Source organism: Homarus americanus, unplaced genomic scaffold (genome assembly GCF_018991925.1).
Source record: "Homarus americanus isolate GMGI-L3 unplaced genomic scaffold, GMGI_Hamer_2.0 scaffold56333, whole genome shotgun sequence".
Lineage (NCBI taxonomy): Eukaryota > Metazoa > Arthropoda > Malacostraca > Decapoda > Nephropidae > Homarus > Homarus americanus.
Genome location: NW_024734940.1, coordinates 12,713,258 through 12,785,346, shown reverse-complemented (window position 1 = coordinate 12,785,346; position 72,089 = coordinate 12,713,258). Strand labels below are relative to the sequence as shown.

General features: G+C 38.8%; 3 protein-coding genes across 5 annotated transcripts in view; 1 reads left to right on the top strand and 2 right to left on the bottom strand.

Annotated features, from left to right (window-relative positions):
• The window catches only part of LOC121870686 (peptidyl-prolyl cis-trans isomerase FKBP4-like), a 20,227-nt gene extending 5,288 nt beyond the window's left edge, over positions 1 to 14,939 (top strand). Inside the window, exons 1-10 of one of the 3 annotated variants that reach the window (XM_042372636.1) lie at positions 1,670 to 1,688; positions 3,558 to 3,648; positions 5,373 to 5,517; positions 6,932 to 7,074; positions 7,947 to 8,067; positions 8,800 to 8,957; positions 9,615 to 9,855; positions 10,942 to 11,111; positions 11,882 to 12,070; positions 13,536 to 14,939. In XM_042372636.1, the coding sequence (XP_042228570.1) occupies positions 3,577 to 3,648; positions 5,373 to 5,517; positions 6,932 to 7,074; positions 7,947 to 8,067; positions 8,800 to 8,957; positions 9,615 to 9,855; positions 10,942 to 11,111; positions 11,882 to 12,070; positions 13,536 to 13,676 (1,380 nt within the window). In that variant the 5' untranslated portion in view covers positions 1,670 to 1,688; positions 3,558 to 3,576 and the 3' untranslated portion in view covers positions 13,677 to 14,939. Of the gene's footprint in view, positions 1 to 1,669; positions 1,689 to 2,084; positions 2,231 to 3,557; positions 3,649 to 5,372; positions 5,518 to 6,931; positions 7,075 to 7,946; positions 8,068 to 8,799; positions 8,958 to 9,614; positions 9,856 to 10,941; positions 11,112 to 11,881; positions 12,071 to 13,535 lie in introns of those variants that run through there. The other 2 variants (XM_042372634.1, XM_042372635.1) reach the window with 2 other exon arrangements.
• A 12,142-nt stretch (positions 14,940 to 27,081) lies between these two features.
• LOC121870586 (dolichyl-phosphate beta-glucosyltransferase-like) lies at positions 27,082 to 40,608 on the bottom strand. Its single transcript, XM_042372417.1, is given in 9 exon segments — positions 27,082 to 30,157; positions 30,788 to 30,873; positions 31,999 to 32,133; positions 32,135 to 32,225; positions 33,349 to 33,457; positions 34,215 to 34,237; positions 34,240 to 34,416; positions 35,108 to 35,280; positions 40,553 to 40,608. Coding segments are annotated over 9 exon segments (966 nt in total). The 3' UTR covers positions 27,082 to 30,041.
• Positions 40,229 to 48,585, bottom strand: LOC121870684 (ER degradation-enhancing alpha-mannosidase-like protein 2). Its single transcript, XM_042372632.1, has 11 exons — positions 48,457 to 48,585; positions 47,349 to 47,459; positions 46,592 to 46,777; positions 46,044 to 46,147; positions 45,612 to 45,751; positions 45,195 to 45,306; positions 44,126 to 44,344; positions 43,591 to 43,682; positions 42,804 to 42,968; positions 42,213 to 42,402; positions 40,229 to 41,799 (listed from the first exon to the last, which is right to left on the bottom strand). Exons 1-11 carry the CDS (start codon positions 48,561 to 48,563, stop codon positions 40,811 to 40,813), a joined length of 2,415 nt encoding a protein of 804 aa, XP_042228566.1. The 5' UTR covers positions 48,564 to 48,585; the 3' UTR covers positions 40,229 to 40,810.
• Positions 48,586 to 72,089: the final 23,504 nt, after the last annotated feature.

The window sequence follows — 72,089 nt, the reverse complement described above, 5'->3', positions numbered from 1 at the left end:
AGAAACAGCATTAATGGCTAACGTGCCGATTGGTGGCGAAGACGATAAAGTAAAGTAAGGCGGAGGATGTCCCACTCTTGTCTTCATGCACTCTATTCAGTAGTCCTACTGGAGAGCATTATAAGAGATGCCATGATGGAACATCTACTACGAAACATCTTTGTAAAAGACTGCCATCACGCTTTTATGCTGGGACGCTCCTGCTTGACACAATTAATCAAGATGCTGGATGTTTGGATTCAAATTCTGGAACAGAGTGATAATATCGACAATATATATCTGGAATTTGCCACGGTTTTCAACAGGCTGAGGATTAAACTGGAAGGGTACGGAATTCGGCAAGTAACCTCGCGTGGATCGGAGATCTTCTTCATGACCGCAAACAGTGTATGGTGATTAATGGCACAAAATCGTCATGCATTCCTGTGACAAGCGGGATACCACAGGGCAGTGTGCTGGGCCCGTTGTTGTTTTCCTGTTTCATAAATGACATGCCAGAAGCTATGCACGCCTCCATACAAATGTTTGCGGACGATATCAAGTTATTCAGGGAAATTGGGAACCAAACAGACAGAGATGAGCTACAGAAGGATCTCTGTCAGCTTCAAGAATGGTCGAAGAAATGGCTGCTAATATGTCACGAAGTGTAAAAGGATGCACCTACTAGGACCTAGTAGGTGCATCCTCCTTACCGTTAGTACGACCTAGTAACTAGGTCGTACCAACGGTAAGGAGGCATATCACATGTCCCAACGGGACGAAGAAACAGCATTAAAGGAGACCGAATGTGAAAAGGGCCTGTGTGTGTGTTGACAATAAACTAAAGTTCTCGAGCCATTGTGAGAAAAATGTGAATCAAGCAACTAAACTAATAGATCTTAAAAGAAGGTCGTAACGCTCTTCGGAAGTAAGGTGCTTCCCCGTCTGGAGTACTGTCATCCCGGCCGATCCCCGAGATATGCAATGGACTCTGTTGATTGAAAATATCGAAGGAGGGCCACCAAACTGGTGCCTGCACTACGGCACCCTGGTTACCCAGAGACTGGAACGCCTGCAACTTCCTAGCTTATACTTCAGACGGGCAAAAGGTGACCTAATTGGAGTTTATAAACTTCTCAGAGGGCACTACTCAGTTGAGTGAACTTATCTGGAGCTGGCGGACACCCGCCCCACAAGGGTCACAGCTCAAGGTTAAAGAAGCCACAAATCCAGAAAACTGTGAGGGCAAACTTTTTCGAGGTGACAATTGTAAACTCTTGGAACAACCTGCCAGAGAGTGTTGTGATGGCACCGAGTGTGATGGATATAATGATAAAAGAAAAGGAAAAGTAATCAGAGACGTGACCGATCGCCCAAGCGGCTAACGAGCCGATCAATGGTGAAGAGGATAAAATGTGATGGCAGGTACAGATACATTCAGGAGCCAGTTCATGCCCAGTACTTGCCAACAGTACGTAACAGAGACGTGACCGATCGCCCAAGCGGCTAACGAGCCGATCATTGGCGAAGAAGATAAAAGTAAAAGTAATATGCTCTTTACATTATTGTCTTGATTATTTCACTGTCTGGGACCTCTTGCTCGAAGGAGAGGAGCTGATCACATTGCGTCTACTCTACCCACACTCAAGTGCTTGGTAGCTGAAATTGCAGTACTAAACATTTCATGACTGCGTACGACAGAAACTGGTGTAAAGTAGCCTCTCTTCTTGATCTAGTTTTTTTAGGTTAAGAATATATTATGGCGTGTTGGCGAGTGCTAATAAATATTTTAGCATCGTAGCCTCCTGCTGGCATGAACACTTATTATAGTGCTTATGTATCATTTTATCGTCATGTGAGCTAATGTGATATAATACCCATGGAATGGAGTAATGTTATTCGAATCTGCACTATATTACATAAGCTTGCGTTTGTAATTACTTGTAATGGATTTCCATGATTTTTATTTTTAGGAAAATGGTGTGAACCTTTGTAATTCCTTATTAAAAATGGGTTACCAAATATGCAAACTTACTATAGTCTCTTTTTTATTAATATTTTTTGGGGGGATGTTAAGACTTTTTCTTCTACAAAATGAAATAGGAATGTTAGTAATAAGGTTGGGGAGTGCTAGAGTTAGCAGGGTGACCACCGCTGGCTGCTGGGGCTGGGAACAGTGTGGAGATCGACGCTTTGCGGTGGACGAGCTTCAATGTCATACATATCTCGCTAACGACTTTATCTATAATAGGCATGTAATTTATATAGGAACTTTTGAAGACTTTTTGGTGGTGTTTGTCTGTGGAGAATATAAGTCATCGACAGTTTGTGTAACAGTGAGTCTGGCCACGGGATAATCCTGCCATGCCTAGCACTCCTCTGAGGTGACGAGTATGACAGGTGCTTGACGGGATATGTTGAAGCACAATATTAAATTGATTCGGTATAATAGTGACTGTCCAGCATTTATAATAACATTCAGGTCATGTAATCATACAATTTACGCCATAGTTTATTGTATATTGACGACGTGAGAACTAACCACCATGCTTACTAATAACAATGAAATATTCTGTATAAGATTTATTATTTAATCACATTTTGTGCAGTGATCACATTAAAGAGCATTACGACCGTCTAACAGTGTTGGATTAAGTCATCAGGAATAACACACTAAGATTTATTAGAGTTAGGTAGCAAGTTTTGTATCTCCTGTTAGCAATCATTGTCTACTGGACTGTCACTCACAATGTGGAGAGACACATCACATTGTGTGCTGGTGAAAGATGTGCTTTAAATGTATCCACCATTTGTTTATTGGGAAATACATTTAAGGTAGGTAGTATATGTTTGCTGTCGTCCATCACCAGACAATGTGGGCAGGGTGCTGTTCCAGGTTATGAACTCATTTGAGACATCTGTTCCAATTACTGTACAGGTATTTACTCCTACGATGCAGTAAATAGGCCTTACCCTATAGTAAATAAACACGGGACAACTGTGAACAATGTTGTTTTAACAAGAATGAATTACTGAATCAGCATGAACATGCATTGTTTAGTGGTTCATTACAGCTAAAGCCAGGCGTAGTGCAGCGGTGGTTATCATTAGTCTGCCGGAGTACCGAGGCTATGGTCTGTTTACCACTTCTTGAGAAGAAATTTAAAACAACGGGAATACCAAACCATATCTTGAATTAATTTGGTAATAATTTCGTTGTAAGTTGAAACATGTGCACACTTAAACTCCAACATGATAGAGGTAGTCCTTGGTTGAGAGAGAGGTGTGTGTAAGGCTCTGGTTGGCCACTTTGTTACCAGTGTTGTTCAAGGTGTGACTTTTGTGTGTCTGGTAAATATCTAGAATGACGGAAAAGTTAGGTATTACGGATAAGTGGGTCGTGTATTTATTCAGTAGAATCGTCATAGCTACTGTATAATTTAATATTGATTCAGCACATATAGACTGCATGTATATAATATAGACAGTGCAGTAACAATGTACCTAGACGGGCAAAGGGAGACCTAATCGAATGCCATTTGTTTACCCACATTTCCCTCACAATGTATGACTTTCAGGGTCTAAAAACTGGTGACAATGGGTGGTGAGGAACTGGAGACAAATGCAGTTGATCTGTCTCCAAACAAAGATGGTGGTGTTTTAAAAGAGGTGAGTATAAATGGCAGGCGTTGTAGTTAACTGGAGGTAAGAGCATAAAGGACTGCCTGTAGTTGTCTTGAAGGTGGTGATGGTAGAGGTTAAGTCAAGAAGGTAAGTGTAGAGGACAATACTGTATGTCAAGGAGGTGACTTTAGAGGACAAAGTCAAAGGAGTATAAAAAAAACAGTAGTTCAAAGAAAATGTAGAGAGAACACAGCTCATGAGGGAGAGAAGTGTAAGGGTCATGAAAATAATACGGTGTTAAGGTTCTGAAAAGGTCACCCATGGAACTGTTAATTGATTTGTAATTGTATATAGGGAGATAGAGCAGAAAATATTAATACAGTTCGTTAGTCTTTGGCATTTTTATTAGAATTTTTTATTTTTTTAGTTTTTCTGTCCTTGATTTTAGTTTTGGTTCTTTAGGTTCCTTTGTTTCTTCTGTATTGTTGGGTAAAGTTTATACACCATTAGATCAGGTCCTTCTGGTTTCTCTGGGTAGGTTAAGGTTAGGTTCTTGATCTTACTGTTTGGCAAAAAATAATTTCCTCCACCATTCGGCTCCTTAACCTGGTCACCTGTTCTTAAATATTACACTTTTCAAGTTTTCTGTCATACATGTAGTTAGGTTTGTTTATGTAATTTTTTGTGTGTATATAGCCCACAGTTTTACTCTATTTCAAAGCTCTGCCTACTTTGTGTGATCAAAATTACATATTTTAAAGTGAAATCAAATTTAAAACTACTCAAAAAAGATAAATTAAAAAAATGCTATATACAGTATATTAAAGTAACATACAGTAATCATATTTACTTTTGCTCCATTTCCCTGTATGCAAATCAATGTAGAGTTCCGTGGCTGACCTTTTCCAAATTGTTACTTAGTACAGTACAGTAGTACTATTCTGTGTATGTATTTGTTGAGGTATTATTTCTTATAAGATAGGGGTGTAGTACTCAGGGTGAATAAACTTTTAAAATTTCTTTGTGGTTGTTCACTTGCATAGTAAGCTTAGACTGTATATCCTCATGTTTGCTTTATAACCCCTGCACTAGAGGGATGCCACTTCTTTATTTGGCTAATGCCAGACAATTTTATTCAGCTCAGAGGAGATCCTATACACAAGGGGTTAATATTTAATTTACAGGTTTGTGAAGGTTACCCAAATATCAGCAGGATCTTCAGAGAGTGTAGTACAGTACCAGGGGCAGATCCAGGACTATCAAGGGTGGGGGGGGAATCCAAGAAATTGTGGGTGGGGGAATATGGCAAGCACAGCGAGCCCACCCAGCTGGGGGAGTTGTGGGGGGGACGCTGTGAGCCCCCCAGAAATTTTTTGGAAATCTGACCAGTATCATGGGGCATTTTCAGGCCATTTTGAAGCCATGCACACTTGATATTTGGAGATATTCTGAGGTCAATAGTAATTACTTTTTACTAGACAAAATGCCTGAGTACAATACTGCATTAAAGGAAAGGTATTTGAATTTTCTGATGAAAGGGGGGGGGGTCCGGACCTCCAGCATCCCTCACTGGATCCGCCCCTTGAGTACAATACAGTATAGTACTTGTAGATTTTAATTTTGTAGGTAGTACAGTATATGGTACATCTGACAGTGTTAAGTAAAAGAATCATACATAAGATTGAAATGATGTGAAGTAGGTATTAGCATGTTATATTCATGACAACTTAAGGTATGTTATGTATGATTGTCTTGTTTGATTACCACAGATTATACACCCAGGGGACAGTGAAGCAGGGCCCTTGCAAGGTGATCGTGTATCTGTCCACTATATAGGAACACTTGAGGAAGATGGAACAAAATTTGACTCTAGTCGGGACAGAGGGGAACGTTTTGAATTCACCCTCGGGAAAGGTAGGAAATAATCTTTTGTGTTGGTAAAATTGATTCATGTAGACATCTTATGGTATATCAGAATTTAGATTAATCACCTTACCTTATTCTTGAAAAGAGAGGCAGCAGGTGTCAGATAGGATATGAAGATTATTTATTTATTTATTTTACCTATGTTCTTGTAATGCTAACTTGCAGAGACTTAAAAATAATAAAAAAATAAACATAATCTGTCCCCTAACTCAAAAAGTGTGGACATAATGTAAACATGTGTTGTATCATTATGACTCAGGACATTTTTATATAAATTCTCTCTTCACTCATAATATCAGAGTTCTCAAAATATATGTATACGATTGGACTTTATTATGCTGTACTTCTCTCCTAGTGATATTGCCTCTGTATTGTACACTTAAACCTTATTGAATACAATACAGTACAGTACTGTACTCCATGTAGAGGTGCACCTGGACACTGATACAGTACAGTACATACATTATTCAATCTGGTTAGTAACATTTTTTGTATCCTGTTTTTCAGGGACATAAAATGGTGGACATTTTTCTAATGATAAAAGACACAATAAAGAAGTATTGTTAAAGAAATAACACATAATACAGTACTGTACACATTATTGCATAGGAACAATAGTAGTGCTGTACAGGTGTATTCTCACCAGGTGTCCCCTTTACTGATGCTGTGTTGTATTGTGTAAAAAACAGGAGATAATATAATTCTGATGTGAGGTGTAATCCAGGTGCTGTACAGTGCAGTATTGCCATACCTGTACTGTACTGTATACAGTATACACTGTGGAACAGATCATGGGGTCATGCCTGCCATGCACTATCAGTGACCACTGTAAAGATCTCTTCCCTCTTGTTCTGTGTTTCAGTTTATAGTCTTGTAATTTGTAACATTCTGCAGTTTGATAACAGTGCTGTACCTTTAATACAATCTAGTCTGTAGATAAGAGTAATCACTCAATAAATGTTAAGATAATTGACTACTCTTCAGCCAAACTAATTTTTTCGACATGTTTGTTAAGAAGCTTGAGCCCCATCAACTACAGCACATCATTAGTGGTATAGGAGCCATACCTCATGTGCCACCTGGGTCTCACTATGAATGTGTGGTGTTTGGGGCAGCAGCTGGTGGATTATGCCATCATGTTAAATGCTCATACAATAAAGGGTTCTTACACCTGTGGGAGGTAGATGCCACATAATTATCTACTTACAGTATTTTATTGGTGACTGAACAAGGCCGAGTTTACTAGTAATGAACATTGTTCTCTACTCTGGCTGAAATTCATACCCAGAACCCTTTGTATGTGAGGTAAATGATCTCCCATTGACTCATACAGTAACCAGAATTAATTTTATATTTTCTTGTGATTTGTCTTTTTAAACAGATGGAATTATTTTTTTAACAGGTGAAGTTATCAAGGCTTGGGATTTGGGTGTGGCAAGTATGAAGAAAGGGGAGATAGCCAGTTTGACTTGTAAAAGTGAATATGCTTATGGGGAGCGAGGCAGTCCACCCAAGATACCGCCCAATGCTACGTTGGTGTTTGAGGTGAGGTGATATAATAGTCCGCTGATTATTGATACACTATACTGTATATGATTAGCATAGAGATATATTATGAAGAAGATTTACCGGTAATTCCATTGAAGTGTTTTTCTTATCGTCTTATTTACACTACAGTTATGTTTAGCCATGCACACATTCTCATACTTGAACAGTACCATCCATTGTTGATTGATCTTTTCCTAAATATCTCTCAATCTTTTTTTTTTTTCTTTTTTACAGTTTTTATATCTATACAATACAGTAGTTGCCTGGTTCCTTGATCACTCCTTTATTTCTTTAACATTTGAAAATTTCTTTGGCTGTTATTATCGTTTAAACTTTGACTGTTTCTACAAGGAAAATTAGAAATAGTTTGGAAGAAGCGGTGGATGTACTGTAGTGGAAAAAATATAATTGTAAAACGTGTACCGTATTTTTATATAAACATTCCCCTGTACAAACATTGTTAAAGTTTAAAATATGAAAACATGAAAAGATATTCACATGTTAAATAGAAATTGATGTTAATGAATTAAGTTTAAAAATATGAAAAATCTAGGAAAGTAATGGACAAGAATACATGAATTAAACAGCCAATCACGTACTGTATTCTTCTTAGCAACTGAAATGTTTATGTTATCGTGGTGGGCGGACATTAAGTCACTGGTCTGTTGAATACTGGATTATATTTCTTCAATTTAGACATTAATATATTTATTTTGGAGGCATTGGAGCCATGGTTAGATTTATACTGAACTGGTGATGAAATGTCTTAGAACATGGCATCACTCACACACACACACACACACACACACACACACACACGACATCTAGAGTGTTTTACAGGATTTATGTCTTGTTTTTTTCCTTGCTAGGTTGAGTTGTATGAGTGGCATGGTGAAGATCTCAGCTCTAAAAAAGACGGTGGTATTATACGTAGAAATATTGTTGCAGGGGAAGGCTACCTGACCCCCAATGATGGTGCAATTGTTGATGGTAAGTTTATTAGTTTGGTGTGGTAAATATTATAGTTGGTATTATATAAAGCTTAGTGTCATTATATATCTTTAGGAGGTTAAGATCATCTGTGCCCCAATTATGCTTTTGAAATGATTTGTGACTTCAATTTTTATTGGAATTTTGGTAGTTTGTGTGAATTGTCATTATTACTCTGGCATCCTCAAAGAACCAGAGGGTATTGGCTCTGTTCTTTTTATGAGCATAACCCTTTTGCTGTGTAAAACCAGTAGACGCTGTGATAGGCCAGCAGGCTGCTAAGATTTTAGCATCATTTATAGAAAGTGCTCACCAAGTGATGCATTTAAGACTGTGTTTCATAGGCTTCTGGGTCCCCCTGACTCCTAGCTACACACACAGACATCAGGGGGAAAGTATGTCCATCTCCATCTCCCAGTGACCCAGAACCATCACTTCATGTGGTACAGGACCTCTTCACCACACCTAAACCTAAACCAAACTTAGTCTTATGTTTCCCATTAGCCTGCATGCATATCTTTATTTTTTAAGAACTTTCATTTTTTTTTTGTTATTGTGTATATGGTGAATGATAAATTAACTTAAGACCATAAGCCACAGCCAAAGGGTTAATGCATATTTTATGGTTTGTCTTTGGGGATGGGTTTATCCTTGAAAGCTAATTTAATAATGATCCTATTCAATATATATGTCATAGATAGTCTTAACTTCTTTTCTTTTTTATGATTGCAGTTTGTGTTCTTGGTAAAGTAAATGGTACTATATTTGACAACAGAGAAGTGAAATTCCCTCTTGGTGAAGGAACAGAGCACAATATTCCAGAAGGCCTAGAGAGAGCACTAGAGAGATTTAAGAAGGGGGAGAAGTCAACCATCAAACTTTCACCAAAGGTAACTTGTTGTACTGTTAGTTTCCTCACCCATCCTTCCTCTCCTTTTTATGAAAACCTTCTCCGTTAATATCCTGAACTTCATTGCCAGAAATCCAGTACAGTGGTAAGATTGGAAGGACTGCAGTGTGGGTTCCTGGCTGTTAGTCGTAGATACGTGTTATATGGCCACCAGTATGTAATGATATACAGTACAGTACATCACATCTGATAAGCCTTTAGCAGTATTTTAAGTATAAAGTGCTTATATTAAATTTGTAGGCATTACAGTACAGTCCAGGTTTGTACTGTAAGTAGACGATCACCTGTACTGACTTCAGTGAACATGTGGTGTGTAGAGAGGCTGTATTGATATACAGTATAGCTATTCATGTGATGGCTGGATAGCTATCTGGCTAATTCTGTGTGAATGAGTTGAAAGTAAAGTGTAAAGAACAATTAAGGAGGATTGTAGGAGAGGGAGATGTTTTCTGAACATTATGCTGGGATGATAATGTATGAGAACAGTAAATAACCAAGCTGTTTTAAAAGAATAACATGACCATTATTGTACTGTATGAAAGAAAAAGGTTCTATAATTAGACACAAATAAAATAATAGTACAGTACAGTATATGGAAGTTATTGTAATGGTTGGCATATCACACTTTTATCCACAGTATGCATTTGGATCTGCAGGGAATGTCATCATTGGTGTTCCACCTGGTGCCTCTCTGGAATATGAGGTCGAATTGCGGAATTTTGAAAAGGCAAAAGAATCTTGGGAAATGGACCAAGAAGAGAAAATTGATCAGGCCAAGGCATGCAAAGATAGAGGAACCACTTTCTTCAAGGAAGATAAATATCGACTAGCAGTAAAGCAGTACAAGAAAATAATTGATCTTCTCCAGTATGATAATGGTGAGTGTGAGGTGTGAGAAGGTACAGGTGTATCAAGCTTTCAAAATATTATAGTAATAAGGTAACAAGAGAAGTTTTCTTCAAGAAGAAGAGAATTGGGATTGAACAAAATGTGACCTACATCTAGCAGACAGATTTAACCCAACAGCAACAGAACATCACAAACCAATGTGAACACTGCAGAGCTGATGCCTTTACTGTGCCAGGCTCTTGAATGTACACTATAATTTTATATCCTTGACTTGTCACTACCCAGCAACAAACATGTAATTGACACATGCAGTGTACTGTCTGTACAGTAAGTAGTGTTACCTGTCAGAAGAGACGATAGGAAAGTGAATATCTGATTGGTGATATTGATACACTCAGTAGTAGTGGGGAGAACCAGAGTGAAGGAGGCTGGATCGTGTTCTTTTCTTCTTTATATGTGAGAAACATCCATAATTTTCTTGCCATTTATTTTTCACTGTCTCCTCCTACCTATTTTCATCATTTTACTTTTGTTATATTCACTGTTACCTTTGTCATAGTACAGTACTCACACTTCCAAACTCAATCACTAACATTATTAATATTTCTTCTTCTGTATCGCCCACAAATGTTGTATCATCTGTAAACAGTAGTTGACTTGTCTGCCTCCTGTGGTCGCCAACCCTCAGATATAAGGATGGTACTCTGATTGATTGATTGATTCTTATTACCAAACTTGAACTCTTCTCCTTTAACTTGTCAGTACCCTGTCTATAAAAATATTTAATAACCATCACAGCATTACACATCTTAACAAAAACTTACTGTACTTTCTCCTACCAATATACTCATACACACGCTTTACTTGCCCAATAAGAAAAAAGGAACTGCTAGTTATTATTTTTAAAGTTTGTCAAGTTAGTCCATATCATAAGGGTTGGTGAGCTCTAAAACCTACAACCCTTTACTCCCCTGTTAGTCATAAAATGAGAATTCAAGTCTCAGTTCTTTATTATTAAATGTACTGTATATTGTACCTGTAGTTATTTATGAATATTGAATACAGTATTATCACACAAGATGCTAAACTATACGTATATGCATTTCGTGTTTCAGGATTGGATGATGAAAAAAAAGCTGAAAGTCACATGCTTCTTTTGGCTGGATATTTGAATCTTGCTATGGCTTATCTGAAATTGAATGACAATCCTCGTGCAAGAGAGCATTCCACTAAGGCTCTTGAGTTGGATAACAAGAATGTTAAAGCTTATTTTAGAAGAGGCCAGGTAAGTTCCCTTTACAAGTGGATATCATAGTCCAAGCTCTTGAATCATCTGTGAGAATTGTATATGTTGGAAACCATTCTCTAAAGATTTTGAACTGAGGTGTGTCAATGTAATGTAGTGTTCGGGGTACAATACGGGTTTATGTATAGTAAGAATAATTAATGCAAAGGATTCAGTTAGAACTATGACTGTATGAAAAGATGCAGTTTACCCAAAAAAGTACTAGAAATATATTGAAACAAACTGGAATGTTATGAAGGGTTTGTATCTGGAAATCTTGCCATTTTGGCAATAATCTAAAATGTGCGGACATTAAAAATAATGTATGTTTTTGGGCGGGAGTTCTTTTACTGTATTATTTACTTGTTAATATAGCTTACATTCTTGACAGAAGCAGATCAAATTGAACTGTAATTCCCTGTGAATAAAACTAAATCAGTGATTGCTAAGCTGTTTCCTGATCGACACTGTTCAGTACAGTTGGGTTTTCAAAGACAGAATCACCTAGGAAGTCATATCAGCAATGTCAGGTTCCACATCCTTGCTGAGGTAGGTGTCTGGTGATGCTCTCACAAGCTATGTACTGTATGTTGAAGAATTGTACATGTACCAGTTATTGATCCTGGAAATTCAGATTCAAAGATGAGTGTTTACAGTACAATACTATACAGGGGATTAGACGTAGTGAGAGACTTATCATGAGTAAGATTAATAGTGTTTCCAGTTTATTATTGAACACGTAATTGTTTATATATATTATTTCCTACCAGGCCAATCTAAACATGGGTGAAGCAGAACAAGCTCAAATGGATTTTCAAGCTTGCCTTGACCTAGATCAAACTAATAAAGCTACTAAGCAACAGTTACAGCGGTGTGCTGCCCAAATCAAGGCAGATAAGATGAAAGAGAAGGAGCTTTATGGAGGCATGTTTGATAAGTTTGCCAGACAAGACAGAGCAGTAAGTACATTAACTCATTCTCTTTGCATTATGGCTGACAATATTTCAATATTATTGCATCACTGCCATGAGAATGTGGGATTATAGTCTAAGAGAAAAAATTTCCATATCCTTGTTGTACTAAACAATTATTGGTTGAATTTAAGATCTATAATTCATATTGAATTAAGATACATTTCTGAAGTCATTGCACATAGACCTGAGCATGGATGATGTTTCTGCATACTGCAGCTCATTATGGTCTTGATCCAGCTTTTGTAGATTAAATAAAAGACTTGATATTCTCCTCATAATCAAATATTTTGAATGACAATAATGCAAGTAAAGATGAGCTTTAGGGTAGGAAATATTCTACGTCCATTGATTTGAAAGGTGTTTGTAGATACAGTACATAACCTGTCCTTGACTTGAGTACAGAATGCTTGTAGTTTCAAGTCTTCCCATTTAGATTGGGGCTGATCTCTAAGGATCTTCATGAACCTATACCAGGAACCCTTTGAGATGTGTTCTATAGAAGTTGATTCACAATTGTTATCTGGATTTAATGGATGCTCAATTCATGTAGGGATGCAGTTTGTCAAGATAACCAGGGTAATTTTGAGTAACCTTGACAGAGCAGAGGTGTTGCGGTTTTCAGCTAGGCAGAGTATAAAGGGCAAGGTTCCTCACTAGTGTAAGGTAGGGAAGGCTTAACTAAGGTGGCCATGGACTCCACCTCTGTACTCCAGTAGTGCAAGGCCATGAAATCTCCTTGGTTTAAAAGGAAAGGGCTGCTTTTTGGATTTACTGTTTGTGAGTTTTCTGCATCTGCCGGGTTTTTTTTACATGTTAATGACAGGACAACACCTGTGATGTTATCATGCACTATCATTTGTCGTGTCACAGTTTCCAGCAGCCAACAAGATACAACCCTGATTGTGCATCTGCCTGGGGATTCTGGACCAATAACTAGTGTTTCTTGACCTGACATTATCGTATCCCTCTTCCTCACCTCCCCCTTGTTCTACAGTACTACCATCCTTGCCACCAGTCATAGTTCCCCTGCCCTTATCATACTGTGGCTCCCCTAGTGAGTTCACCCTCAGTGATACATAACAAGTAATGACATACTCTCCCTCTCCCTGCTATTCCTCACCAGAATTTGTCTATTCAGTGTCATGCTCTCACTGAAAATTAGGATTTAATGATGAAATTTACAAGGTGTATCCTCTTATGAAGATGCAGGAACAGGGGGAAGAAGAAAGTGACCAGTGATGTGAGTTTGGTGGCCAAGGAAAGGGAAGCATTGCCTTTTTTCTGTCACTGATATGTTTGTTTACAGTACAGTATACCCTTTGTTGTGTTGTGAAATTTTCAATCTTCAGAACTGAAGTAGTACTGTACAGGGATTTAAGGTGTGAAAGATTCTACTAATCTCAAGATTAAAGTAATGTAGTCTTGAGTAAAATGTATCATTATCTTCCAGAGAGAAGAGGCTGAAGCCAACAGGTGGAAGGATGTGATGGCTGGCGATTTAGGTGAATGGGGTAATGCTGATGAGAAAAATGACTGTGGTAAAAGTGAACTTTCTAAATTAGTAAATATTGATGGAGTTCAGATGCTGTAATGCTGCTGGCTTTTTCTCATTTTCCATTAATTTAATGGACTTTTAGGGTATTGTGTGATGTCATGTCATGACATACCGGTAATTTAAGAAGGATTTTAGTTTTGATGAAGTACTATACTACATGTGGTCAACTCTACTGTGTGGCTCAAATGTTAAGTGAAGAAAGTCAGAAAATTGGAAGTTTTTGAAATGTGGCAGGAAACTACCCGATATCATACTTGAGAATCCTACAAATGGCAAATGTTACAAGAAAGTGATACTGTATCTATTGGTACTGTACCTCAAGAAGTAGAACATTTTCACATGTTGAACAAACTGTACTATAAGGTGAGAAACAGGAAGGAAGAAACAGAGCAGAATGAAGGAAGATCATTAAAGAATGGAGTGGAATGACATGCAAGTGTGAGGCATTTTCCTGGAAAGTAAGAGCCAGACACCTGGTGATCCATGGGAGAAGATGTTGATGGTGATGGCTCTGTAGACATTTGAATTGATGGAAATAACCAAGTGATATTCTGAAACATTGACATTTAATTAATGTGTAAGAAAATAAATACAAGAATTGGACTTTTTCACCTGCTTCAGAGGATGGAGCTACTGGTGGGGTAACTAAAGTTGCCCATAATGCTGGTTTACAAGTAACCCTCCCCCCTCCCTCCTCCTGTACTGTACTGTATATTGAAATGAAGTTTACTGTATTTAAGCTTTTGCACACGGCTACCAATACTTGCTTTATGCTCATATCAACAAATACCACCCAGGGTATTTGAAGCTTAAATTTTTTGGTAATTATTGATGACTGACTCGCTGGCGATTTTTCATAGTAAACGATTATAAAAATGCTGCAATTTCACTTTGTTTTGTAGTGGACACTCATAGTTTGTGCAAATGTGTTAAAAAGTAGTCATTTATAATTTTTATCTAACCTATCCTTAGTTGATAAGAAAAACGAGTGGCAGAAGCAATGCTAGAAGATCTCACCAACCTAACCAAAGAAACCTACCTAACTTGGAGCCCCACACCCCATATTTTGTGGACGTGAGAGCAGCCACCCAACCGGTGAGTCTTATAAAGTAAAGTAGACTGAGCATAGGCCTTGATCGGAACACGGCACAGAGGAGTGTTTTGAAATACTTCAATATGATTAGCCGTTTACATACGGGGATGAGATGTCACCGCCGCATTACTGCCGAGAGGACAAAGTAGTGTTCACCTAGGCACTAATTATCTACCAAACAAAGGATTTGCACAAGAAATTTTTATCATATCAGAACTCTCTGATAAAAATATAGTAAGAAAAGAAACATCAAAACAAGTAACCCGTCGGCGGGTTAGTCGTCAATTTTAACTACAGTAGTTCATTTGTGTATACCCAGTACTTTTGTTTCTAAGTACTAAATGTACTTTAAATTTTAGTTTTAATAAGAAGCATTCCTTTTAAAAAATTATACACTTATAAAAATCATATAAGAGAATAGGGATAGAATAAAGTCCCGTCATTACATCCGTTATAGTAAACTTAATATAGTAAATTCTCATTATAGTGTGGTATGTAGTATGTTCTTGGGATGTGCCACTCTAAGTGATTTGAACTAAAATGATCTGTGTATTAATTGGGGAAAGAGGGAGGTCACTTCTAACCCTACAGAAAATCATACACACACACACAGACAGACAGGGTAAGCATGAAAAAGAAAAATAAGACAGTAACTATCCAGAACCTCATGGATTCTGTACTGTTGTTCAGACATGTATGTATAAATGTCTCACAGACTTGCTGAAAGTTATTAAGCAAGCGATGCCTTATAAATTAAACCATTATTTTTCTTTGGTTGTTAACATTAGTCAGCTCATGCAAGCAGATTGAGGCCAGTGTTGTTAAATCACAATAAATAACGTGACTAGAATTCTTAAGAGATGCCAGGAAATATCGAGCTGCCACAATTGTTTCACGATATGGATGAATTTGTGAACATTTCTGAATATATTCCATGTTGCTAAGCACAAACTGACCCTAAAGGAAATAATGCATCTCCAGAGCTGGTAATAAACCACCAAATTGACAACAGTGATGCTGCTGCTGCCACCACTTCCACCTACTTCTATGTCTGACTATGCAGAGCATTTAGTGTGGCCTACACTCGATTATTTCTTCATATTGTTTGTACACTGTTTCACTATGTGTTAACTTGTGCTTCACCACAGCCTATATTGGGTGAGTAAGACCAAGGCAGCTGTGGAGGTTAGAATCATCCACTAAAATGTTTACATTGCTTGGCAAGTTTTAAGTCTTAGTATTTACACTGTAAGCTTACAATGTTTCTTATAATGTACAATCTTTGTTGTGAATGAATTTCATTTGAAATACAGTGCTGTATTATGTACTGTATATGATAATACAGTATAAAGTACCACACATATATATATATATATATATATATATATATATATATATATATATATATATATATATATATATATATATATATATATATATATATATATATATATATTATATATATATATATATATATATATATATATATATATATATATATATATATATATATATATATATATATATATATATATATATACACACACATATACATAATGTATGTTGGAAGGGAGGGAAATACTGTGTTATTCGAATGAAGATGTCAAAAGAGATGTCTGTGTCTTACCCTACCATAGTACAGTACTGGACTGTATAGAATACTGCACTGTACTGAACTTATAATGAATGAATTTCTTTTGCTCAGTATTCTTCACCTTAAGGTCTTAGAAGTACAGGGTAGTCCTGAGTGGGACACATCAATCATGTCTGATGGCTTGGAAGATTTCTTGAAAGAAAACTTCTTGATATGTAGTGATTAGCTTGGTGTAGTCACAAGGTGGATGAAGCATAAACAACTGAACTGTTGACCAGTAGTATGCTGCTGGCATGTTCTAACCAAGCAGCAGTGAGTATCAAAAATATTCATTTGGTGCGGGAAGTATTACTACATGTGTGTGTGTGTGTGATGAAAATGTTCAACAGTAGTGATGGAGGGCCACACTTTCTTACAGCACTATAATGAGACTTAACTGTATAGTTATATGATAATAGAACAAATTATTAATCTCTGTCATCATTATTTTTCTCCCATTTTTTTTTGTGAAATTAATTTAAATTTTTTTTTGGCAAGTTATTATATTAACTGTATTTAACTATCAATATATAATACAACAAGTAGTTTTTGTGTTATACTAATTTGCTGCAATACCGTATTACTTACAGGTATTACAATAATCTGACTTTCTTTGTTAAATGTCTGAAAAGTTATGTAAGACTATACTTGGAAAAATTATACATATCACAGTACTGTGCTTGAACAATAAGTTATTTATTGTTCTTGATTCATAAGAATTACTTTTATTGCTCCCAACTAGACAATAATAATAATAATAACAACATGGCTTCCAACCTCGCCTTACAACCATACCTTCTCCACACATATTTGGAACTAGATAATTCTTGCTGATGTTATTCACTTAAATGGGAATTAATAAATGTATAACAGTACTGTAGTTATATATGGGTTGCAGTACATAGAGAACACACGAAAGAGACTCATCAAACTTAGTTAATCAGTTTGGTTTTCTCCCTATAATCTTACCTACAATCAGAGAAGGTTGACACATCATACCTATACTGTACAGTTGTTTAAACATTTGGCCCAGTACTGTACCTGCCTTCACACCATCAAGTGACATATACCAACACTTCTTGATTTCAGATAAGTAGGTGAAGCATCCATCATAGTTTTGCCTTGAGATATATGAATATGTGAAAATAATAAGTACTGTTTAGTGTTAACTCTTTAATTAATGTGACGGCAAAACTTTAGATGCTAGGAAGTGTAGTACAGTCAACCCTCACTTTACGCGGTTAATTCAACCCACAGGGTACCGCGGAAAGTGCGAAACGCTTAAAGTGAACAACATAACATATGGGATTAATTGAAATAGAGACCGGGCCAACCCCCAAACTCCACTTTTTGACGACACACAACAATGTTGTAGTAAAAATATTATCTTAACTTTATGATGGTATGCACACACAATTAATAATTAAGAGAAATATCAATAATATTAGGTTTTTTAACACTTACATTAGTAGAAAAGATGGCTGGGCACACGGGGATGGGCGGTTGGTTCCGAGGCAGAGGGCAGATTATTGGCCCTCACTTGTATCACTTGTATCAATTGTATCACTATCCACCACAGAGGCTTGCAGGGCCTCTTTGTCAAACCCCTCAAAGTCCATATAAGTCCATATCCTCACTATAATTATCACTATCACTATCACTGATTTGGACCGGCTGTGGTGGGTGGCGGGTGAAGAACTCGGTAATGTTTTGATGACTGGGCAACCTTGTGCGCACCATGCTCGTGCCGCTTACACAACATGGCGGGAGGTTTGGATCCAAAAATGGCGCGGCTCGCCAGCCGCTCTCCGCGTAAAGGGGTACACGCACCGCGGAATGTGAGCATTCCTGTTTCGGCAGGGTACCGCGTAAACGTGGAAACGCGGAATGTGGGACCGCGTAAAGCGAGGGTTGACTGTACATGGTAAATAATAGGAAAACAAAGCAATGAAATTGTAAGGACTGGAAGATATGTAGAATGCTTTAAATAAGAGATTAAAATAATGTAAGGGACCATCAGGGAGTATTACAGTATTGTGAAAACTTACTCAAAGAATAAAGTAGGTGAAATTTATATATTTTTAAAATGCCTCGATGGACAGCCAAGACAAAAGCTTATTGTATTGTATTTTTATAATTGAAACATTGTCAATCTCAAGCAGATGCATTACGTATCACCTCTCCACCCTGATCCTTTGTTATCTTTGACCCCCTGTAACACCTAGAAAATTGTCTTCATGAGTGAGTAAGAGTAGTTCTGTGTGAAGGTATATTTGAGTTGGCCAAAATATCAAGAAACGGCAATAGGAAAACACTACAGTAATTTCTAACCTATGTGCTGCTCTTGGGGTAACTCCTGTACAGGCCACAGGTGTGTGTGTGTTGTGGGGGGGAGGGGGCAGGTCTTCAGGGACTGAAAACTTGTGACTGAAGATATAAAAGTTTACGTGACTTGAAAATTAAAAGCTTTCAAACAAAACTTAATTCAGTACCAAGAAGTCATGGATAGTGACAGATGCTGTATTTAATTTCTCTCTCTTTTTTCCCTCTAGTGGTTGTCTCTTGCCCTGGAGAGTGATTCTAACTTTCAGTTTAAAATAGCTTTGTGGAATTGGTGTGGAGGAGCTTTGGCAACCAAGATTTTAGTTAAAGTAAGTGTTTTTCCCCTTGGTTAACTTTCAAGTTACTGTACAGTTTACAGAACTACTTCGAGGTGGAGGGGGTGGCAAAACCTTTCTACCATTATGTCCACAGTTCTGGACTGTCGTGTGCAAGAAATAGTTTAGTAAAGTGATGTACAGTACTACTATATGTATAATTGAATTGCCTGAGATTGTCACTATTTTAGAAAGAAAGGAGTTAGCCTGGAATCCTCTCAACTGACTCAGGATCAGGTGACACAATCCCTCCTCCTTCCCAGTAGGTGTGGCTGAGGGACTGGAACTGATGTGGTTGATCATACTTTGTTGTTTTGTAGCTGAGCCAGAACAAAACTGAATTGAGGAGCATGTGTGCTGACATGGCAGTTTTACCTCTCAAGGTATCCTGTGTGGTAGAGACTACCTACTTATCAGATTTTCATGTTTATACATTTTTAGATGTCCAGTCACAGGTTTTGGTTCCCTGAGACCTAGTTTTCACTCAGAGACTCGTTGACTATATGTAAGTCAGCCAGTCCCAGCTTGGTTAGAAAACAAGACTTCAAGATCAAATCTTCCTTTGGCAATAATCTCAAACCTTTTACCCATCTAGGTCACAAAAGAGGGTAACTGTCTTATCATTCTGCTTTGGTGTGTGAAGTTTGTTGTAATGTTTCATTATGAGGCAGTTATGGGGGTTACAATAAACATTTAGACAAATCAAACCTCTATACTACTGTATACAGCACCGTATAGCACCAGGTTTAAGACGGTCAGTCCACAAATAACGACATGACATGCTAGTGTATGTTGAAGAGAGTAAGAAAGTATTATAATAAAAAATAAAATACTCTTCCCCAGTAAGGGGCAGACAAATCCAGTACATTACAAATGAATGTTTGGAATGTAATTTTAATATAATAGATACGTATTGTATAATCCTGAGTTGTTATTCAGCTTCATATACCTGTACTATATATATATATATATATATATATATATATATATATATATATATATATATATATATATATATATATATATATATATATATATATATATATATATATATATATATATATATATATATAAGTGGAAATACTCGTTCCATCTGTCTAATGTATCATTTAATGAGCAAGTAATGCTCTATACTGTGTACACAATATTCTGTATTTTTTTACTGTACTCATTAATTCCATAAAGTCTTATTCTGTTTAGAAATGAATTTTCTATTTATTAAATTGAACATTTGTCAATTCATTATTCCAGTTTAATAAAAATTTCCATGGAAGTTATTAACATGTGTAATACTGTAACATGATTTTACACACCACATAGAATAACTTGGTGTTATTTAAGACATGATGTTTACCGAACTCTACAGGGAAAGCTGGACACACAACCTCTACCATCTATTGTGTAAGGCTGCGACCTTGTTGAGAGTACTGTATCTTCTGCCTTAATCCTCACTTTAATCTTTAACAGACACAACTCTCACCAAAGGAAAGAACATTAAGGCTTGGTATTGGTCATTTGTACAGTCAAATAACTTGCAGTTGCTAATAGGTTCACTGTAAATCAGATGTTTCTTCATTGAGTGAAATTCCAACTTAATGTGCTCAAATATTTATTCCTCAGTATTAAAATAAACAAAGCTCAAAATGGTAGCAAGAGAATGATCTCCAGTATGTGATTGTTTATGAAGTTTGTCTGTCATTGAGAGGTGTAAGTGTCCAGTTGATGAATTTGACACCAACTCTTTCCATCCAAGTTGACGCGCTCTTTTTGTTGAGGTAAATTGTCTGTATATTTTACAATGGCCATTATTAAATACAGTATTTCAGTAATTGATTTGTTTCAAAGTATGTAAATGCAATACAATAAAACCTCTCAAATTCAGCATCCCCAGGACCTAGCAGTTGCTGGTTTTCAGAAATTTATGTTTTTTGGAAACCTTAGCCACCACCACCAAGTTTGCATAATACAGTACTGTAATTCCACATTTTGCACAATCGAGAGCAAATTTTTACATTTTAGGTCTCCACTACAGTAGGGGCTGATTAATGGTCTTAAGGAAAGCATTATGTACCATACAGTATAAGGGGCAAAAGAACACCTGAAGCAAGCCGGTGTAAACAAATGATTGACAGCATGGGAGACCAGAAATCCTGGTGCTAGGGTACAGCCTCTGAATTTTATGTACTGTAACTTGATTTTAGAAATACTGTACAGGTATTAAAATATAGCCAACTTTTGGGTGGAACCAGTGTTTGGAATGGCAGTTTTGGGAGGTTTTATTGCAGTAAGGCTTCAGGCATAGTCAGATGTTAATGTTTGTATCATACTGTATATCCATCTTACAGTCTCATAAATGGAAATAAAATGAAAGAATTTAATCTAGTTAATTGTAACCATACATGTTAATACTTAAAGATTATAAAGAATATTTTTCTTGAGACTGGGCAAGCATTTGATGTTACTATACGTATTAAAATACAGAATGTTACTTTTCGTCTCATAAGTACAGGATGATCCACAAATACGTAATTGAAAAATTGTCTTATAAACCTTGAACTTTTGTTAAGTTTTTGTTATGTATGAATCTTAATTGTAAAAGAAGTTGGTGCTATGAATACTGCTAGCTTTACTGAGAAGGACAGTCAAATGGACCTCAATTTTTATTTAGCTGTTATTTATCACAGTTTTCCAATGATTTGCTTCACAGTTGTGGAATACTGATAATTTTATTTTATTTTTTTCATAATGTATTTTTTATTGTTAATGATCAAAATACTAAATGTGCATTATATTTTTTTATTTAGATAATACTGTAGTGAAATTCATTTGTAGAGGATCATGTTTTATTAGACATTTTCATGGTGTATGGATCATTCAACAAGTGACCTGCAGCGCTATTCTGTAGAGCAGTGGTTCTGAACATTTTTTGGCTGTTATGTGAAATATCTACCTCTTTCTTCCAATAATATCATTAAAATGGAGCAAAATGCAAGTGACAGCTCGCAATATCTTTCTTATTTTAAGCTACATATACTGTACTTATAACCAGCAATAACTAAAATCACTTACCGCCACTTGTAAGTCGATATTTTGAGCAAAGAGTTGGGTATCTTGGCATCTGTTTAAATGCACAGAATGAATTTTTTCTGGTTCTGCGCATGACCGCTTGGGCAGTATAGCAACAGGGTAGAAATTTTTTGTGGTAGAAATTTCACATAATAGGCGTACCACCTTGGTGTCAGTGCGAGATGTTGCGTATCCCTCTCAATGGTGACTCGGTCATTTTTATTTCTAATTTCCTTAATAAACTTGTGGATCATTGAAAAAAAATATACATATGACATACTGTATTCTGTGTGCTATACACCCAATATGCCTTTGGGTCCTCAAAATGTATCTCGTGTACTCCTGATGAGGCTTCACATACCCCTTGGGGTCCAAGGATGCCTGGTTCAGAACCCCTGCTGTAGAGCATCCCTATCAGGGTCTGCCTTGTCCATGGGCTATCTGCCTGTATATAAAACTGTGATGGAAAAAGGGAGGTACACATGACAGGGTGCTTTCTGAATGGCATTATAAATGAGGCACAAACAATACTCTGTCAGAAGTGTAAATTACTACATGAGCAGTTACTCACCCAGGTAAACCTTAATATAACAATACTTTGAAACAATACTGAGTCAACAGGTACACCAGAAACAGTTTACTGGACTCAAACCCTTTCACCCCCTCTCCTTTCTTTTGTCAAGCATTGGCTGTGCAAGGCTTCACCACAGTCATTTTGATATAAACGCCTTCTATTTTTAAGACTAATACACTACTGTAGTAGTTCATGGCTGATCTGACATTTTATTTATTCAGTGTGCAAGTGTTAGCATTCTATTTTTGTATGTCATTTGGATAATTTATGGTTTTCTAGTTATGGGATTGATATTTTCCAAATGTTTGTGCTTAAGCTATTTTATCCTCTTTGCCATTGATCGGCTTGTTAGCCACTTGGGCAGTCTGTCATGTCTCTGTTACACACTGTTGGCAAATACTATGCATGCACTGGCTCCTGAATGTATCTGAACCTGCTCCAGTGTTGGTCAAGTCTGGTCTTGAAAGAGCTCACACTGGGTGCCGTCAGAACACTCTGGCAGGTTGTTCCAAGAGTTCACAATTTTCACTCAAAAAAGTTTGCACCTCACAGTTTTCTGGACTTGTAGCTTCTTCAACCTTGAGCTGTGACCCCTTGCTCATTGGTTCAGTGTTTCAGTTTTATTGAAACCTTTAGCGGACAATGGGTTCCATCGTCCACTCGGAAAGTAGATTCTTTGTTATTGGCTTTTCACCATTTGTGAATATGTATACTTTACAGTACTATAATGTACTTAGTTTGAGTGGTAAATAAGTCTTACACAGAAGGCTGGTGATTTTCACCTCTTGAAATTATTATGTGCTCACTTTGCTTTGACTAATTGAACTAACATAATTACCATGCCTCTGCTATCACTTGCACAGTGGAATCGTTCTCCTATTTTTTAAATCCTGATTCACCTGAGTGAATACTGTAGTTGTTTATGCAGCAATTAGTTTTGTTCTGACAAAATAGTGCCCGTGTTTCAGAATGCAGAGAGACTCCTGCATAAGAAAGGTTTTGCTTTCGGATGATCTGGTTGGAGAACTTTTTTTTTTTTCCATCAGCTATAAAATGAGATTTCATTCCCAAATTATTAATTTTTCTTCATGAGCTGCCAAAATATGTCATGATCATTTATAGATATCTGTGAACAAATTCATTGATGTATGCCAGTCATTAGTATATGCTACAAATATTGTATGCTGTGCTAGTCCATATCAATACTAATAGTAGAGACAACTTTTCTTTGTCAACCATGTAACTTAAAATTTGTGAGGTAAATTCTGCAATGACTATTAATTTAAGGTACAGTATCGTGTAAGAAATAGGATTTATATGATCTCAAGCATACTTTATTGTTAACCTTGGAAAGTCTGAGACTGTTGTAGTCTAGAGAAATACATGCTGGTTCTGTAAATAGTTTTGATTTTTCTTAAATTGTTGTGATTCATTACCTTCGATTACATTATTAATATAGATAACAAAACAAAAAAGTCCCTTCATGCTGGCCACTTTTTGTTGTCTGCTGTTATTGGTAACCGATTCTTTATTATGTTGTCTATAGCAACCTCTTCTGTATAGCATATATTACTTATAATAACTTCCTTATACTAAAGTGTGTTCTCAAAGTGACATCTGTATAATGTTGGCTGATTGTAATGACCGATTTATATTGAATTTCTGTGACTGCTTCACTTCTCCTCACGCCTTACGTCTTTTAATTCACGATACATTTTGATCACCACACCAAGAAGGACGAGTTGATTATGTTACCAAATGGGCATTTATCTTTCACCTGTTCACACCTCCCAGGCTCTCAGCTTCCTTTCTCAGCAGCATTCAGTTTTTGTGATGTAGGGATCTTGTCCTTCCACTTCGCGTGCTACAGCATAGTTTCTACCCCTCAACCACAAGCGTATTACGAGACTCTTGGCCATTAGCAGATTCGTGATCAATTACTGGAGGCAGTAGTAGTAATTGTAAAAAAATATCTTGTACCTCATACTGCCCACAGTGTTGTTTACCCCCATATTACCAACCTCACTGCACAACAGCCACCTCCGTCATATTTTTTTCCTGCTTGGTTTAAATCTTACCTGACAGCAGTTTTCTATGACTATAATTCCAAATTAATTTTAGGTTTGTTTTAATGATTTATTTTTTATTTTTAAGTTTGGAGAAGAAGCTTAACTGTACTCAACACAAGAAACTTGAAAATCCCGGCACATACTGTTAGTAAACAGAACAATAATTTCATATCTTTATTACAAATAAACCTTATAATTCTTTTATATTCAACTGTTTCTTAAGATATATCACCTTGTGCACACTACAAGAATTATAAATACTGATACGCGATTAAAAAAAAAAAAAAACACCTAAACCATACAAAAATTAATGGCTCTGTACGATCTTGCTAACATGAATGAATGAGATTTGCATTTAGGGACACAGTGGGCTAAGAGTTTTTCACCAGATTTTAAAAATATATCTCAAGTGAAAAGTAAAATCTAAGCCCAAAATAATAAATATATTAAAGTTCATCTTAAAGACCTTTTACAAGAGCAGGAATGATTCTTCAGACATGTTTTGCACAGATCACAAGTGAAGCACTGGACAACCAAATTACCATCCTTACCAAAACCACAGAACACGGTTATCAAACAAACTTATCTATTCACTCTATCACAATACTGAACTATAGTGCTTCCCAGGTACCCAATACAGTGACCCCTCGTTTAACGAACACCTCGGTTAACGTAATTTCGATTAACGACTGCCTTCCATAAGGATCTTCAATTTGGTTAACGAAAAAAATTTCGCTTAACGAAGTTCTTACGAACCGACCTCAACATGTTTTTGCTTGCACTGACCGGGCAACCAGCTTTAGTATCAGTCCGCCAATACATTAATCGGTTCTAGGGCTTAAATTCCTTACTATTTTAGTAAATATCAAGAAGTTTATACCATTCAATAATTTTAAAAGTTTAATATTCAATTTTTTAGTCATTTTAACAATTATTGAACAAAATTGAAGGTAAAGGGACTAGTTTAATGCGCGGCATCCAGCCTCTTAACACAGCAAACAGGCGTCAGTCTCTCTCTGTTTTCACTGGAGGTAACATCTTGCTTGAGACTCTCTTCAACTAAACGCTTTTTTTCTGTTTCCAAGCAAATTATTGGTCATTTTGAAAATTATTTTACATATTGACAATATATAGTGCAGTGTAGTGTTATTTTAAAGAAAATATTCTTTATTTACAGCTAGTTTAACTTTGAAAAATACGTGTTGCCATTGTTTGAATCCAAGGATAGTGCTCCTGGTCATGACCCTGACCTTGCCAGAAATTTGGAGTATCAATTTGACTTTGTGAAAGTGTTGTTTTTGCCTCCAAACACTACATCACTCATACAGCCAATGGACCAGAATGTAATCAGCAACTTCAAGAAGTTGTACATGAAGAAAATGTTTAGGAAGTGTCATCAGGCAACTTCTGCTGATCCTGAACTAACACTGAAACAGTTCTGGAAGACACAATTCAACGTCCTGGAAGCTGTAAAATTGATTGTGTCATCATGGCAAGAAGTCTCCAATAGAACCCTCAATTCTTCATGGAAAGCACTGTGGCCATCAGTAGTCCATGATTTTGAGGGATTTGAGAAAGAAACAGAGTTGGACCACGAGATTGTGTCCATTGGTCAGTCATTGGGCCTTGAAGTGGAGGAGAAGGATGTGGAAGAGCTTGTGATGTCTCATGAGGAGGAACTTACTCCTGATGACTTGAAGCAACTGGATGAGATGTTACGGGTAGAGGCTGACAGTGGTGAGGAGGAACTTGAAAGTGATGACCATATGTCAGCTAAACATGAAAGATGTGATTTACTACTGGGAGAAGTTCAGGGAACTGGCTTCAAAGCACCCAAAGTGGAAAAAACTGAACTAACTTTGTGTCATGTTGAGGACTCAGTGGTCTCCTTCTTTAAACATAAGTTAATGGTGAGGAGGACAGGTGCCCCACAGACCACAATTGACACTTTCTTCAGTAAAAGGCAGAGGGAACAAGATGCTAGCCCTCAGCCTTCCACTTCAAGGAGAGAGGATGTTCATGGTGGAGAATCTGTCAGTCCAGAGGTTCCTGACATTTTCTTGGAAGGTGACTCACCTTCAGAAGCAGTCATACTTCTCTCCACCTCCACTTCCTTCTCTTCTCCCCTGCACCTCCACTTCAAATGCACATCATCACCATCATCCAGGAGCCTTCTACATACACACCTCAAAGTAAGTAAATTTTTCCGCCATTTTTGTTGATGAATTTTCGGTGAGCTGGAACCAATTACCCAAAAACCCATTGAAACAATGGTTTCGGTTAACGGATTGAGTTCGTTAATGGAGAGGCCACTGTATTGTATAAATGAATAATAAAAACATGCAGTACTTAACACTGATGCTGTTTATGGACAAATTCAGGTGGAACAATGGACAAATATACATAAGTTCCATTACTGTACTTTCACTGGCAGGGAACACTACAATATTTTAACTATAAAAGATGTCCAGTTCAATAATGGCAATGAAAAGATAGAAAACAATAAAATATACAATTAAAACCAGGTATTGTACCAGCAAAGTGAGGCACTTGACAGCAACAAGAAAGAAACATGCCTAATGAATGTGAAACTTACAATACCGGTACATTGGCAAATATATATTTACTGAATCATTTTCACTTCATACAAGAATACTAGTAGTTTTCAAAAAGTTACAAAATGAAAGTCAAGGATGCATAAAAATTCATATACTGTACAGTTAGATAAACTGTATCATATAACAGTACGTTGCTGCATCACAAACTTTAAACTCTCATTATAAACTAACAATGCTTTGTGTGTACGTAATTTGATCTAGTTTTAGTTCACTGAGCTACAAACTTGAGGGAATTCAATACATGTGTTTTTGAATGATAATAGACCTAACACATTGACCCTACTTTACATCACATCACTTTTCGTCCTAACAAAATTTCGCACTTCATAATTGATTCAGTATTTACTGTACAACATAAGCCATACATAATTATGAAAAAACACAAGATTAATTTAAGAGAATCATCCAATATTACTCTAATCATTGCAACTAAATTAACTCGTAACCATAAATATTCTAATTTTCATCATTCAACTTAAACAGAAAATCAAAAGTAGTGACCAAGTTAACAAACAAATGAACCAATGTAGAAATGTAGTTGCTTTTGTGATATACGAATAAACAGTGTACAGATTAGTACTTTGTTCTTGAAGTGTAATGTGATTATGATCCTTTTAGCAACATGTATATACTGTACACCACTGTGTAGGTTACATGGCAGAAAGACTTATTGTTATTTTATAATTTGAGAATATGGTTGGTTCCTCTTGCATATATAGTAACATTATTCAAGTTCTAAAACCTTTAAAAACTGATCAATTAACAACTGTACCTGTATATATTATATCCCATTATTAATACAAATTCAAACAACAGTATTTTCCAAAGTATCATAATACTGTATACAGCATCTTAAGAGAATAATACAATATTGTAACACTAATCAAAGGAAGTTTTTTTTTCTTTCAGTGAAAAACTATATTTAGTATTTTTAACAGTTATTGATTATAGAAAATATGTTATTTTCAATTTCTTTGCACGAGTTACTCTATGATAAATTTGGTAAAATAACTTAGTTCTACTGTAAGCATATTATGTTAAGTACTGTATAGAAGGATCCTACACAGGCTGCTGGCCACCTCACCTCAACATGACCTCTGGCTGGGTGACCAGAAGGTAAAATATGTAGCTCGTGACAGAGAGGCTTAAGTAATACAGTATACTTAAAATTAATTATATTTTCTTTAAGAAAAAATATTCATAGCACAGTATTGTACAGTGTGCTTCTAACTGCGTATACAGCACAGTGCTTATATAAAACTACATAATCATCCATAAATTGTTTGTCCAGCAGTTAAAAATAGGTTAAATGCAGCAAAAGAATAAGTATTCTTAAAATAGAGTGCTGTGTAAAGATTCCTGAATTTAAAATAAAATATTTAAATTTTTCAGTGTAAACTTAGGCAGTTGTAGCAGAACATTTCCTAGTGTTCCTGGTGACATCTGTAAGCAATTTTATATCTCGGTATTTTCACATTCCATAAACAAAGATTTTAATAGGATAAACATTTAATAGCATTACACAATTATCAATACCATGCAAATAATCCTGAACTAAAAGGAAATAATGCTACACTGGAAAAATGGTCATTGTTCCTCAGCGATTACACAATAATCAAGGTATAGATAGTCCCAAGCAAAACCTTTACCAAATATTTAATGAAATTACCAGCAACACCTTGAAATGTAGGATACAGTAAAGATTCAGTATACTGTACATATGTAAGTGAAACCTCGTTAATCCAGATAAATGATCCAGAGGTCGGCAATCCTGATCACGAGGTGAGCAAGGTGTTCATTCCTGATTTTCCATTCTGGTTCAAGTGTTAGTGGTGTGTCAAATCTCAGTGCTATTACTTCACCTTCTCCTGAACCAGCTGAACAGATTTTACAATCCGATGAAGAACTATAAGTGTTTAGTGCAGATCTTTCAGATATTAACTCAAAATTAGTGTAATGTACTGTACTATAAATGATTTAGTAGTGTATGTACAGTATAAGTGTTCAAACAACTGCCCCTTTACTTCCTACCTTCACTGCTTCAGGAGCCCTTTGGAATTAAGGATAATCACATATTTAAATAAGTAATCACCTGTATTTGTGCTTCACATGTTATTATTGTGTTTTCTTCATTACATCTGTTAATTTATCATTTATTTCTATACGGTAGGCCTTTGTGCTTTGAAAGTTACGATATTTTACTAATCCGGATCACCTCTCTCCATAATTACAATAAATTAACAAGGTTTCACTATATACGGTATATATATTGAAAAAGAATTCTTACTGATCTGGTTGTAACATGCAAGGAGCAGTAATTACCACCTGCATGTACTGTACGAAGGAACTTGAACAACATCAATGTTTTATGGCCATTTTCCACGCTTGGATAGATTAGCCAAAACATTAACTGAAAAAAATATACTCACAGAAAGCAATTTGATAGGGAGAAATAAAAAAAATAGAAAGTGAAAACACAAAACCACAAGAGGAAGCAGCACTCATAACTGCAGACCACCATGACAGCAGCACTGTAACTAGTGTATGGTCCCAGACAAGAACCACCCCCAAGTGAGAGCATTTCTGCCTCCCATGGTGACACTTCTAATGGTAACCACAACCAACTAATCTATAAGTATACAGTACAGTAATTATAGTACTGTCCTGCACTGGCACTTTATATAATTAGTTTCACTTAGACTTCATATCTCCTTTTATTCTCCAAGCTCCTAAAGTGTACCTCAGCCAGATAATGAGCAGATCAACACCCATCTCTATCCAACTCAGCACTGGTGTCATCTTGGTCCCTGGAGGAAAAGAAAGTCATTACAGTACTGTTGTCATTGAAGCTGTTAAATCATTATCATAGTTTTACAGTCATTTTCCGCACTAGTGAGGATACTGTATGAATTACGTAACTACATTTTGGGGCATAAGGGTAAAGATAGTTGTGGACACATGCATAAATACAGTTTGAGCAAAACAAAAAGTTTCAGATTGAACTTTGTGCTTTCAAAGTACTTTTCTGGGCAAATGAAATGTACAGTTCTATGTGTTGTTCTTAGCAAGAAGGAAAGTTAATACAGCCAGACGTATCACACCCTGATTAATTTTATGGGAGACTGTTCACCGTAATGAAAAAAAAAGGATCTCTAAGAACATTATGTGGAGATTAACAATGTTTTACATCACTGAAGGAAAGACTGCAAACAGGATACACATACAAAAGTTAAGAAAAATCTTAAAAGGCTGATGGTCTGATCATGTTAGACTGGATGGGCAATAAGGTGCTCAGCTTTTAAGTGGCTGAAAAATAAACTATTAACAAGGATAGTGTCATCGGGCAGCCAAGCATTACATCATCTGGTTACATCTCACACATCACTTGTGGAGCCAATATGTACTACAAATTAATGTGTACATAATAATTTACATACCATCAATTTCATTCCATTCAACAGCAACTTCATCAATGGGGATTCCAAGAGACTGAGCCAAATGCAGCATTTCCACATCAAATGCCCTAGAAGTTGAAGATCATATATGTTAGAAGCCATTGGTACCATACATGATAACCTTTGATAACTAAATTACATCCCTGGTGTGAGAGGTACAAGTGTTAGGTTAGAGATATGGAATGCAAAGAATCAGTCACTCTTGCTGTATCTGGGACAAGACTAATCATGTCTCGAGAGAAGGATGTTTTATTATGGAATGTAGTGCTGGATGACAGTTATGCATTAGTAGCTATGAAAACATCACAATATTGATCAGAACCAGAATAAAATAATATTCCAATACAGATTTAAAGTAAAGAGTAAGCCCTCAATTTATATTGGAAAACATTCTTAAAGATGGATGATTGATTCTGACATTCTAGTTCCTCCCACAATCCTTAGCCAGGTAGCTTCTGTTAGTGTGTAAAACATTTTTGAGTGTTAGTTATTACTTAAAATACTCAGTACAATTCATTATGTATAAATTAAAACAGGTATTCAAGCTTCAGGTATACAGTGTATGTCTCTCTGAGATGACAGTGGATGGTCCAGAACAGTGGAAATTCAAGCAGCTTTAATAAAACTTTAGTCACACTGATACTGTACACCTACAGTGGTCTTAAGGTGTTCCACCCTTGATAGTGTATCTCCCTTTATTTAACAGAGTTTCTTCTCAGTGAGGCACCTTATTAAACAATACAATACAGTACTGTTGTCTTTAACAATCTGCACCAAAAGAAACAAAAGCAAGTGCTTATTTACTCCAACATTAATTATTAATTTATTTAAAATCACAAGACTGTCTATCACAAGTGACCTGTTTTAAGAGAATTCTCTGATAAGCCAAGTCTTTAACAGACAGTTTCCATTACATGGGAGAACCTTTTACTTAAGAAGTGAGAGGTCCATGGTATGGTTGGTAGTGACTTTGTTGCTACTGACTGACGAAAGTGGAACTAGATCGCTCCATTACGGGGAAAAAGTAAGTTGCTGTAATTATGAGACAAAAGGGAATATTCAGTCATAATTTGGTTAGGAGGAAGCAAGTCCTCCACATTATTCTGTAAAGTAATATTGTATGTAACTAAAATCTTTTATCAGCAATTAGTTTCAAGTACTCTTAAAAACCAACGATTATAAGAATGAGACATCATCTCTCTACATGCAAACTGTTAAAAAGGATGCGAGAAGTCCTTCGTGTTAAGAGCTTGAATCCACACTGTGTGTCTCGAATACCACGCACAGCAAACAGCCACACCAAGGTAGGAAACCATACATCAACAAGGACGAAAGGTTGAACGTGTGGCAACTGACTCTTCCTCAAGATGGGCACGGGATCCACATGATATTGCAAGGGCTTCACTCAGATCACTCTCCCCTAAGTTGAGAAAATTATTGTTTCAGTCTGAGATGTATACATAGGGCTCCTGTGCAGTGATATAAAGATAAAGTACAGTATGTGAAGGAGTATTTGATAGTTACAAAAGTTATGTTCAGTAGTTCTGTCCAACCTTCACTACCTGTATATTTATGTTGTTAGACCTGTGCAGAAAGTTAAGGTTCCCTCCACCAGACTCACACAGAACATGACAGCAACACAACAATGAAATTAATAAAGTGTTGTATACAGTTTAAACCCCATTGTGTATGTGATGCTTATGTGAGTCATAAACTGGTTTTATCCAATTTGATCATGAACTCTGAAATGCACCATAGAAATTAAAATATTCACTATAAATTATCATCCTAAGAGCGTCATCTTTTACTGCATCATAAGGAGAGGCCTACACTCCCAACACAAGTTACCAATTAGTTTTTAGTGAGTTAGTTCTCTCAGCAGGCAAGCTGTCCACGGTCGTCGTCCCTTTAATCAAACCTCCCATAACTCTCGATGCCTCCCTTCACTCTCGGGTTTCAGTGTCTTGATAATTAAATAGTGATTTGACTGTTTTGAAATTGATTATAATGTTTGTTTTTTTCTCTGAAATATTATTTGAATATTCAAACTATGATAGTGATCATGTCTCACCGCCGGTATTCATATTCACATATTGTTTTTTGTGAACCTATCAAGTGACCGGTCAGATTTCAGCATTGTAATCACAAGATAGTGCTTTGTGTGTTGTGAAAGTTATTATAGTATAGTGCAAAACCTTCAGGAATGCTCCTCCTCTATTCTCTAGTTCCCCATAACTGTAGCCTCCAAAGAATACATTCTGGTAAATGTTACTGTATTTTCAGATCCTACATACAATTATATTATCAATACTGTATAGTGCTGTAAAACAACACAAGAAGTGATGAATTTCAAAGCAATTTCAGCTAAACTCTCTTAAAACAGATACATGAATAAATAAGTTCAGTAGTTAAATACTCTGTATAAGAACAAATACTCCAAACCCAACACATTACAAATTACTCATGAAAATGGTACAGTATTTATGGACTCAAGATATAATGTTCATAGACAAACTTAACGAGAACTTAAAACAAAAACCTACCAGTGCAAAGATCTTTTAAACTGGCCTCCACCTTACTATACTCTGAGAATGTAGTAGCACCATCGGCATCAGCAAAGAGTAGTAGTTGTCCACGAGAGCGGAGCATCCCGAAAGCTTGATCAGTTAACACAACCATTACTGTACAGTACTAGAAATGTTAACACTGTATAATTACTTCATGGGACACATTTACACCACCTCATATAGATTTTATATCGATCTATTCATTAATATCTTTTTCAGTTCTGAGAATTACATGAGTGAAAGTATAATTGTTGGCTTATCAAGGAAGGATCTGTTGGCATCATGTGTTTGTCTGAACATAAGTCCTACCATAACTTATATTCAGATTTCCTTGAGTCTTCATATAGAGGTACAGTACTGTATTTTGTCTTAATAATGTACCTTGGGTGTCATTTAATAGAACAGTCACCAAATTTGTTTGGCCTCTTATGTGACAAGTATATCATGTCACAATGAGCCATATTACACATTACAACATCATAGTAAACCTTCATTTTTGACACTTTGAGGTTACTGAATGTTGTCAACATCTATATACTGTAGTTTACTCAAATAAATGGAAATAGGGTGATCAACCCTGAAATGGCACTGTGTAGCTAAGGCTCACTGCTTCCATCCTCAGTGGTAACTGCTGTATCCATCAAGACTCATTTAGAAGCCTGGATATGACGGGAAACCATAAACCTATTTAGTATTACGGAGTTCCGATCACATGTCTGAGTCCAGAACCCAGGGTTTTCAACTAACAGACTTGCTGACTATAAATGAGTTTCCTTAGCCAGGCATGAGTTTGACAAATGCAACAAGATAACTTTCAATAAAATTAAATATCAAAATCTTACCATTCTGACAGCGCCACCCTTTTGTTCTTTGCCAGAGTGAGAATTCCTTTATCACAACCATACTTCTTGTTGTAGCCCATTCCAACTTCTGTTGTCTTGTCTTTACTGCCATCATCCACAATGATCACCTCATAGGTGAAGGAACTATCTTGTTCTGCCCTCTCCTCCAAGTACCCCATACACTCCTCCATCATCACTGGTACTATAAATGACAAGTTCAAAGAATCAATAACACAAAAGACTTGAGCCTAAGCTTACAGTATGTAACAATCTGCCAAAATCAGACTATCCTGTCCATGAGAAAGACAAAGTTTTGCTTTTAATTTGAATATCAGAGCAACTCGGGCTAACCAACTAAGAGTAGAGCTATCAAGGGGAAATAACATATAATTTTTAAATGCAGAGAATGAAATCCTCTTGAAACATAGTAACACCAACATACTGTACTCTGATCAAAGAGAATGAGGCCATTATACAGTACAGTCAGTTCAACTTACTATATCCTCCCGACTCCGACGGGGTTAGGGACCCAAATCCAGGTCAAAGTCGAAAATGCTTAAATAATACATAGAAAATCTAAAATGGGTGTCATTTTCTTCTCAGCACCACAAAACTCTCAATTTTAAGCTTGCCAGCCATTTTAAAGTGAATTACAAACGAAAATTTTGTCTGTTTACTGACGTTGGGACCAAAATACGTAATTTGACAAAATTTGGTAACGACTGAGGCAGGTCGTAACTGCGGGTGGTCGTAAATCGGGGAGGAGTTGTATTTGCCAATTATGAAATTAATCTGGTGTAGTTATACAAATACTAAATTAAATTCAAAATATCGTACAGTATATTAAAATAATAGTCTGTTCCCTGCAGATATATGTACAGTACAGTACTTACATCTCTCTTCCTCATTGTAAGCTGGTACAATAACTGACAGAGATTTTGTTGGTGCTTCAGTTATACAGGGAAACTCTTGCTGCTTCCCAGTTGAGGAGTCGATAAAGATTTTTTCAGACTTGAACTTCGACTGCTGGATACATCTCACTAGAGATATATATTGCAACACACAACTGAAAAAAAAGAGAGGAATTTATATAAGAGAATAGTGGGCCACCTATTACCACTAGAGTATAATTATAGTACAAGACAAAGAGGTTAGGTTTAAAACTGTTGCTTCTTATCTTAAAATAAATACCTGTACCATTGGCTATCATACACATATTATAAAACATTAAACTACTGTATTCTTCTCACACACACAGTACAGTATTTTCCATCTAACACCAATGCATCAGTTTATTTTTTTAGTTTATACATCATCATCCACAATGAGTTGACAGATCAACCCCAGCTAGTGTTAAGGAAGAAGCCCTGACACTACACTACACTACAGTATTACAATAGCTGCCTGGATTAAGAGCACATACAAGAAATCTTTACCTCTATATTTTACTCTCAAGCCACGAGCGGGATATATATTTTCCCTACTTCTCAATATTTCAACTTTCTGTTACTCTCTTTCACTTATCTACAAAACTTAAAAACATCACTATTATTAATATATATTAAAACTCTATTTCTGAACAATTTCTCATAATTTTTCCTTAACATTCATTATTACAACACAATAGCATTTCACTCATACCCATTTCTTATACTGTATACAGTAATTTCCACTACACTAGTATGTCTTGTGTTACATTTCCTTAAATAATTCAACTACACTGTAATGCAATCAGACAAAGCTTGGTTAAATAATAAAGAGTATAATTGTACTTACAATCAACAATGCCACAACAGCAAGGCCAATTAAGTAGGTAAGAAGAATTATGAAATCCATTGTGACACAGTAAACTATCTGGAAGGAAAATAAATTTCATAGTATCTTGGAAAGGTTACAGAAGGCTTTGCCATAAAATTAAATGGTAACAGAACTTAAACAAATCCGAACAACTCGTAAAATGTTAACTCATTGTGGCACCAACGTGATTGCGTATTGCATCATCCAGAATGAGAATTGCATCATCCAAAATGAGTATTGCATCATACAGAATGAGTATTGCATCATCCAAAATGAGTATTGCATCATCCATTACAAATTTATTAATACATCATGGAAAGAACTGTGCAGTGCAGTAGTCACACTGGAAACATGTCGTTGAGCACAAAACTGACCCCTTCTTGAATTGAGAAGTGATCACTGGTCAGGGTTACAAAGATGCTTAATTAAATCAGAACTTCTTGTTTGTGTGTGATGTAGCAATGACTAGGAGATGTTAGAATTTAATTTTTATAAATATTAAATGTTATGTTGTATCTAAGTGTAGTGACTTAGTTGACTTTGCTCTGTTTTTCTATCTGCAACTCTGAAGCTAATGCCTTTAATATTTAAGTATAACCCCTACATGTATGAAGTACAGTACAGTAAAACATACAAGATAAGCAAAGTAATGTTACTTATCTTAAACTTGGGCTTGTTGTTTCAGTTACAAAACAAATACAGTACAGTACAGGGAGATAGGAAGGAACTGGTTCACATATAGGTGGGGACGAGAGGAACAAGCTTAGCAACTTTGTAGTAAGTGCTGGAACGTTGGAAAGTTTTAAAAGGAGGCTAGATAGATTCATGGATGATAGAGAGTGGTAGTAACTCTATACAGGAGCTGCCATGCACAGGCCAACCAGCCTATTGCAGACTCCTTATTTTTCTTATGTTCTTATGTATTTGATAGGTTATGACTAAATATACACTGCCTAAATCCTAACAGTTTAAGTAAACAATAACAAGTTTTTATTATGTATAATTTCTTCAAAAGATGTGTATTGTATTTCAGTTACCAAAGCCACATCACACACAGTACTGTACCAATCTGGCAGACACTTTTGTAAACAAGTCACCCAGCCACATGTCCTCGATACCAATTTTTCGAATACAGGTATATTAATTTCTCTTATTTTTTCTTATTAAAATATCACTTCCGCCATTTATCAGCGTACTTGACATTGATGCAGTGAGTTTGTTGTTTGTTATGGTTGTTCAGTGTTAATATCAGGAGAGACTGGCACACCTGGGTACTTCACCTCCACAGGTATTTATGTTTAATATATTTCTGTTTAACTGATAATGTTCCTTGTGTGGTGTTGGGTTAGAACAAGACAAGGTAAAAATACTGAAATTTATTATTATTAACCAAACAATATCGTTAAACAAATAACAAAAGTACAGTATAATATCTGAGGTGTCCAGTAATGTTTAATGAAATAGTCTCAAAAGTTTAAAGGAAACTATACCTAACCTAACCTAACCTTCATTTCTAATTGGGTTTTTTCTACGCCAATAACTGAGGTAGAATCAGACTGGGAACAAGTCAACTGAACAGAAATGTGCTAAAAACATTATGGTAATGAGGTTTAGAATTAGTCGCTGATTATTACCTGGCTGTATTATACACTTAGCAGCCGGGGTAATACAGATACTGTACTAGTGTTGTGTTGGTCATGAACTCACGAGAAACAGTAATAGTACCCATATTACCCTCACCAGGTTACTAGTATGACTTTAAAAAATTAATCTCTAAAACAGTTTTCATTCCGTATAGACCAAGCTGATGTCGCCTGTAATTTAAGGTAGCATCAAGGTCTATATTGATATTCCCCAGTGTTCATACATCTCTATGGTAGTTAAGTCACACACAGGTGACCTTATCCTTCAAGTGTACCTGTTGAGTACTGTACACGTGTCTAATGCTCCTTCTTACCTTATAGTATAACTCGACGTGCCGTAAATTAAATGCCAACTTATATATAACACTACATCAACATTACTGTATAAATCCTGTGAGACCAGAGTGTTCCCCGTAGTGTGTGTGAGGGCGAGCACTAGAGTCCCTCCACTCAGCGGCCTCCAACACACTGTTTCTTCTCTCAGCTGTATGACAACTCAACCTCCCGTCACTGACTTCACCTTAGTCATCCACCTCGCTTATTTCATACATCATTTCTAAATTCATTTTTAAATAATAAATATGTTCAATGATTCATAATTATTATTTTGAATTTCAGAGTATTTCAATATATTTTAATTATGTAAACATATAATACACTGTGTACGTTCCCTGCGAGAGAAAAAGTTTAATAAAAAATTATAACAAAAATGTCATCTGAATAATCAAGCTTATCACTACAAAGATATATGTTGAAATTTATTTTGTTAGAGTACAGCTCTAACAGACAGCACTCTTCACTCTCATTTCCCCGCTTCACTAGGCTACATCATGAACCGTTTTTATGATCAGTCTGTCTTATTTCATAATCTGGGAAAATCTTTTAACTTTTCTTATTTTTTGTAAACCTTGTGACTCGGTAAATAAATTAATAGATACATCCTGGAGCCCGTACAGCAGTACTTACCAACAGTGTGTAAGAGACGTGTCCAACCGTCCATGGCGGCAACTTTCAATAAGGTAACTTACTCCGTGTAGTAAAGTTTTGTTTACACCTTCCACAGTATACTGCAGTAAGAAATACTCATGATATATATATATATATATATATATATATATATATATATATCACTGTACAGTAGGTGCGCATGATCCATGTATAATATACAGTACATTGTATATGCTGTGGTTATCAGCATATAGGTAATATATATACAGTACTTTAAAAAAAAACACAAATAGTAGAAAATCATATTTATTATACTGTACAGTGTTTGATGTTTTACAGGATTTTTCATAATGTCAAGTTCAAAAATTATAAGTAAAATATAACCATTTCTTCAAATTATACCATAAAATAAAATACCAGACAATTCTTCTTAGCGTGAACTCACATTTTCATATTTTTTTACAAAATGATTTATAAAAAATTGGCCAGTGCTGACCTCTGTGGAAGGAATAATTCACTGTCCTCTCATAGCTGGTCTAATCATTATGAACATCAGTGTACGAGTGAGACTGTATCAATCTACACAGTGCCGTACATGAGAAACACACGTCTACAAATTCTTTCCAATAAGTCTCTATAAAACTACAGTAATGTATAAGGATAAAGTGATATAATTCTTAATGTGAGGTGTGCAACTATTAATCACAGAATGTTGTAAGACACCTGATGTCTTATTAATAACCTACTCTCTTTAAGAGAAACAAAAATAATAACTAAACAACACAAATATGTAAGTGAGGATGCATCACCCTCTCATAAACATTTGTGCCATGTATAACAAAAGAACAAAAGCACCAAAAACAATGAGGACCCCAAGTACAGTACATCTCTGTCCCCTTGAGGTGCACTACTGTACTGTGCTGTACTGTACTGTACTAATAAACCAAGAACTATCTTTTCAGTATTAGGAACATAAAAATAACTATCTTAGCAACACTCTAAGAATGAAAGATAAGATAATATCTCATAAATCTCATACAGCTTCCTGGTCCCTTTGCTTAAGATGAATGGAGGAAGAACATATACAGAAGCCACCCAAGGCAGCACATTACTGCATGTTTAAGAGTTTGTACAAGTTGTCTGTAGCAAAAGATCTATACTGTACAGTATACAGTATCTGAACAGGGAAATATTTTTTACCATTGGGACAAGGTCTTTTCATGTCGGCTTTAAGTTACTGAAAGACCAACTGATAAAAGTAATAAGAGATGGGCAAAACTAGTTGAGCTGAAAAGACAATTGTATCTTGTACCTCTTGACTAGAAACTTAGTACTGTACTCAAAGTGGTTTTTAAATTGAAAAATTAACAAAACACATTTTACAATCTTATTAATTAAGATTCTATTACATTGTACATAATGGCTTAATTTAGTGAATTAAATTTTAATGTATAAATGGGTGATGGTCTAATGACTCGACTAGTACACAAAAATAATATTAGAGAAATAAAATGTATAACAGGGCATAGAGTATATATAGCTTTACAGTTTACAGGATAAATTGAAATTTGTCATGTTTAATTGGTGGTAAAAGCCTTTCAAATTACAGTAGTATTATAGCTCAGATAAGGACCATTAAAACTGGCTTTAGGACAAGAAAACATTGAATTATTGGACCCGAAAGCAAATGAGTGTCCTGTACTAGAACTACAGTTGAAACCAAGACACCCTTTCTTGGGAAAACCTGAGATGTGAACACTGCTATGGATCCTCTGTTGGCAAGGTTGAGCTACAGGAGGCAGCAGTCTTGATTGAAGCTCTGATCAAAGCCCAATCACTAGGTGTTTTAGTAGTGTGAGATATATATACTGTAAATACCATCGAGTTGCTCTGATGAATAGCCCTATCACTTGGTGGTTCAGCAGAGAGAGACATTATGGAGTAACGTACCCATCACCTGCTGAACCAACATATTGTGCTGTAGGACACTTATTTACCTTTACCATTTTAATTCTCAATGATAAATGTGACCAACTTCAATTTACTGCAGATACAGTATTTCAGTATTAAACCAAGATTAAATCAGCCATGAGGAAGAAAATAAATTATATCACAATTAAGCTTTACATCTGCCACATCCTCATGTATACAAACATGCTAATAAATTCTGATATAATAAATGTAAGATTTATAAGTACAAGAATAGTATTATGGATTAAACACCTGACCTTTAAAGTTTAACATGTGAGTAAAGGGTGGATGTGGGCACGAGAGAAGCAAATAACTGGATGATAACGTAAAATTCTTATAATTTTCAAGATCAATAATTAATCTCTCCTTGAGATCTGAGAGCACAAATTCTTTCTTTACGGGTTTAGTAGTCTTGGTGTCCTTGGGTTCAATAATCATGCGAGGTGAACCCGAACTTGTGCTGTATTTAGAGCTGGATACACTGGGCGTGATACTGGCTGCTTCCATACCAGATGTGTTACCACCTAGTCCCCTTTCAGCAGTCTCACTCAGAGATGAAAACCTTGGCCCACCATCCTTCTTCACTACTCTTGGGCTTCCATCGCTTTCAATTATTATTTCTCTCTGGGTCGTATCAGTTTGTTTTATATCACTTTGCCCACCACCTAGACTTAAACTTGCTTCAGATCCCTCATCATCTCTCTCATTACCCTCAGATTCAAATATACTATCTAAAGAACTTTCTGCATTTACTTCCTTGTTTTCTTGGAGTGTATCATCTGAATAGTCTAACATTTTGCTGGGAGTTAGATCATGCCCTGTTCTGGTCTCAATGCTTTCTGAACCTACATTTACTTTCTCAACATTATCAGGTTCAGATACCACAACCTGTTGGATATCTTTGACTCTAATAACATCATTAAGAGGTTGAGTAATTGTTAAAACATTTTCATTTTCCTTGACTGTATTAATAATATCCTCACTAGAATCCTCCTTCCACACTGCTTCTTTATCGAGTTCATCTTGTGCTGGGGGTTTATTCTGGGTCTCCTCACACTCTTCTACAATTTTTGCAGGTTCTTCTTTATTCATTTTGTTTCCTTTGTGTTCCAGCCAGGGTGCTGTAGGATCCAGTATAAGGGCTACCTGGTCACTAACGGACAGAGACCAATCATCCTCTTTTGTATGGCAGCACGCTAAGGCTCCCGGGTCAACAGGATGAGCTTCTGCAAATGGTTAGTAATACATAAATTAGTTCAAGCAATTTTTATCTTATTATTACAGACATAAAGTGTACCTGTAGTATTGCCAAGGTAAGACGACACCTAATTATGACATCAACGTGAAACAGGAACAGGGTCCACTTAACCAACACCTGTAAACCCATAAGAGGAAGATCAAAGCCACATTATCCCTCCCTGAGAACTTGAATATATACTCTCTTGCATCACAATATCTTCAAGAAAAACACTCGGCAAACACCTTTCTACGGCTTATTTTATTTTTAATATTCAACATCCTCGACCAGAATCCATTATCTGAACACATCAAAAGATAAGCAGACAGTGTTATAGTATACAATCCACTGTGTGTAGGTATATACTGATCTACATTGTGATATAAACTCAACAAACTTTACCTGAGTTGTACACATATCCACCAGCTTCAATGATACACTCCCTGCTGCCAACTTTGTGGATTTTCCCCGTCCCCCCGTTGTTATGCATCCAGTTCTCCGAGTCAAACAGCAGGAACAGGTACTTGGTGGTCTCTGCCAGGAAGAAACTTTCCATCCTGTTCTCTATGGTGTGATCATTTACGTTTTTTACCTGAAAAAGTAAAACGTTTTTATACAAGATGTAAGATAAGTCACGAGCTCCACATCTCAGTTAGTTCACCTCACGAGCTAACGGCCACAGGTTTATTTCTGACAAGAGAAGAGGTCGGGTTTCCCTCCTTGTATGCAAAGATCTTGTGCAGTCAACAATGTGTTAATATTATCAGTGGTACAACCTTCAGCAGAGTTGTATCATGTCCAGCCAAATTGCATCCTAGAGGAAAAGACTTGACTGTATGTATGAGGAAGAAACTATGAATCAGAAAACAGGCTAAAATTATGTGTATTTTGTTGTATTTCAGTGAACTGTCTTAAAAAAAACTGTTGTTGCCACCTAACCCATACATTTATTAAGTTCAAGTACAGTACAGTAATATAAAAACACATCCTTACACTAGCATAACCACAGTCTGTCTTAGCTGTGTGCTGTATGCTGGCCAGAATATCAGCACCCATCTCCAAAATTCTGTCATCCTTGGTAGCTTGGTACAGATACATCAGAGACTCTACCAGCTCTGGCCGCAGTGGGTAGCCTTGACGGTTAACTGGAGCTTCAGCCTGTAGGTCAAATTCAGACAAAATGAAAATTGTTGGGTATCAGGTTGATAAGTACAGTACAGTATCTACTAAGTGATTCTACATAGCAGCCATCTTACTATTTTTTACTTGTGAATTTATGATTCTCCACAATTATAATTTTGTGTAAAATTTAAGATGGGAGGATATCACTGAATTAAGCAGAAAGGTCTGCAATCTCATATGTGCTAGTTACATGCCCCTCTTCCATCCCAACACACTGAGACGGGGTACGCCAGTCGAGTCTAACCTCTGCATACGTCATTGATGTGTGAAATCTAAACCTTACAGTATGTTGAAACTTTTAGTAACTTTTTGTGCTGAAATACTGCACATTATATAGGCTGATTCTGGGAGTGATGGGGGCTGCCCACCACCCCTCATTATCAGCCTCCTGCCCTACCAACAACCCTTCACTCCTCACCTTGTCTCTTGCACAGAATAAGGAATGGGTATTAGATCAAAGATTAAGATGTTTAATGGCACTAGAGGGAGACAGGGAAAAGGACATGGGATATGTTTGTTTTTCATTATCATTAATATCCTAAATTCTCATATTAATTTATTTATAATGAAAATACAGAAAATCTAATGAATTTCTCACCTGTGGGATACTGTAGAACTCAGGTGTAAATCCAAACTGCTTCCACACCTGATGATAATTAAACACAATTCTCTGTGCTGAGTTAATATCACCTGCAAGTTTATTATAAAATTAGGTAACTTAGTTTTCTAAAAGTTATTTAAAAAGAAGTTTAAATAATTAGGAAAGTTTCAAGACCTAACATAAATAATACTTTATCATTAACTCAACACCATAACAAATGTCTCTCATAATGCAATTCATAATCCTTTCATCAATGCTTTTGAATTATCATATTTTTAATAATTGTAACTTTTTATGGATACAAAGTAGCTAAAATCCGTCCCACATTAAACATAAAAGCTGGTTGTATAGGCATGGAAGTCTTCATCTGTAATGTAGTTAATGAACTTAACCAAAAATACCAGTTCATGGAAAACAAATCCACCCCATCAAACTCTCTTGATAATAGGAAATATGTTAGTAAGAAAGAGAGAGACTGTATCAGCAACATAAGTATTAATGTAAACATCAATTTGAGTGGACACAAACATACCCATGAGAGTCAGGACCCCTGGCCAATAGGCTTCAAGGGACTGAAACACTGCCATAGTTACATATCCCTTGGTCATTGTGGCCCACAAGTACCAGTCTTCATGGCGGAGATATTTATCAATCGCTGGTCTGGCTTCATTGAAGATAGCCATTAATTCTGGCCTCTGTAGCAGAGCTGCTCCTTTAACGAGATACTCAAAATAGGAATCAATGCCTGCGCCTGTAAAATAAAAGACATAAACTGTACTGGAATATTTCTGTTTAATATTTGTCTATTTACAGTTAATATTTCACCTTAGTGTTGCCCGATGTGAGTGGAGGGAGAGTAACTGAGGCATTTGATGAAGGCTCAGTTACAATATAGGAACTCTCTCCTTTATAACCTTATGGCTGATTTAGTCAACTCTCATACCCTGAAGGCATTACTGTACATGTAAGGAGGAAGGTGGCAAAAATAACCTGTAAATATTAATGGAACTATGCATGCCACAAGGGAAGTAGCTCTCATAAAACAACAGAAGTAAGGAACTACCCTCCACTCTTCCCAACACCAGTCAATCCTATAACACAGTTTACTTCTTGAAGACTTACAACTGTGCTGGGATGCCACTGAAGACACTGTGCCCCCTGAGGTCAAGGAGTGGAACCCAATTGAGTGGGTTTGATTCCGTTTACTGACATGTTGGAGATATTAACCATAACCACCTCACACTTAACCTATAACTTATGATCAAAGACTGTTGACCAATATACTGTAAGGTGAAGATATTATTGAACTGACATCATCAGACAAAGTAAATGATAAGAGCCAATCTTAAAGAATACAGGTTCTTGGAATGGGGTAAAGGTACTGTACTGCACTCTCCACTTTTGGAATATTTACAATTTTGATTGGCCTTCCTCCTAAGTAGTCTGATAGTGTGAGGTTTAGTGTACAGTACAGTACAATATTCAGCTCCATCAGGTAATAAACAAAATCTCTAGATTCAATTGTCATTCCTTTATCTGAATTTTCTGAACAAGTGGTAATAAAACTGCAGAACATCATATACTGTACTTCAACAACCTACCTATCCCAGAATCCTGAGCAGCCCATCTTCCTGTTAACACATCAATATGGTTACCTACGAGGTTGATTGAAGAACGATGATCCCAAATAGCATGCAAAGCACGCATGGCCACCTAAAAGTCAAAACATTCAATTATTGAGGCAACTCTGGGTGCTAATTTCCAGGCTAACCTTGCATAGACTACAGGTATTATTATACTGTACAGTATAGTAGAATGTCAAGATGAGCTAATACAGCATCTCCTTACAGTCTTTAACTATGAATACTAACTTACCAGGTAGTGTAGTGTTATTTACTGTACAAATATATGGATTTACAAAATAAATACATTATGATTGTCATAAAATACATTGCATTACATTTTCTTTCTCTTTTGGCTAAATTGTAAATACATTTCCTTTCAACAAAGTGGATTACCTCTTCATAGACTGGATCACCAGTGAGCCTGGACAGTGTACCAAACTCTATAATATAAGTGCCCACACCAGCCGTACAGGTTACTGGCGTCTCCCCTTCTGGCACACCGTCTTTGAAGTTCACCGTACCATATGGCATTCCTGTTAACAGTAATACAACACTTCACTGTACAGTACTGAACCTCGAAATAAAGACATTAATTCATAAACGTGCCAACCAGATCAACTGAAAAGACTTGTGAAGGAGTTGTATGTAAGTAGTGAGTTTATCCTATTCTTCCACTTCCTTCTTGACCTTCATGTCTCCCTCTCTCTTCCATAATCTATTATTGAATTAATCACTCGTTTTATCTCATTTTCATTCCCAAACCTTCTTATTCATTCTGTCCACAGAGGTTAAGACACACATACATCCAAGAAGAACTTGTCTGACCTGTCGGTGTATCAAATGCTGGCAGGAGTCTGTCAGCTACATCCTTTGACATCCTCAGAAGTGGTCCAGCACAAGGCCACCCATCCTCCACAACAATGCCCATTCTGAATTGTAAGTCATAATTATTTATTCTTTATATCACTGTAAGTCTTCAGACCACAAAGTCCACCTAATTATTAAGGAACCATTCAGTAAAATCATCATACAAGTTTGTAAATGGTTTAGTATATAGACAATACAGGTACAGTATACAGTTCAACATGTACAGTATATAGACAATGCAGGTATAGTGTGTGCATAGACTGTGAAGGCATACAATTTTCAAGGTACCTAGACAGTACAGGTATACAACAACAGTATATAATTCTACCAAAAATAAGCAAAAAGCCAACAGATGCTAAATAAAACCTTCTAACTTGGTTTATCTGTTAGGTGGTATAAAAAAAAAAGAGTGACAAGAACTCTTTTTTGATACCGTACACTAATTAGAGAGGTTAGCCTTGGGCAGACACCAGACTATAAACACATTCATCATCTACTGTACTTACTTTTTACTCATGAGATGTCCACTTAAAAGTCCACCGAGTATTCTTATGTTTGTTTCAAATACAGAAACATTTATATCAACATCAAATTTCACCCTGTCTGTGATCAGCTTCACCACTCGCTGGAATTCAGTTTTGTTTCCCATTATAGCGAGAGTGTCTAGGGCGTCGACCAGCGTCAAGGAGTAACTAGGGGAAGGTCAGAACACAACATTAATGTAGGTATTTATGTACAACTATTATATACACTGCACTCTCAGAAATATAACAAATACTGTATACATAAACATGTCAACATTAGCTTCTTAAAATTTGATCAAATTCTTTATTTACTTTTTATGGACATTTTTGTCTTCCTTTGTCAAAAATTCATTTCTTATAAGACTCCAGAAACTGCAGGATCAACATGAGGGACTACTGCACTGCTCTCTACACTACAGTACTTGGGAAGACTCAATAGATCATTAATGTCAATGCTGGAAATCATATCCAAATTAAAAGAGACAATAGATTTTGTCATCACAGTAGAGGTGACCGTGCTGCAGCTGGGAGACAGTACTAATTAATGGTTTAGTCCCAGGTGCTTGTGTCAAGGTGATACAGAACACAAGTCACCCTTCACTATTTTTAGGACCAGCCACCATCATATTGTAATTCAAACAGCCGCCCATAACACCAGCTTCTTTATCCTTTCCTCTACTTAATTTGTTGCTTTCTAGTGTAGAACTTTTACTAGACATAAGTAGTAATATGCTCTCACCTGCCCCAGGTGTCATGACCATCACATGATAGAGGCCGTAACTCATCGTAGGGATAAGCATACTTCATGTAGCCCCCATAGGCATGGTAAAACATCCCACGAACTTCTTCCCTGAAAAAAGGTAAAATTTCTGAGATACAAGTACAGCATTTACATAATTTTCACTGATGAATATATCACATAATGGATACAGTACAGTGCACTCATGACTACAGTTTCTGAAATGCTTGAGACATGACCCATTCCAGATACATTACTGTACAGCACTGTGGTCACATTTTCAGCCAGCACAGAGCAAAAGCAGAGGATGCAAAGGGAGTGTGAACATAATTTGTAGGAAGAAAAATAAGCAATTCCTACACTTGATTTGCTGTTTTCTCAGGATAAGAAAGGGGATCCTGTTGGGAGCCGGGGTTTTGGGTGGGGGAGAGAAACAAGCGTTTTCCGAAAAAAATCTCAGCTAAGTGAATACAAAACTCACCGAAAAACACTAGAAAAGCATATAAACCTAACCTAACATGGCCTAACCTAACATGGCCTAACATAACATGGCCTAACCTAACATGACCTAACATAACATGGCCTAACCTAACATGACCTAACATAACATGGCCTAACCTAACATGACCTAACACGACTTTACTCTCACGGTGTTTTTAAGTAACGTGTACAGGAACGCATGACGATTTATGAAGGGATGATTAATGGAATAAAATAGAGAAAGATTTGGCATGTGCTATTTCCGTTATTATACGTTCACAGCGGTAATGTAATAAAAGAAAATTATCTTAAAATTAGACGTCTTTTTCGAATATGATAATAGATTTGGGGTAGGAATGTTATGTGAACTTCTATAAAAAAATACTATCAAATTGTATAGAAATTTGTAAAAAAAAAAAAAAAAAAATCAAGGAGGGAATTTAATACTGTACTCAATTGGTTCAAGAAAGGTACAATTTTATCCCCAAATATTATCTAGGGTTAGTGCGTCATGACAGCGTTACAAGACTAAACCAATTATGACAGTTCATGACTTACAGTATTGGACGACAGTAATCACACTAACTCAGGTTGATATGGCCCCTCCCTGTCATATATACCGTTTTACCTTAACTTTATTCTGTCTCGATCTGTCATTCCACTTGAAAATGATATAATAAAGCATAGTTGTATGTATGCTATAAATGAGCACACGGAATGTTGTCTCTTCATCATCTTCCTGTCTGTTGTTGTGACGTCTGACAATTGGTTCTTACATACGACTCACGTACACAGTCTATCTACTGCTTATTTTGATGTTTAAGGTATACATATATTAAATTTTGTTACAAAGTACATAAATTAGTTCTTTTTTATGTATAACTTAATATATTTTCATTATATGTTGTCAAATATTTAGTTATTTCTTTGCAAATATTCTATATTGTAACTCGGAAATAAATAGCTTGCCATGTAAACAAATGTCATTCAAGTTTATAGAAAACAAAGATGCTCTTTTATAGTAATAAGCATAATTTTTTATTATAATTGAATAATATACCTCTAATTTTTATAAGTACACTGTGAAGTATTTATTATATCATATACCGTATAGATGTTTTTTTTTTTTAATTCGTGACGAGTCAAACGTACATGTACATATGGTCTGCGATGATTGGTTAACACCCAACCAATAGTACGTCAGCCTGATGTATGATTACTTCGTCTAACTCTGAGGGAATTTATCACATTGTATAACTCAGCCATCAATTACAAGATACGCATCCGGAAATTAATGTGCTGCTGTTTAAATGTCCTATTTAACCTTGTCAGCACGCATCCTTATTATCTTTTTTGTATATGTTTATTTATTGTTGTCTGTTGGTGAATAAATTTATATATATATACAGTATATGGAAAGTAAAGGGAGTCTTTGGGTGAAGGTTCGGGGAGTTCACGCCTTTAGGTTAGGTTACCACACTGCCCTGTCTTTCTTTCCTCCCACAGAAAAAAAGGCTCATCTGCATATTTTTAAGTGCATTTGTATTTTGAGAGAGAGAAAGAGAGGGAGAGGGGCCATTTATTAGATAGACAGAAATGGCACAGAAGCAACATAAAATACCCTCAAAAGCAACAGAGATGACCCACAAGCAACCTAATCTAACACAATAGAATCTAACTTAACCTACTATAACCTAACCTACTCTAACCAAGCTTAACCTAACCCAACCTAATCTAACATCACCAAACCCAAGCTAACTTAAATAAAGCCCTAGATAGCGTAAGGATGGTCAATCTTTAAAGTGAAATAAATTGGGTGTCTAATCTCCAGGTGAGACTATCATTATAACCCACTGTATAATAATAATAATAATTCATGGCATCATTTCAAAGGCTTAGTGACTGTATTAAACATTCTCTCTCTCTCTCCCTGTAATGGTTTATGTAAATTGTGAAGTATGAAAGGAAAAAAATGCCATATGCGTCTCTTCACTTGTTATTACGCTATTACGTCCGGTAAATAACAAATAATGCGACTATTCGTCTCTTTTATGTCAACAAACTGTATTGGACGTGATGTTGTTTAGATGAAACGCTCGTTGGGGGGTTATTGTGCTCTGTGGGAGGGTGTGGGGGGGTGTAGGGGGATGGTGGGGTGAAGAGGACTGTTGACGTTATAATATTTTACTACGCTTCAACAACTATTTTTTTTTTAAGCGAGTAACAAGGTTGGTAATTACACAGGTGCATCAACAATTAAAAGTTAGGAGAGTTAGAAGTCACTGTTGGTGGGGTGGAGACGAGGGGTGAGGGAGGAGACTAGGGGTGAGGGAGATGAGGGGTGAGGGAGAAGACGAGGGTAGTGGAGGAGGAAGGATTTTGGGGGGGCAGCCTCTCCTCCCTCACATTACGTCACTATGGCAACTCTCTTCTCTTCGTTCATATAAATATTTCCCCCAATTATAGATGATGACTCAATTAACTGTCTATCTTCCTGTAACAACAACAACACTATCATGGCGTAAGGGAGAACTAACAGCCGTCGTCTTTTCTTATCTCTTGGGACCCACTTATGGCCGAGTTTAGTTTATTAATTAGTTAAATTTTCTCTTTAATACACACAGAAAGCCTAGTATGGGTATTGCTCTCTCTCTCTCTCTCTCTCTCTCTCTCTCTCTCTCTCTCTCTCTCTCTCGAATCCGTCCTTGGCCTTCACGTCTGAACGGGGTGACGTCACAACTCAGTACTCACGACTTCATGACTGTTGACGTCACCTATCTTTGAAGGATTGACGTCACTATCTCAGTGGATGACACCATATTTTCCTGGTGGGTGACGTCACTTCGTTGAGGTATGACGTCATCGTTTCCTAGTGATACGATGTTGCATTGGTGGATGACGTCACACTAACAAACACTACAATACACACACCCACACGCACACAGGGACGCATCTGGTAGCCTCTTCTCACAGAAACCTATGAAGTACAAATCACACACACACACACACACACACACACACACACAACTTCCCCCTTCCACATCCCCATCCCTCTCCCTCTCCCCTATCCCCCTACTTCCCCTTCCCTTCCTCAATGAGTCAAAAGTCCTTTACCTCTTATAATAGTACTAATGTCTCCTGGCTGTATTCTGTACTAGTATAGTCACCCCTTGAGTACGATAACCCACCCTGTACAGTGCCATCGTATTCAAGGAAGAAAATCATTGTACACAGTTAAGACGTCGTACTCAAGGTGGTGGTGGGAGGGCTGGGCAGGTGGTGGTAGTAGGAGGTCTGGGTAGGTGGTGGTAGTGGTAGGCAGGGCTGGGTAGGTGGCAGGTGGTGGTAGTAGGAGGTCTGGGTAGGTGGTGGTAGTGGTAGGCAGGGCTGGGTAGGTGGTGGTAGTGGGAGGGCTGGTGTTGGCAGGGCAGGTGGTGTTGGCAGTGCTGGTGGTAACAGGGCAGGGCAGGTGGTGGGAGGATCACTACCCCGGAAGTCACCTGTATTGTACGAGCAGGTAGGTGACGAGGGTCGCTGGCCACCACAGCTTGAGGTTTACTGTTACCTGTCGACCAGCTGTTGTCCTGGTGTGTGTGTGTGTGTGTGTGTTAGTCTGTGAATGACTTTAACTGTAGCTATTATTGTTTATTTTTTCAGATATTTGTTAGTTTTGTTTACATCTGTGTGAGAAGAATGTTTGTTTACATATATGTTGGAGTGTATCTCTTGCCTCAGCTTTATCGTCTTGTTTCTGCTTCTCTTAATACATCTCCTCTTCCCTTACGCTTCACCGCTATACCGTGTTTAATTTATTGTTTTTTTTTTACGTTGAAGACACACATACTCTATTAACACCTCCAATAGCTTCTTTTAAACCCCAGATATTATTTTGCTCTTTTTTCCTCCGTAATATAACACTGTAAACTTGTGTTGTCTATATACATGCTGAAGCAATTGTAGATTTATTCAACGTGTTTACTGAATGAAAGCTATCTATCTCTATCTAATCTAACATGAAGACTCCGGCGTGAGTAAACATAACGTCTTGTCTATTGGTCAAGTTCACAATCTTTTCGTCTACGTCACCATTTTCTTCCATTTCTTTCCATTCGCTTTAAAATCCACAGTTATTGTTTGGTTCATTTCAGTCATTGTGTGTCAGTTGGTCTTGTAATTGTTGGTGCTACAATAGTGTGTCGTCTCGTGTACACAATGTAATTCGGATGGAAGAAAGAGACTAAGCTTGAATTTATTTTTACGTCAAATTTGATTCTTTTGTTGTATATGCCAAGCTTGATTTGTTGTATATACGCCAAGCTCGACTCGTTGCACGCTTAGCTTATTATCAGTATCTCGTAAGTTCTTCTCGTCAAATACCTAACCATCACTTACTCCACTGACCAGACACGGGTCATAGCCCAGCCAGTCTCAGATACACACACACACGCGCCTCTAATCTTTTTAATAGTATGTAATAAACTTTCCCATCTGTGTACAATAATTGTCCTTGGTATTAAACTATAGATTCTCGACTACCACATGTAATTACCTTCTGTATGTTAACTGAAGGAGTTTTCTTTTATCCGTGTAATTGGATTAAATTTATTAAATTCATCATAAGTCAGATATATTCGCTGGTGCTGTTATCCATCCTTCTTATCCTCTTCCCTGGTGGTGTCGGGTGCTTCTTTGTGTAATTTTATTTAGACATCACTCATAACCTAATAATCATCTAGTGTAGTACTGGCTGTAGTTAATAAGGTTTCAGTATCTACATCTATTATGGCTTCTCCGTCCAAAACAAGTGGGAGTTATACCAATATATTAAAATACTGTAACAGCTTCTAGTATAGAAGGTTGGATCATACTTTACTGGTAATACCTCAGACAATTGTTATTTTCACTCAAACATGTTAAGAATTCAGCCAGTTGAACGCGTAAATGAAGTCACTCAAACTGAAGTATTTTGATATAAATAACTACGACGAAGAACAGCAAAGTAACTACAATGATGATAGAGACTCTGTTTACCGTTTATTTTTACGTTTACAGCATTTACGCAGGGAGTGGTAGGGACAGGTGTGAGGTTACACACAAACAAATAACTGTACACACTCACATTAGTAACGAGTTCACGGCTTATATGTAATGTTGATGTGTAAATTCCAGAGAGATTTGTGTGGACCCCTGTACTGTTAAGTTTACCAAGACGCCTAGCCGCTCCTCGACCTCAGGGCTTCACGCTACTTACTGGAATTCGTCTTAACCTTCCCGAGAGAGAAGCAGCACCCAGATGCCCGGCCGGAAACAGCTTACACAAGTAGGAGCTTTCAATGTGTTGGTACCAAGTCAAGGGCGGGGTCACTGAGTTTAGAAAGTGGGCGTGTCGGTGGGTAGTGGTACGAAGAACCTTATTTATCACATGAATGGTTCCTCATACTTGACCAGCCCCACTCTGTGATGATGCCGGATATCCTGCGTTGTTTCCTGACAGGAGGCGGGTGGGTGTGAGCAATTTTCATCGTCAGGAGGTGTAGTAAGTGTCCCACCCCGCGGCCCACCAGGCGGCTGTCGACCTCTCAGTCGTGTGCGAGTCAAGTTAGCCAACACAACCGACCTACTTATCAAATTCCAGACTCCAACTCTTTATTTTAAGTAAAATATGTTTTTAATGACAGCCTATACGTTATAATAAGATATTAATATACAATATATAGATTTTGAGTGGATTTGATTCTTGAGAGGGAAGTGAATTTGTAGTAGGTAAACCTCAGGTGTGACCGGTTGGCAGCAGTGTTAAAGAGCGCGTCTGAGCGCATGCGTCACACAGGTGAACTCTGGAAGTAAAGTTTGAAAACATTGGTAGTGTGCGAGGAAATACTGCTGGTAACCCACCATTGTATTAAGATAACAGGAAACTCTTAAGTGTATGCTTTAGATGAAGTAAGTGAGAGTGTTATGTAGTGTATTTGATACAACTAGAGAAGTGTAGTGATGACAATGGGAGAATCAGCGAGTGATTGTGAGTGGTTGCGGCTTAGGTTCGTCAGGCATGGCTCTGTTTTTGACAAGTTGAGCCAAGGAGGTCGCGAGTGAATTCTCAAGGAGTGCGGTTCAGTGTTGACATGACGTGATCTGTGTCGGTCTGGTGCTGATGTGTGGTGTGTGTGCTAAGGCAGCACCACTATGCTCAAGACTAGCTCAGGCCAGCCCAGTGGCGCGCGGCCTACACGTCTAGACACCACCAACACCGCTGGGGAGAGAGGAGCTTGTGAAGATGGTGATGCGGGGGTGGTGGTAGCTGGCTCAGATCACTGGTCAGGCCAGGTGGTGGAGGCTGTAGTGAGTGTGGGTAGTGAAGGGGGTATTACAGTACTGGGAGGCTCTGACAATGGAGAATTTCCCTACCTTGGTGAGATCAGCCAAGGTGTTCGTTACCAGAAAGGTGGGCCATCCCTGGCTCCCGGAGCGATCCTGCTGGAGGTACAGGGTCAGCGCGTTGCAGGATACACGCAGCGTGATGTCGTGGCATGGATCAACCATTGCACACGCAACGGAAATCCTTGCGTTATTCGCACGGCTCCTCCAGGTAAGTTGCATTTCCACGCTATCATAACTCGACATAAACGGGTAGTTTGGGCTCATGGGTTTAATCCCTGTTAATTTTCTTTTGGACTTTTTCTGTAACATTTGTTTAAATGTATAGAATCACAACCGTAGGAAAACATTTACAAAAATTATTTTATACTTGCAAGGGATGTGGTGAGTAAGCATTGGTATTTGTGCCTTTGGTTCTTTGGCAAATTTACAAAAACTGCTACTGAACAATGTTTAATTTTAGCAGAAACTAACACTGAATACAGTATGGTTAAACTTAATTATATGTCACCCTGTGGTTCCCTCTTGCTAAGATCACACAATACAGTACAGTATATATGTTATTGTAGTCACTCAAGTACCAAAGATGTCGAGGCCATGAGCTACATATCTGTGTCCGAGGCGATTTAAAATTTTATTTCCTTATTTCCCGCTGGTTTTGGATTCTCTGCAATAGAATTTTTTTTTGGTTAAATCCCAAAGAAACTACATCATCATTAAGGTTATGAGCTTAAACTACACCTTTACCTGTTATACAAGCTGGCCAGGTGACTTGTTTTACTTGTTATTGACGTAGATGTTGTCAAGGTTGAATATTTTCTCCGACATTAACGGCTCTGTTCTTATAAGAAATATTACCGGTGCCTGTTTCATAATTCCAATATTGTCAAAATGTGTTCGTTCAGAAGTATAGGCATGGACAGTATACAGATTAGGGAAATATATGTTATATAACTGAATATTTAAAAAGAAAGACACATACGCTGTCTTATAACTCGCAAAGTACCATAGAGGCCTTTATCGCTCTTGCATACAACATATACCGGTATGTACAGAGGGTGTGCCGGTATGTATAGACGGTGTGCTGGTTAGAATGAAATTTTTTTGACTATTCCTTATAAATATTCATATTTCTGATTGTGTTGTCACTATTGGAGTCACTACCTATATAGTGTACTGTGTTCTCAGAATTGTTCATCATAGGTTCTTGATACAGTAAACATCTGTAGTGTCAACCTTCAGTAATACAGGAAAGGCTGGGTAAGCTTCAACTCCTGAGGGGAGTCGCTTCTCCTAGGGTTAAGTAATGGTTGTACAGTAATTATTCTTTCATGACTTGTAGGATTTGACAGTAAATTGGATAAGCACATGACACACTGAATACATAGCATATAATTATTGCAAAGGAAATATAGATACTGTAGTGTAGTAACTTCTATAACAATACAGATTATCATTCAGGTCTTGGTGGTCATAAGCTGTGATAATAATTAGACTGTTTGACTCAACATCATGTTTATTTGTGCATTTATTAAATAATTATATGGTACAGTATGACAATAAAGTACGGTATATACCAAACACACCTCTCACTATGTTAAACTATTTATATATACTGTACAGTAATTTGTGCCCCCAGAAAGTGACCACAGACCTTTACAGAACACTGTATGATTTTAGCAGGAACAGACCACAGTTTGCAGTACTGTACTGCTGTCAGTAGTTCTTACCAGCTAAAATCAGACATACCTGTATACTCTATTGATGGCTTTTGTAAATTCACTTGTGCCATATGCCTTTAGGCCACATCATACTTATCACGATAAATGAGTCAATTCACATTATACTGTAGAATAATGGGAATGACAACTCACATCTTGAAATGGCTTCATGTAAGTGAGTGAAGTGTTTAGATATATCTGTAGTATCATTGTTAGAATTATATAATAAACTTGTGCAGGTGAACTTGAGTGCTGTAGTACAGTATTTAGAATGACATTATTTAGATAGTGCTGTAAGAAATTATAACAGTTAGCTACTGTATTAGATATGCAAAAGCAAAAATACCTCCCCTTCCCTCCCAGCATTGAGAAGTTGTATGGAATGTACTCTTAATATGATATGAATTTTGATAATGAGTCCAGTTGTTTTTTAGTTAATATACTGTACAATACTGGTAGGGAATATCCAATAATGGTGAACCAATACTCTAAATTAATATCAAGTTGAAGTTTTTATTTAAACCAAGTTGATAATGTTTTATGCAGTTATTTGATTCATCTTATTATCCTCCCATTAATACTGTACAGTCCTTCTATTATCATCCCATTAGTACAGTACAGCAGCAGGCATCATACACAGTGGGGTACAGTGGCCAAGTGGATACAGTATGGACTTCCTGGTTTACTTCAGGCGTACATAACTACAGTTGGGGAAAGCGACGGTGATCAAATGTAATGCTGGTTACACTGCCAGCCTGTACTGTATACCAAAAGAAATGCTTGGTCAGGGGTGTGCTATTTCTGTTCTCTCTGTAGGGAGTTACCATTTCTGTGGGACTCCTCTTCACCACACAGTAAGCAGTAACAGATGGAATAGGTTCTGTGAAAATATAGTTTTGTTTATTGGTGGGAGATATTTATAGTGTTTCATCTGATTCTATAACATTAGTTAGGTCTATAACCACCACAAACAGAGAGAGACAAGGAGAGGATTAAACTTGCTTCATGAATAGTGTATTAAAATTGACTTGGCATGTTTTGTGCTTTTCATCGTTGGGTAAATTGAAGGGAATTTAATTTTACAACTTTACGCAATGCAGAAAATGAAGACATGGGAAAATATTGTTATTTTATTTATGTAATTATGGTTTAGTATTATGAAATGTAGATACAAAGCTGCCGTTGAGTATGATCTAAAGCTGCCGTTGAGTATGATGTAAAGCTGCCGTTGAGTATGATCTAAAGCTGCCGTTGAGTATGATCTAAAGCTGCCGTTGAGTATGATCTAAAGCTGCCGTTGAGTATGATGTATAATATTTCAAACTTCCAAACTTTTTATGACATGTAAAATAGCTACGGGTGTGGCATTTTCCTTATACAATACTTGTAAGTTTATTCTCGTTTAAATAAAAATATATCATAAAGCTTTTGATAAAAAGTTCTTCACAATAGGCTTATGTGGATTGAAAATACTGTAGCTTAATTTTTACTATCACAGTATCCGATTTTAGTTTCATTTATCATTGCAGTTATTGATTGAATGGCCACAAAAGAACCTTGTTGATCTAGAAGATATTTTTGTATGTATTATATCAAGCAGTTGTTAATAGTTGTCATAAGTATTTGAAGTTATTGTTTAATGTTAGATATCCACCACTTATTAATATTCATACTGGTAGTTATTCTTCACACTGAGGAACAACAAAGATTTAGTAAATATCTGTACGGTGTGACCAACTCAAGTATTTTATTAATCAGTATTTACTAAGTGGAATACTGTACCCAGTTACAATTGCTGGTATGCAACTTATTTATATCATTAAATGTTCAATAATTATATAACTCACTGTAGAGTAATTAAACAAACTGGGATGTGCTGTACTGTATACAGTATATTACTATTTTACCTGCGTCATGTTTATGTCAGTTGTGTTATACAGTACATAAAATATATGATTGTATAAATTACTATTATTAACAGCCAGGTGAAAATTCTGGATATTTGCATTATTAGTCATGATTGGATTAGAACAGATTACAGTACTGTGGGTCGTCACGTTCTGTTATAAATTTCACTCATCATATTCGTGTTAATACTTCAGACGTGTGAGGCATTTACTCTTAGGGGTTTTATTGCTAAAGGCTAGATTGGAAATATTCCTGTTTTATAAAATGTTCTTGTCTGAGGTGGATGAAACGTGTGACTCCTTATTTTAATTCTTAATTCGTTAATGAGCTTCACCTCTCAGTAGGGGACTAGTTCAAGTGTACAAAGGCACAGTACAGTATTCTTTAGTTGATATTTATGGTGCAGAGATGTACAAGAACAAGGTAAGCCCCCCACGTCGACACGATAGCCTGACAATTTACTTGCCATCTGCGTAATAAACTCGTTATCTGGATTACATTAAAAATATTGTATACTTTTAAAGCGTTGATGGCTTGTACAGTAGATATGATTATCGTTACAACTCTAGTAATGTGTGTGTGTAGGTATGAATCACCAGCTGTGTGGGTGGACTGGTTATTGTTATCAGCACCAATACAGAGGAAGTTCTGCCATGTTCACAGTGACATGAGATCAGCAAAATCTATCACATGGTCACGCTTCACTTTTTGAAAACTGTTATTTCTTGCAGTCGTTGCTCCTGGGCAATGGTATGACGGTTTGTTGTAGCTATTAGAGAATAATGACGGTAAATGAAGTGCAACGTCGTGTTTACCGTTTAATAACACTATTTTGGGGGGCTAATGATCACGTTAGTTAGAGATTTACGAGCTTCATGCTACGACCCGGAAATGTTTGTAGATACGATAGGTCCTCTGTATTGTTGTTTTGAAATTAATAACTCATAAATTATATCAAACTTATTATTTGTAAATAACTGTTTTGTGTTTTATTTTATGTTCGTGTGGATGTTTGGTGACAGATGTGTGATAAGTGAAGAGGAGGTTCGGTCATTTGTTGCTTATCAAATATTATCTCTAGTGTTTAAAAGCTGCCGGGTCTCTCTTTGTCATACACCTCAATGTTTTAGATTCATAATACTTTATTATTGTGTTAAAATGTTTCCTGAACTTGAAAAATAACGTTATTCAAGGCAAAAACAGCGGGAATGTGACACAGGGCGAGTCAGTCCACTACAGAAACTGACTCCAATAGACTGGTGGATAACTGGCTCTGAACGGGCTTCCAATAGATATCTTATCTATGGGAAAATCCGGCTTGAACAAATCGATCACTTCTGTTTAACTACGACACAGACTGATACAGATGTTTGTTAAGGAGTAGTGCTGTATGAAGGATCATTAAGTGTGTAATGAATGACATAGCCTGGATGTAGGTCAAGGATGAGTGTTGATTCAGATGATGTACTTTGTTGACTCAGTTGACGTCATTGTTAGTGTTTGCACCCCCGCTCACCCCATGTTTGTGTGGACCAGTGTATGAACAAACAAACTGTAACAAATGGAGTATAATCACCTGGTAAACATTGTATTTAATCTTCAGATACCAAATAATACAAACAAAATCTAGTCTTATATCTTGTGATTAGTTACTAATTTGGGTTATTATTTACAAAGGTTAATCCTCAGGTGGTCACCATCCACTGTGAAGTTAACGGGGTGGAAAAATAAAAACTAGGTGAGTCATTATTTCTTCCCGCGTAACTAAAAGTCCGTAACGCCAGCTTAAGCCACCAGGTTCAGTGGTGGAAAATACTGGCTTGTGATGTGTTTATCCTGGGTTAGTTGCGGTGTTTGGTTACTTGTTATTGGTTGGATTTGTGTTTTTAGTACAGGATAAACAAGATTGGTGTGTGTGTGTCTATAACTATGAATAACCAACTGTGTTTACAATTTAGAAATGTTATAATATTGATAAGTTAGGATCATTTTTTGTACTTTATTAGGTAACTGTAAATCAAGCGGTTCATTATAACTACAAGTACCGATAGTAATAGTAGGTTAGTTGTAGTAGTAGTAAAGTATCATTGTAGCTTTATAAGTGCCGTAGATGGTAGTTGAGATATAAGGTAAGGGTTGTTAAGTGTAGAGCGGAGAGGTGAGTTGGGTGTGTGGAGGAGGTGAGAGGGGGGGGGGAGGGAGGGGTGGGAGAGAAAGTACAGTATGAATTGCCCCAGATTATGTATTATGTGTGTTACAAGGTTTTATGTAACCTCTTCCTTGTACTGTTATATCCGGAAGTTGTTCATTCATCACTTTTTAACACACACACACACACACATACAGACAGACAGATAGTATGTGAAATATACTTTTTACTTATATTGAACACGTATAAGGTGTCCCGGACTGGTTTGGTGATGTGTGTGTAACGGGGAAGAGATAGGAGGAGGTGGTGGGTGTGGTAATTATGTTAAGGTGACGGGAGTGTCTGTCCACGTATAGCGACACACACACACACACACACAGGGCGCACACCACTCCCGTATGCACCAAGCGTTGACCACAATGCGCTGTACAATGCGCGCGCCCTCACCACCAGCAGGATGTGGGCCGGGCAACTTTTTTTTTCTTTTTTTTACCTGACGATGAGTTTATTATGTGCGGACCGGAAGTTCTCTTACCTGTTGCTGAAATAATGGTCATTGGGCCTTTGTCCTGCCTGCCTGCCTGCTTGCCTGCTTGCCTGTCTGCCCGTTTACCTGCCTGTCTGCCTGCCTACCTGCCTGCCTTCCTACCTGCATCCCTATCTGTCTGTTTACCTGCCTGCCTGCCTTCCTACCTGCCTGCCTCCACCTGCCTCCCTATCTGCCTGCCTGCCTACCTGCCTGCCTGCTTGCCTCCCTACCTGCATCCCTATCTGTCTGTTTACCTGCCTGCCTGCCTTCCCTGCCTCCCTATCTGCCTGCCTGCCTACCTGCCTGCCTGCCTGCCTCCCTACCTGCATCCCTATCTGTCTGTTTACCTGCCTGCCTGCCTTCCTACCTGCCTCCCTACCTGCCTGATTGCTTGCCTGTTTACCATCATTCTCTCGTTATCCTAAATTTGTTAGCTCTCTCTCTCTCTCTCTCTCTCTCTCTCTCTCTCTCTCTCTCTCTCTCTCTCTCTCTCTCTCTCTACGTTATTCACGGTTTTCTCTGTTCCTCATCCGTTATCCGTCTCCCTCTCGCCTCGTCTTCTTCCATTCATCATTTTCTTTACTTATCTGCATGTCCCATTCTTCTTCCTTCACTCGCTCTTCTATTACCGTTATTCATCTCCCCCCTCCTCTTCTTTCTTCACCCTCTCTTCCGTTATCCGTCTCTCCCTCTCTCTCTCTCTCCTCTGGCCGTTGGGATTATCTTAAGCGTTTATTTTGGTTGTGGGATTTTTACCTTGAGAGGCGCCATCTTTAGGCATTTTTCTGCAATGTTATTTTTGTCCACGTAACTCCTCCTCTCCACCCCTCCCCTCACTAAACTCCTCACCCTCCTCTCCCCACATTTTAACTCTCCACCCTTCTCCCCACCCAGCCTTCTACACTATACACCCCCTACCCCTTCACCTCCACACTCCTCACCACCCCTCACCTCCCACACTCCTCTACCACCCCTCACCTCCACTCCTCTACCACCCCTCACCCCTCCCCTCCTCCCCACCCCTCCCTCCCTCTCTACCCCCCTCACCTCCACTCCCTCCCCACCTCCCCCTCCTCTCCCCACCCCCTCCAGTCCTCTACCCCTCCTCCCCAGTCCCTCCCCACCCCTCCCTCCCCCTTACTCACCCCTCAAGAAGCATCATGCCCGGGTTACCTGCAGGTTATAACACGAGGTTACTGGGAATAAACTTATCGTGGTGCTCTGTTTGTTTACTATTGCTTGTGTACTTGTAGTGGCTGTGTACACCCTAGTGGCCGTGTACACCTGTATACCTGTAGTGGCCGTGTACACCTGTATACCTGTAGTAGCCGTGTACACCTGTATACCTATAGTGGCTGTGTACATTGTATACCTGAACTGTCTATACTTGTAAACTTATATGGTAATTTAAGTGACTTATCTCTGATCTACGGTGACTTGACCTTGATGAATGCTGATTATACTGTGTGATCAGACCTCTTTGTTGCCTTATAGAGACACCTAGACCCCCCCCATCTCTGCCACCCCCCCTCTCTCTCCATCTTCCTCCCTCTCTGTTTATCCAGTCTTTATTCATCCTCCTTCCCTCCCTCCTTCACTCTTTCTCTTCTCCCTCCTTCCCCAGTCTTTATCCATCCTCTCCCTCCCTCTTTACATCTAGCCTGGCTCGAGGGGAGGGGGGGGAGGGGGTCCTGAGCGTTAAGTACTGTCGGTGACGCCTCGCTCTTACACTCTCCGTTATTTTAATGTGCCTGGCGTTCACTGTGCCTGGCGTTTACTGTGCCTGGCGTTTACTTAGCGTGGGTGAGCTGGGTCCTTGTAGTCCACACACCGCACCACACCGCCACACCACACCGCCACACCACACCACACCACACCACACCACACCACACCACACTATAACTGAAGATAGGAGCTATGTGATGATGCTTCATAATGATGGCGCCATTATCCGTAGAGGTGGTGAAGAAGCTAAGAGGTGTGTGGCGTCATAGCTTGAGTAGTGTGGGTGTTGTAGCTGGGGTGTGTGGGTGTTGTAACTGGGGTGTGTGGGTGTTGTAACGGGTGTGTGGGTGTTGTAGCTGGGGTGTGTGGGTGTTGTAGCTGGGGTGTGTGGGTGTTGTAGCTGAGGTGTGTGGGTGTTGTAGCTGGGGTGTGTGGGTGTTGTAACTGGGTGTGGGTAAGCAGAAGGAGGTGTGGGTGTTGTAACTGGGTGTGTGTGTGGGTGTTGTAGCTGGGGTGTGGGTGTTAGAAGTGAGGGTGTGTGGGTGTGTTGTAACTGAGGTGTGTGGGTGTTGTAGCTGGGGTGTGTGTGGGTGTTGTAACTGGGGTGTGTGGGTGTTGTGCTGAGGTGTGGGTGTTGTAGCTGGGGTGTGGGTGTTGTAGCTGGAGGTGTGTGTGTTGTAACTGGGGTGTGTGGGTGTTGTAGCTGGGGTGTGTGGGTGTAGCTGGGGTGTGGGTGTTGTAGCTGGGTGTGGGGGTGTTGTAGCTGGGGTGTGTGGGTGTTGTAGCTGGGGTGTGGGTGTTGTAGCTGGGGTGTGTGGGTGTTGTAGCTGGGGTGTGGGTGTTGTAGCTGGGGTGTGGGTGTTGTAGTCAGGTGTGGGTGTTATAGCTTGGGGGTGTGGGTATAGCTGGGGTGTGTGGGTGTTGTAGCTGGGGGTGTGTGGGTGTTGTAGCTGAGGTGTGTGGGTGTTGTAGCTGCGGGAGGGAGGAAGTGTTTTATGGTGAGGATTTAGTCTAGAAGGTGAACCCTTTGTCGTGTTGGAACCCTCCCCAAGGTTGACTGTGTTATATCAGCTTTAGTTTGTTCTGGGTGGTGACATCGTGTATTCTCTGTTAGGTCGGTAGGTAACCCTGTGTTGTTCTCGCTTACTCACTCACTCGCTCCTTCAATCACTCGCTCGCTTACTCACTCCGTTAATACACCCTTCCAGAGCCTCCCCCACCCCCGGCACCCAAGAATCTGAAGCCTTATTTTCTTTAATCCAATTGTGTGATTACGCGCCTTGTCCGGGAGCTGGCTGGAGGGGGGAGGGGTAAGCACTCGTCCGCTTCTCTGATCACCTGGTAAACTGACCTGGGGGAGGGGGGTGGAGAGGGGCCCTGTAGAGAGAGAGAGACGGGAGGGGGGTGGAGAGGGGCCCTGTAGAGAGAGAGAGAGACGGAGGGGGGGGGTGGAGAGGGGCCTGGAGAGAGAGAGAGACGGGAGGGGGGGTGGAGAGGGGCCCTGGAGAGAGAGAGAGAGATGGGAGGGGGGCAGAGGGCTTATACTGACCCATGTTGGACAGTGTGAAGGGGGGAGGGGGTGTTGGTACATGGATTAGTGGAGCGTGTGGAGGGGCGCTTTAGGGTGGGGTGGGCTGGGGGAGGGGAGGGTAGGAAGGTGCTCAGGTTTACTACACGGGAGTCGAGGATGAGGCAAGATGTGAAGGAAACTACTTAAGGGTCGAAACACGTTGAAGTAGCTAAGAGAAATAACCCTTAAGGCAGTTATGGTAATGACTGTTTTACCAGGATAGTCAGTGTTGGGAACGTGTCAGTATATTGTGGAAGTTAAGGCGGGACAGTGTAGTTACAGAGTGGCTGTGGGTTGTATACTGAGGAGGGAATGTTTATTAATACGATCAGGTGTTGTTTGAGATAAGATAAGATAACATATGATAAATAAACACACAGGTGATACGTCCAAATGTGTTTACCTGTCGGGGCGGACACATAATCATACAGGTAAACAAATATCACGTTAATTAACAGGTAAGATACAAAGTGAAAGAGCTCCCTCCTCCCTACCCTCGTTATCACTATTTAACACCTTATGCACTTATGTATTGGGGTGACGTAAGGGAGGTGTGGTAGTACAGGTGTGTCTTGGGGGGTGACGTAAGGAAAGGTGGGTAGTACAGGTGTCTTGGGGGGGAGGGAGAGGCTCATGTAAGGCTTCGTAAAGATTCAGAGTAAATATCTGTAGTATACTGGGAGGCTTTAAGAGCATTTACAGGCTCTGTCAGGGTTTCTGAAAGTCTCTGCCCAAGTATTAGGGTTGGCTTCGTGTCGAGCCCCAGAGGTAATAACACAGGAGGAATTTTGTAAACATGTCGAAATGTTGTCATGAATAATCCAGTATGACTCTCGAGGATGGTAGGGTCGCTGGCAGGGTTATGACAGTAGGTCGCTGGCAGGGTTATGACAGTAGGTCGCTGGCAGGGTTATGACAGTCGGTCGCTGGCAGGGTTATGACAGTAGGTGGCTGGCAGGGTATGGACTTCGTAGTATGTGGAAATGACCCCCCATGCTCTCGACTGCCCACACGTCAGTCTCTATGTCACCTCTTGGCTCTCAATATACGAATCAGGGGTTAAATCATACGTGTTATCAACCATAATCTGTTTAGGCATCTCAGGGTTAGGTCATGTTCGGTTAGGTCTGGTCTGGTCATGTTAGGTCTGGTCAGGTCATGTTAGGTTAGGTCTGGTCTGGTCATGTTAGGTCTGGTCAGGTCATGTTAGGTTAGGTCTGGTCTGGTCATGTTAGGTCTGGTCAGGTCATGTTAGGTTAGGTCAGGTCATGTCATGTTAGGTCAGGGCCAGGTCATGTTAGGTTAGGTACACACACACACACACACACACAACAGGTCATGTTAGGTTAGGTCTGGTCAGGTCATATTAGGTTAGGTCTGGTCAGGTCAGGTCATGTTAGGTTAGGTCTGGTCAGGTCATGTTAGGTTAGGTCTGGTCAGGTCATGTCAGGTCTGGTCTGTAAGCTAGTTCTTTCTTTACCTGTTGATCTCACCTTGTATATAAATGTGTGGTGGTGTTAGGGAGCATACAGGGTGGAGATGGGGAGTAGGTGTTAGTGGGGGGAGCATATATAGAGGGGGTGGGGGGGGAGCATACATAGAGGGGTGGTGGGGAGCATATATAGAAGGGTGAAGGAGATGGGGAGTAGGTGTTGGTGAGGCAAGAACGTGTGGGAGGGGAGTATTGGGGTGAATATCCGTGGTGTGTGTGTGTGTGTGTGTGATTTATTGGCGGGCGACGGTGGCGGTTGTTACACACGTGATGCCGGCCAGGTAACACTTCGGATGGCCAGGTGAGGGTCTCTCTCAGGTGTAGGTGTAGGGTGATGTTTTTGTACAGTGATGCAGATGAAACCGCCTTGCATGAGTTACGTAACTGTTGTGTGTGTGTGTGTGTGAGGATCAACGGTAGTGGAGGTATGGGAAGGTGTCTACCCCCCCTTCCCCCACCCTCACCTCCCCCAACCCTCTCCCCCAAGACTCAGAATACCTGTATACCTTCACTAACGCGTGATGGGTCGACCTGAGGCGTGATGTGTGCTCTGATCTGCGGTTAAGTGAGGCTATATATATACTGAGAGACTGCTCGTGCTTATCAGTAGGAAGGGAGGAGAGAGAGAGGAGGGAGGTGAGACCTCGTCACTAGGATTATTACTCCCAAAGTCTTATAAATGGGTATTATAACTTTAACCTCTGTGTGTGTGTGTGTGTGTGTGTGTGTGTGTGGATGGCAGTAAAATTAATTAATTACTATATATACGATGGCAAGTGGAAAATTTCTGAAAAGTTTGTGTAGTTTTATTAACGTATGTCCGCCGTATTTATTTTTGTTTTGATAATCCAGAATGAAGGATTTTTTAGGACACTTTCTCACCTGTATCGTCATAATAACCAGTGGCACATGACACCTTTGGAAGAGTGACCCATGACACCTTTGGAAGAGTGACACGACACCTTTGGAAGAGTGACACGTGACACTGGAAGAGTTGACACTTGGAAGTGACCCACCTTTGGAAGAGTGACACGGCTCATTTGGAGAGTGACACGTGACACCTTTGGAAGAGTGACACGTGACACCTTTGGAAGCAGATAGAGATATTATAAATAATTGTAGACGTAGGGTGGATGATAGCTTATTATATACCTGTGTCCTCACCTGTATACTCACCTGTATACTCATTAGTGGAGGAAGAACTGGCTGTGTGGTGAACCCCTCAGCGATGACACCCACAGGTAATAAAAACAATTAATTAGCCTCAGACAACACGCCCAGGTACAAGTGGCAGGTGATTAGTAATGAGGGTCTATATTCTCACGGTATTTATTAGTTAATTATTTCACCTTGTAAGGTATAGGTGGACTCAGGTACGGTATAGTCTTAGTATTGTATCGCCGCCATGTTGGGGAGGTAGGGAGAGGTGTGAAGAGGGAGGAGGTGTGGAGGGGGGAGCAGGAGGTGGAGGAGAGTGTGGATGAGGAGTAGGGAGGAGGTGTGGGGGCAGGAGGTGTGGGGAGGAGGTGTGGAGGAGCAGAGGGCATACATAAGACAGAAGGAAGAGAGAGAGAAGAAAGAAAGGTGAAAGAGAGAGAGTGAATGAAAATGCAAAAGGTGGAGCATTATATTATACACCCTGAATAAACAAATCCACTCAAGGTAACACTGGAATGTGACCTTTAGTGCTCCTTGTGATAGATGTCAATTGGCTACACGGAGGTTTCTCAGGTCTACCTATGAAGATTGGTGTGTGTGTGTGTGTGTGTGTGTGTGTGTGTGTGTGTGTGTGTGTGTGTGTGTGTGTGTGCCTCCTTGGTGGATGGATGGAAGTGAGGCTGGTGTGCTTTCCGGTTACCATGGCAACATCACATGGTCCGCCTGCATAATGTGCAGAGCTGCACCCATCCTGCCCTACCCCATGCCACCCCATCCCCTACCCCATCCTGCTACCCCCATCCTGCCTTACCCATCCTGCCTTACCCTATCTCTGTCCTGCCTACCCCCATCCTGCCCTACCCCCATCCTGCCCTCCCACCTTTGTGATGGTAGCAGGAGGAAGGAGCTAGGAGGTGGTACCCCCTCCTCTTTCCTCCTCAGTTTCACTAACTTCTTACTCCGGCAGGATAGAGTTTGGGTAATGGACATGAAAGATGGCTCGGTGAGTCGTCTCGGCGTGATGGAGGCCCCGTTAAGTGAGAGGAAGAGTGGGGGGTTGGAGTGGGAGAGAGGGAGGAGGAGGAAAGAGGGAGGTGATTGAGTCGGTATTTTATTATTTTATTTATTTTTGACGTAAGAAAGTTTATTTATTTATTTATTTTTTGGGGGTTTGAATTTTTTTATGACCAAGAGAAATTTAATTTTGTTTTATTTATTTTTGGGAGGCCAGGAGGATCTGTGTGTGTGTGTGTGTGTGTGTGTGTGTGTGTGGCGCCTTTCTTCCAGTCAAAGTAGAAGTTCAAATATAGTGGAGATGAGCATGTGTTATTGACTCTCTCTCTCTCCTCTCTCTCTCCCTCTCTCTCCAGTATTAGTGAACAAGCCGACTCTGCATGGATGATTTAAGTCAAACACAGTCTGTCCCCGAATGTTTCCAGCCCCTGGTGGTAATAATGGGAATGATGCCGTGTTAAACTACAGACCCAACCTAAACCCTAACCTAACCTAACCTAACCCTATCATATTCAGGAGTTTGCTCACCTCAATCACTCACACAAAGGACGGGCCAGGGCGGGGTGGAATGGGTTGGGCAGGGTATGGTGGGGCAGGGCGGGGTGAGGTGGGGTGGTGCCTCAGGCAGCGGAAACAGGTGTGATTGTGATGCTCCTGCCTCATTATATCCTTGTCAAGCTCGGAGGGGGATATACAGGGTGTCTCAGAAAAATTATTGAGTTTTTGAGGTGTGGATATTTCGTGTTGGTCGTATTATAAGAGCAACAACGTCTCTCTCTCTCTCTCTCTCTCTCTCTCTCTCTCTCTCTTTGATGTACCGGGTGTCCCAGAAGCGTGGTTATACGTGTTTCTGATACACCCTGTATGAACTAACCTGTATCGCGTACTAATCACTAAGGCACATTTTTTCTTAGGTTAACCATTTTTTGTGTTTACATTTCCATATGACAAGGAATTTATCCGTCCTTTGCCATATTAACCTGATGGAGGAGGTATCTGACGGAGGAGGAGGTATCTGACGGAGGAGGAGGTACCTGACGGAGGAACATGTTATCGTCGTCACCGTTGCTTTGGTTTCGTCAGTTCACTCGTGCCCTCAAGTTGTCTGGCTTGACCTTTAACCTCTGAACTAAGGGGGAGATGATGATGACACACACACACACACACACACAGTTATACGTGAGCAGTAATAAGTCCAATATAGGGGGGGTTGTAAGCACAGTCCCCTTCACTCGTGCGTTTACAGGGACTGATAGTCATATAAACATTCCATAAATCATTACATTGAGATATTTGTTTTAATATTGTTTTAAATTGATTCTATAGTATGTTTATTATTGTGAGTTTCCTCCTGTCGGATGTAAACAAACACAGGGTTGCCACATTGCATAAAACCTGATGACCCCCTGTAAAGGCACAAGTGAAGGGGCCTGTACTTGACTGTGGTGTGGTGTGGTGTGGTGTGGTGTGGATGGGGTAGGCTACACAGACCCAGTCAACAGGTAATGAGTGTACAGGTGTGAATATTATATGGTGTTTGTGTTAAGGAAGAACTTGATCACCTGAGATTGATTAAGCACGTTAACCCAACCCAGTGCAACCTAACCTAACCTAACCTAACCCAACCCAACCCAGTGCAACCTAACCTAACCTAACCGGCCTGAGTCACCCTAGAGTAATGTGTGTTGAGAACCTTGTGATTATTAAGGCCAGGTGAGTTCTTACCTGGAGGAGAGATTTATTAGTATAAGATGTTTACAGGTAATTAACTCTGGGGGGTAAGTAGGTCAGGTGAGGAAGGGTGGGCTTGCTAATTACTTGCATACAATAGTGCTCATCTGAGTCTTAATTGCGTCATTAGTTTTACCTCCGTCATTAGTTGCGTTTCTAATTGGTTCATTTGAAGATTGGTTCCTCTCCTCACCTCACCTCTCCCTCTCCACTCTAACCCTCTCCTCCCTCTTCTTCTCTTCCCTCTCCCCTCTCACCCTCCTTTCCCCAGCTTATTTCACCTGTTGATTAAACACCCTAACGCTACCTGGGGGTTAGATTAGGTTACCTTAGGTTAGGTTATGCCAAATTAAATCAGGTTAAGTTAGAGTAGATTTTGTTATTTAGGTTAAGTTTGGTTAGCGTTAGGGTGGTTAATCTTCACGTGACAGGCATAAGTTGGAGCTAATCGTCAGGTCAGGTCAGGTCAGGTCAGGTTAGGTTAGGTTAGGTTATGCATGACCTAACGTAAATACAGCAAACCATGCATCGTAAATACAACAAATGACCTTTTTTTTTTACCACACAAATTGACCTTTTTTTTCATCACACGGTAGCAGTTCAGTGGTTGCCGTGTGTGGTATATTGTGGTAGGGAAAAGGATGACCGAGTTTTGCGTCCCTGTATTGTTTGGTTTTTTTTTTACATGATTCTACTTGTTGCTTTTATACCATTACTACAAAGCTTCAATGGAGGAATTTTTTTTTTTTTTTTCAAGCCCTCACAATGTACCATATCTATCTGACGGTTATGTTTGTTATATTATGAATGAATAAGTTTACTGGAAAAAATAATATTGATAACCTTTACCTAGGAACAATCATTCAGGTGTGTGTGGGTGTGTGTGGGTGATCATGTAGTGCCCACGTTTGTCGATTCTTGGAGGTTCAGACGTGTGGTGAGAGGGAGGAGTGGGGAGATGAGAGGGAGGAGTGGGGAGATGAGAGGGAGGAGAGGAAGTTGTTATATACTGTGTACACGTCTCACCACCCAGTATTTCCCCTCCTCCTCCTCACTCTCCTTGCCTGTACAGTTGTAGCCTCAGGGTGACTCTTAGGACGTGTGTGTGTGTGTGTGTGTGTGTGTGTGTGTGTGTGTGTGTGTGTGTGTGTGTGACCATGAAACTTCTCTCTCTCATTGTTAAAAAATCTTTTGGGGGATATTTAGTATATATATTTTTTTTCATTTTTTATTGACGTTGGTAATATCGACAGGTAATATAAGTTAAGGTATTACTAATTAAAGGTAAGGGTATGGTTTAGTTACCTGTATTATGATGTGGTTGGTTGGTTTAGTGGTGTTGTGTGTGGTGTGTGTGGTGGTGATGTGATGTGTGGTGAGGCAAGATTGGACTGTGACCCTCAGCCCTCCCAAGTGGCCACCTGAACCACCACCACCACACTCCTATCAACAACCATTACACCACACTACACCCGCCAGCCACCACTACACCCACGATGATCAACCGAATTTTATATTTAAATTTTGGATATATTAATAATACCCGTTTGTCGTGTGTGTGTGTGTGTGTGTGTGTGTGTGTGTGTGTGTGTGTGTGTGTGTGTAGTCATTATGCATCAGTATCACGTTACCTGGTGAGTGGTCAACGGTCGTGCATTCTTATAAACACGTCCCACCCACACCACCACCAACACCACCACCATCACCCACACCACCACCATCACCCACACCATCACCACACCACCACCATCACCCCACCACCATCACCCCTACCATCACCACCACCCACACTACCACCATCACCCCCTACCATCACCCCACCACCATCACCCCACCACCACCATCACCACCACCATCATACACCACCACCATCACCTCCTCCACCATCACCCCACCACCACCATCACCCCCACCACCACCCATCACCCCCCACCACCCACCACCATCACCCCCACCACCATCCTCCCACCATCACCCCACCACCATCACCTACATCTCCACCACCATCCTGTTTAAAAAGTGGTGCATTTTCCTTCATTCAATTCGCTACACACACACACACACACACACACACACACACACACACACACACACACACACACCATCACCCACTAACGTTCTATAAGCGTTTTCCCACATTTTAATCATTCCACACCTGCTCACAACACACCTGCTCACAACACACCTGAGATATGTAAACAATCTCCTTTTTAATATTTTACATTATCGAGTGTTTGGAAGTGCTGTTGCCTTGTGTTCGAGACTAATTGAATTACCTGCGCCGTGAAAAACACCTGAGTAACAAGAGGTAAGATCGTCCCCTGGGTTGAATGGGATACGTCTTCTCGTTGGTGCTAAGAGGAGGTGAGGGAGGTGAGGGGATACTACCTTATGAAATGGAGAGAACATTTGGCCAGGTAGAGATGGATGGGGGGGGTGGTGATTTTCGAAGTAATTTCTGGATTTTGTGATTTTTTTTATTACCGGGGATGATCTCACATACATACATACATACTCACTCACACATACACTTACAAATAACGCACACACACACACACACACACACACACACACACACACACACACACACACACAGAGGCAGTTATCAGGTCGTTTGGCAGAATCCTATTTTTCGCGGCGTCTATGGAAATTCAAGGGAAATGTTCTGCCGGTGACTCACTGTGGGGAGAATTGAGCTTTCCGCCCGTCTCCTTCTACCTCCGCCCACACCCTCCGCCCACGTCCCTGCCTGCCTCTACTTCCTCCACCACCTCTCATGCTCGCTTCCGCCCACGCTCGTCCTCAACTTCTTACGCCCACGCCCACTACTACGACCAACATCATTACCAAAGATAAGAAGATGGATAAGAAATAGAAGAGGGAATA

Bases quoted from the DNA above. Each gene is read 5' to 3' on its own strand.
- LOC121870684 (XM_042372632.1), bottom strand. From the start codon at position 48,563: ATGATGAAGAGACAACATTCCGTGTGCTCATTTATAGCATACATACAA. The intron at 47,460-48,456 runs GTAAAACGGTAT...ACCTTTTTTCAG, and splicing joins CGAGACAGAATAAAGTTAAG to GGAAGAAGTTCGTGGGATGT. The intron at 41,800-42,212 runs GTAAAGTTTGTT...AACCATTTGCAG, and splicing joins TGGATATGTGTACAACTCAG to AAGCTCATCCTGTTGACCCG.